General features: G+C 46.3%; 1 protein-coding gene across 2 annotated transcripts; it reads left to right on the plus strand.

Moving 5' to 3' along the window:
* Window positions 1-96: 96 nt before the first annotated feature.
* LOC128693577 (uncharacterized) lies at window positions 97-18320 on the plus strand. Of its 2 annotated transcripts, XM_053783364.2 has the most exons (2): window positions 99-16896; window positions 18239-18320. In XM_053783364.2, the coding sequence occupies exons 1-2, from the start codon at window positions 382-384 to the stop codon at window positions 18242-18244; spliced, it is 16521 nt and encodes a 5506-aa protein (XP_053639339.2). In that variant the 5' UTR covers window positions 99-381; the 3' UTR covers window positions 18245-18320. The 2 variants fall into 2 exon arrangements, with proteins under 2 accessions (XP_053639338.2, XP_053639339.2); XM_053783363.2 differs by having other exon boundaries at window positions 97-18320.
* Window positions 18321-52500: the final 34180 nt, after the last annotated feature.

Below are 52500 nucleotides of genomic sequence, written 5' to 3' on the forward strand. Positions count from 1 at the left end.
GGTGAGTCTGCCATATGGGTAGGTGAGCTGGCAATGACTGCCTGCATCCATAGTGATGAAGTCAGGTCCCTGCCTCCACCCGTGTCAGTCTCTCTCACACCCGCACCTCACACACCCCCACCTCAGCACGCCCTCTTCTCTCACGCCCCCACCTCAGCACGCCCTCCTCTCCCACACCCTTGCCTCACATGACTGCATCTCAGTCACCAGGACTCAAGTTGAGGAACCTGAAAAAGTGTAAAGTGTGGCCAAGTTTTCGTGTATTAGATGAGCGCTCTATTGTTTACTGTTTACTATTGTTTACAATGTTTGTTGTTTACTAGTTGTCCTATACGCATGACGAGTGTGGTGGTGTGAGGTGTGTACGACACTTGCACGAAGATGGATGGCAGGTTACTGGAAGACTGCAGTAATTCAGACGACGACCTCCTGGCGGCATTCCACACACTTATGCAAAACGACCTCAACGACACTGTTAATGACACGACATCGACGACTAGGTGGTCTTCTGAACAGCTGCTAGCGTCTTGTCAGGCCTTGCTAGACGACAACTCTGAGGCAACCACTGGGGAAACGCCCCTACCTGCTGGTACTGGACAAGTGGTGTGTCTGCCTGCTGGTACTGGACAAGTGGTGTGTCTACCTGCTGGTATTGGACAAGTGGTGTGTCTACCTACTGGTACTGGACAAGTGGTTTGTCTGCCTGCTGGTACTGGTCAAGTGGTGTGTCTACCTGCTGGTATTGGACAAGTGGTGTGTCTACCTACTGGTACTGGACAAGTGGTGTGTCTGCCTGCTGGTACTGGACAAGTGGTGTGTCTACCTACTGGTACTGGACAAGTGGTGTGTCTACCTGCTGGTACTGGACAAGTGGTTTGTCTGCCTGCTGGTACTGGACAAGTGGTGTGTCTACCTGCTGGTACTGGACAAGTGGTGTGTCTACCTGCTGGTACTGGACAAGTGGTGTGTCTACCTACTGGTACTGGACAAGTGGTGTGTCTACCTGCTGGTACTGGACAAGTGGTTTGTCTGCCTGCTGGTACTGGTCAAGTGGTGTGTCTACCTGCTGGTATTGGACAAGTGGTGTGTCTACCTACTGGTACTGGACAAGTGGTGTGTCTGCCTGCTGGTACTGGACAAGTGGTGTGTCTACCTGCTGGTACTGGACAAGTGGTGTGTCTACCTGCTGGTACTGGACAAGTGTGTCTACCTGCTGGTACTGGACAAGTGTGTCTACCTGCTGGTACTGGACAAGTGTGTCTACCTGCTGTTGATAGTCATACCCCTCACACTCTTCTACAAGACTCAACATGTGTTATTTCTAGTGAGCCAGGTGGCTCATGTGTGTCTACACCCACGACACAGTTGTTGCCTGTGTCAGTATGGTCACCACGTGCTTCCAACACCCAGTCACCAGCAGAGTCACCACCAGGTCACCCATCACCGCAAGAGAAATCATTAGAATACGAAACACCGGCAGGAAGGAAGCAGCAGTTACAGCCTTTCTGCTTGCTACAGTCAGCAACAGTGTGTTTGACCCAGCATGGTAACACTGCATCAACAGTGTTGCCAGCACACTGCCTTCATGGGCCAGACAAGTCGCTAGAATCTGAAAGCGATGACAGTGTCGTATGTAATGCTAAAGGAATAGCTGATAGAGGGGGAGGAGACCAGGCTGTCACAAGAACCTTGTGTTGTACCTCAGAGTCATATCAACCTCTGGTGAAGGTAGGGGAGAGACATGAGTGCCAGAGCCAGTCATCTCGACCTCTGGTGAAGGTAGAGGCGGGACGTGAGTGCCAGGGCCAACACATCCTGGCAGTGGCACATCTCTCTCACCAGTTTTGTGATATATGCAGTGTACGTGGCACCAGTGCAACAACCTATGGTGGTACCGGCTTGTGCGTCTCCCCGGCGCCCTCTCAGTGCCATATACACTCAGGTTCACCTCACACTCATTGTTGTCACCTCATGTCTAACACCTGTGAGGTGGAAGTCACTGGTCTTCACTCCGTTACTTACAGTAACACTTGTTACTTCCCTGCTACTTCCGTTACCTCATCTACTGCTGCTCCCTGGTTGTCTGCTAGTAGTAACAGTGTTACTACTGCTGCTCCCTGGCTGTCTGCTGGTGGTAACATTGTTACTGCAGCTGCTCCCTGGCTGTCTGCTGGTCGTAACAGTGTTACTAGTGCTGCTCCCTGGCTGTCTGCTGGTAGTAACAGTGTTACTACTGCTGCTCCCTGGTTGTCTGCTAGTAGTAACAGTGTTACTACTGCTGCTCCCTGGCTGTCTGCTGGTGGTAACATTGTTACTGCAGCTGCTCCCTGGCTGTCTGCTGGTCGTAACAGTGTTACTAGTGCTGCTCCCTGGCTGTCTGCTGGTAGTAACAGTGTTACTAGTGCTGCTCCCTGGCTGTCTGCTGGTAGTAACAGTGTTACTAGTGCTGCTCCCTGGCTGTCTGCTGGTAGTAACAGTGTTTCTACTGCTGCTCCCTGGCTGTCTGCTGGTAGTAACAGTGTTTCTACTGCTGCTCCATGGCTGTCTGCTAGTAGTAACACTATTACTACTGTCACACTTACTGTATCAACAGCTCTTCTGTGTCAGGATAATCCCCTCGGTACACAGTCTGGTTTCCGTGAATGTGTCAGCCTATATTTACCACATGCTCATGCTTACTCGAGTGACTGTAAGAGAGGTGAGGAGGACGGGTGTGAGCAGGAGACATGCTTGAGTACAGGTACAAGTAACGGGCGTGAGCAGGACACATGCTTGAGTACAGGTACAAGTAACGGGTGTGAGCAGGAGACATGCTTGAGTACAGGTACAAGTAACAGGTGCGATCAGGAGACATGCTTGAGTACGGGTACAAGTAACGGGTGTGAGCAGGAGACATACTTGAGTACCGGTAGAGGTAAGAAGGATGGTTTGAGGGCTACGGGCGAGTATGAAAGTGGCACTAGATCGCTAGATGATGCTGAGGCACTTGCTGACACTTGGCCCCTTGACACCAGCCTGTCCTCCTCTAGTGGCTCTCATCCAAGCCTCGATAAAACTTTTGCAAGAGAGCTCCTACATTCTGGGGAGCCAGCCTTGAATTTCAAGACGTGTGGTTCTGGTGACGTTGGTAGTGAGAATAGGGGAGGTAGTGGGTGCTTCTGCTGTCAGATCTCTGCTGCTGATGCTGACTGTGGCACTGATGCTGAGAATGAGCACAGGTCCAGTAAGTTTTCACCTTCACATATCCTCCGGCAGCGTAACCTCTCCTACGAGGCATCAGCTGATGCTGGTAGACCTACCAGTGAAGATGAAAGCAACAGAGCAAGTGTGTTGGCAGTACAGTTATTACGTGGACAGTGTGCGGCCCGGTGCCAAGATGTGTTGGCCAGAGATGTGCCAGGTCACACTGCCTGCATGGAGCCTCATATGCAGGGTTTATTAGTAGTATGTGAGCGGCTGGCAGGGCGGAGCCTGGGTTGTACAGTGTGTGGAGATAAGTGCTACAACACGCGGGGCACTCTCTCCGGCACTTTACAACCATGGCACTCAGCTACTTGTATGGGGGCATGGGATAACATCAATGCAGAGTGCTTCTTCATACCCAGCAGAGAGGGCAATGGTATCCTGAACCCTGGCCAGGAGGGCAAGTGGGTTGAACGTGAGTGTAGTGCCCAGGGTGTCGTTACACATTCATCTACACAACGACAGCTGGTGCCAGAGCTCAGACGCCGGGAGGAGCCAGCTGTTGATAAGACGGAGGAGCAAAGATCTGTGTTGTTGCGGAAAAAGTATGGGCGGACCACACCTCAAACTTCGTCCCCAGTGCCCCAGGAACTGTGCCATCACCAGCAAGTGCCATCCACGGGTGTGTGTCGCCTTGTCCACTCCTGCCCTCACCTCTTCTACTACGACAGGCGGCACACTGTAGCTCCCATGGCTGCCACTTTCACTGACGGTGGTGCTGGACTAAGAAAAGCTGGCCGAGGAGGTACCACTGTCATCCACCTAGATGACAGTGACCATGGCGCCCGTCTGAGAGACCTGTTTCACTCACCTGTGGACAACAGTGACCATAATGCTCGTCTGAGAGATCTGTCTCACACTGTTAAGGACCACTCAGATGGGGATGACATCTCTAGACTTCCCTGTTGGATAGGTGTTCCATCACAGACAGGTGTTCCATCACTGACAGGTGTCCAATCACAGACAGATGTTTCATCGAAGACAAGTGTCCCATCACAGACAGGTTTACATAAGCAAGACGACACAGCAGACACTGTGACAGGTATTGTACACCAGGTGCAAGAACATGCTCAGGCAGATATTGATACATGTGTTTTAGTGGAAACAATACCTGACGTGGTGGAATATGACCAAACTCATACGAGGGAGGAGTGTGCCGGTAACAGTGACGTGGGTGGTGGAAGTATCATTAACAGTGACGTGGGTGGTGGAAGTATCATTAACAGTGACGTGGGTGGTGGCATTACCATTAACAGTGACGTGAGTAGTGGCACTACCATCAAGAGTGACGTAGGTGGTGGCACTACAATCAAGAGTGACGTGGGTGGTGGCACTACCATCAAGAGTGACGTGGGTGATGGCCCTACCATCAAGAGTGACGTGGGTAGTGGCACTACCATCAAGAGTGACGTGGGTGGTGGCACTGTCATTAACAGTGACGTGGGTAGTGGCACAGATATTATCAACAGTGATGATACTACAAGTTTAATAAAGACACTTGTTTTACCTAGCCCCCCACAGTCTCCGTTGGAATGTGTAGTTCCCGTAAGTGTTGTGTGTAGCAGTCATCAATGTTCTGCTGATGCTGCCTACGCACCCTTCCCTCCTCCCCGTGTCCCTTACCCCAGTGTTTCTCCCCTCACTATCCCTCCCCTCACTCCTAGTCTGGTTTATCCTCAACAGCTGGCCCCGCTATCACCACCACTGGAGGCACTATGGGTGCCTCCCACGTGTGTTATGAAGGGGAGCAGCGGCACTATGGAGTGCCAGGCACCTCATTCCTCCGTGGAGGCAACACAAGCGTCTACTACACACCTCCCAGGATCGCTGGCCCTGCAAGGCTGTACTTTACCTAAAACATTACTCCTTGCATCGTATCATGATGATTGTTTAGCTGACACAAAGGCAAACACTCAGGGTGAGGAACAGGTTGACACACTGCCTGACTCAGGGGCTGACAGTTGTGAAGTGGTGAAGGAAGGTGAAGTGAACAAAGGTGTTGGTAATGTAGCGACTGAGATTTGGATGAGGAGAGAGCAAGTAGGATGTGTGTCTGCCTCTGCACTACCTGCTCTGAGTTCATCTGCTGCTCTGAGTTCACCTGCTGCTCTGAGTTCACCTGCTGCTCTGAGTTCACCTGCTCACACTCTCATGCCCTGCTTTGCTGGCGCACCTCTTGTGTCACCCTGCATAGGTGAGTCAGGGAGTAGCAGTGACGTCTGCAGTGACGTGTGGGGCGGTATCAGCCAAGATTACTCCAGCTCTGAACACTGCCTCAAAGAACATCACTACCAACACGTCTTCCTCGGGAGGCAGAGTGAGTGTGAGGACAAGTTGGGGCAGGGATCTGGGCTGGTCCATGCCCGCCCAGCTATCGTATTAGAGGAGTGCCCTGACGATACCCTAGCAGGTACTGTACCATCTTGCTTGCCTCTCTCTCACACTCGCACTTTGAGTGAGCAGTCTCGCTGTCTGCTAGAACATGTACCGTGTGAGACAACGCCACTGGGGTGCTGCTGCGACCTGGTCTCCTGGCAGCGTGGGCAGGAGTGCCAAGTGCCACAGCAGGCTGGCACTGGCGGCAGGTCGGCGGGCAGTTGTGGTTATGGCGTGGTGGGTGCGGCACACCTCGCTTGCTGCCCAGAGGAAGTGATTGGCTCACTTCTGGTGCTTGTGGGGGACGTGTTATGGTACTATCCTCTCTACGGCACTGCTCATCAGTGCCACTATGATGTTAATGATAGGTGGAAACTAGTGTTGGCAGGCCAGGGCTGGCACGCCGCTATAAATAGCGTGGGAGAACTAGTGAGCATGAGTAGGGACAACAGTATGGCGGGCTCTGCGCCCCCCTGCCCTCCTACCAGTGCCATGAGTGACACACATGACACCCCCAGGATCCCCAGTTCGATATACGGGTTCAAAGTTGACGCCAAAGAGCAGGTGAAGGTGAAGAACTTAGTGCCATTGTTCGCCAGTAACAAGAGCTCATCAACACGAGACTTGACCAACAATGTGACTTTCCGGGTGAAGGAAGACTCAAGCTGGCAGAGACAGCGAGCCAACAGGAACTCTGACATGGGTGACATGTGGATGTACCGCAGCTGTGACACCAGGAGCAGTACCCCGGGACCACAAGATGACGCTGACGGTGCCTTCATCAAACTTTGTGGTGTCAACTTGGGCTCCCGTCCTGCCTCCCCCGACCCATACCCGCTCTTCCGATGCCATACACTGCCACGGAAAGTGCCACACTACAGACAGTCGTCGCTATCCCCGTGCCCACAAGAAGTAGTATTAGCAACAATTACCTGCATAGACACAGCTATGGCTGCAGCAGAGCCAACGTTGCAGCAGTGTACAGCATCAGTTCAGCAGACACGAGAGAGAAAACTTGGCAGAAGCAACTTGGCTACACACACACCTGTTGATGTATATTATGATACTGAGGTGGAATGTGGTGGTGTAGGGGAGGAGTTTGGGGGTGATGGTGTGGGGAGGGAGGCAGGGATGGAGTGTGGGGGTTGTGGTGGGGTGGGAAGGGAGGCGCAACACACTTCGTTTACGCCTTGGTCACCCACTTCGCAGTTTCCCCAGTGGTCCTCTGTGTCTTCCACTCCTGTGCCAGCCTCCAGCACATCCAGTGCCGGCCATTCCTCTCTCCACACACCAGCTGCTTTTTCCCGGAGCGTGCCGGGTGCCCCTGTACAAAGAGATACCTGTGGAAACGCTACTCCTCGACCCTATACTGGAGCCCCTACTAGCCAAGTAACACGTTCTTTGCTGTCTGACACAAACGTTCCTGGTGAAGCTCTTTACAGTGGTGTCTTGGAAGGGGTAGTAAACGAGAGATCTAAATTAGAGGCCTCGCACACATCACCTGCCTGGGAGGTGGGGCTGACGCCCTCCCAGCAGGCACGTAATGACAGGGCTGTTAGGGCCCTCGTATGTAACACAGATACTAATAACTTCACGTCTGTGTCGCAACGTGCCACTGCCCCTGGAAATGTCAGTGGGGTACCTGGTGAAGAGAACACTAGCACAACCTCTTGTCTTCCCACCTCAACAAATGGCCATAACATCACTGCCACAGTTAGATCTACAGCTAAAGAAAGTAGCGCTGGAAGTGAAACATCCGTAGGTGCTACCTACAGCAACGCCACTACCTCACACATGACTCCACCAGGCACAAGGCCTAATACCGTTCATCAAGTGCAGTCAGATGAGTCCAGGTGTGCAGCATCAGCAGTACTTGGAGACATGTCTTCCCAGGATGCCGTGATGGAGACCGACACAGTGCATTACCACGGTGAAGGAGAACCACAAAGACTACAAGCTCATACTTCTGAGGCAGTGACACAGGAATCTGTTGCGGATATACCCTGGTTGAGGATCGTTGAGCCCATACCTGCCTTCGTGTCAGCATCACCGCATACTAACATTCCTCAGCCACCATTATGTAGCAGTTTACAAGTGGGAACCAACATCCCAGAGAAGAGGACGCCACGCTCTGCTGAAGATGGGCGAGCAATAATACAAGCTTGGCTGAAGAAGTTACCCTTCTCAGCAGGAGTTGCTCAGGTAGCACACACGCAAGTCTGCCAGACAGACACAAGGCTGCCAAAGGCAATGACCACAATACAGGCTTGCAAAAGTCAAGTAGGCCTACCACAAAGAATCACAGCTACAACAACACCGTGCCAGAGCCAAGCAGGCCTAAGACAAGCATTACCAACTGCAACCATTCTTCGTAATAAATCTGTGCCTTCTAAGGCGGCTCTTGATACAAGAGGTCCCCACCTGCATCAGACAGGGCGCACACAAACAGGTAAAGATCTGATACAATATTCCTGTATTCAAAAGGAGCCTTTACAAAAAATAGATACCACAAAGGAGATATGTCTTCTTCAGAAAGAGCCCTCCCAAGCAGTTATCAACAGAAGAGAACAGTGTTACAGCGAACAACGCCCCCCAGAGGTAAACACAGAAAAAATACCCTTTTACAGTCAGAATAAACTCCCACAGACAAAGACTGCAACAACAACGTCCAATTTAAATAAAGCAGAACCAACACCTGCACTGATCATGGCTAAAAAATCCGGACAAAATAAAAAACAATCCTTACACACAGGAGCCAGCCCATCAGAAGCTTGCAGCAAGCACAGGTCCTTACACACAGAAAATAGCTCACCAATCCTTTCCCTTAGTCAGAGGTTCTCAGAGAGAGAGACTGGTTCACCAGAACCTTGCCTTAGTGCCATAGAAATTGATCATAGTCATATGTACAAAGTGACAGCAGCAGAGTCAGTAGAATCTTGCCATAGTCCAACCTCGTCACCACTGGTTCAAACTCACACGTCACTACCAGCCTCGTCACCACTGGTTCAGACTCTCACGTCACTACCAACCTCGTCACCACTGGTTCGGACTCACACGTCACTACCAACCTCGTCACCACTGGTTCAGACTCACACGTCACTACCAGCCTCGTCACCACTGGTTCGGACTCACACGTCACTACCAACCTCGTCACCACTGGTTCAGACTCTCACGTCACTACCAACCTCGTCACCACTGGTTCAGACTCACACGTCACTACCAGCCTCGTCACCACTGGTTCAGACTCTCACGTCACTACCAACCTCGTCACCACTGGTTGAGACTCACACGTCACTACCAACCTCGTCACCACTGGTTCAGACTCTCACGTCACTACCAACCTCGTCACCACTGGTTCAGACTCACACGTCACTACCAGCCTCGTCACCACTGGTTCAGACTCTCACGTCACTACCAACCTCGTCACCACTGGTTCAGACTCACGCGTCACTACCAACCTCGTCACCACTGGTTCAGACTCACACGTCACTACCAGCCCCGTCACCACTGGTTCAGACTCACACGTCACTACCAACCTCGTCACCACTGGCTCAGACTCACGCGTCACTACCAGCCTCGTCACCACTGGTTGAGATTCACACGTCACTACCAACCTCGTCACCACTGGTTCAGACTCACACGTCACTACCAACCTCGTCACCACTGGTTCAGACTTACACGTCACTACCAGCCTCGTCACCACTGGTTCAGACTCACACGTCACTACCAACCTCGTCATCACTGGTTCAGACTCACACTTCACTACCAGCCTCGTCACCACTGGTTGAGATTCACACGTCACTACCAACTTCGTCACCACTGGTTCAGACTCACACGTCACTAACAGCCTCGTCACCACTGATTCAGACTCACACGTCACTACCAGCCTCGTCACCACTGGCTCAGACTCACACGTCACTACCAGCCTCGTCACCACTGATTCAGACTTACACGTCACTACCAGCCTCGTCACCACTGGTTCAGACTCACACGTCACTACCAACCTCGTCACCACTGGTTCAAACTCTCACGTCACTACCAGCCTCGTCACCACTAGTTCAGACTCACATGTCACTACCAACCTCGTCACCACTGGTTCAAACTCTCACGTCACTACCAGCCTCGTCACCACTGGTTCAGACTCACACGTCACTACCAACCTCGTCACCACTGGTTCAAACTTTCACGTCACTACCAACCTCGTCACCATTGGTTCAAACTCTCACGTCACTACCAGCCTCGTCACCACTGGTTCAGACTCACACGTCACTACCAACCTCGTCACCACTGGTTCAAACTCTCACGTCACTACCAACCTCGTCACCACTGGTTCAGACTCACACGTCACTACCAACCTCGTCACCACTGGTTCAAACTCTCACGTCACTACCAGCCTCGTCACCACTGGTTCAGACTCACACGTCACTCTCAACCTCGTCACCACTGGTTCAGACTCACACGTCACTACCAACCTCGTCACCACTGGTTCAAACTCTCACGTCACTACCAGCCTCGTCACCACTGGTTCAGACTCACACGTCACTACCAACCTCGTCACCACTGGTTCAGACTCACACGTCACTACCAACCTCGTCACCACTGGTTCAGACTCATACGTCACTACCAACCTCGTCACCACTGGTTCAGACTCACACGTCACTACCAACCTCGTCACCACTGGTTCAGACTCACACGTCACTACCAACCTCGTCACCACTGGCAGTGTCAGAAGTACTTGAAGAACCTGATGTAGTGGCAGTGTCAGAAGTACTTGAAGAGCCTGATGTAGTGGCAGTGTCAGAAGTACTTGAAGAGCCTGATGTAGTGGCAGTGTCAGAAGTACTTGAAGAGCCTGATGTAGTGGCAGTGTCAGAAGTACTTGAAGAGCCTGATGTAGTGGCAGTGTCAGAAGTACTTGAAGAGCCTGATGTAGTGGCAGTGTCAGAAGTACTTGAAGAGCCTGATGTAGTGGCAGTGTCAGAAGTACTTGAAGAGCCTGATGTAGTGGCAGTGTCAGAAGTACTTGAAGAGCCTGATGTAGTGGCAGTGTGTGAAGAGCCTGATGTAGTGGCAGTGTCAGAAGTACTTGAAGAGCCTGATGTAGTGGCAGTGTCAGATGTGTGTGAAGAGCCTGATGTAGTGGCAGTGTCAGAAGTACTTGAAGAGCCTGATGTAGTGGCAGTGTCAGAAGTGTGTGAAGAGCCTGATGTAGTGTCAGTGTCAGAAGTACTTGAAGAGCCTGATGTAGTGGCAGTGTCAGAAGTGTGTGAAGAGCCTGATGTAGTGGCAGTGTCAGAAGCACTTGAGCCTGATGTAGTGGCAGTGTCAGAAGTGTGTGAAGAGCCTGATGTAGTGGCAGTGTCAGATGTGTGTGAAGAGCCTGATGTAGTGGCAGTGTCAGAAGTACTTGAAGAGCCTGATGTAGTGGCAGCGTCAGAAGTACTTGAAGAGCCTGATGTAGTGGCAGTGTCAGAAGTGTGTGAAGAGCCTGATGTAGTGTCAGTATCAGAAGTACTTGAAGAGCCTGATGTAGTGGCAGTGTCAGAAGTGTGTGAAGAGCCTGATGTAGTGGCAGTGTCAGAAGCACTTGAAGAGCCTGATGTAGTGGCAGTGTCAGAAGTGTGTGAAGAGCCTGATGTAGTGGCAGTGTCAGAAGCACTTGAAGAGCCTGATGTAGTGGCAGTGTCAGAAGTACTTGAAGAGCCTGATGTAGTGGCAGTGTCAGAAGTACTTGAAGAGCCTGATGTAGTGGCAGTGTCAGATGTGTGTGAAGAGCCTGATGTAGTGGCAGTGTCAGAAGTACTTGAAGAGCCTGATGTAGTGGCAGTGTCAGAAGTACTTGAAGAGCCTGATGTAATGGCAGTGTCAGAAGTGTGTGAAGAGCCTGATGTAGTGGCAGTATCAGATGTGTGTGAAGAGCCTGATGTACTGGCAGTGTCAGATGTGTGTGAAGAGCCTGATGTAGTGTCAGTGTCAGATGTGTGTGAAGAGCCTGATGCAGTGGCAGTGTCAGAAGTACTTGAAGAGCCTGATGCAGTGGCAGTGTCAGAAGTACTTGAAGAGCCTGATGTAGTGGCAGTGTCAGAAGTACTTGAAGAGCCTGATGTAGTGGCAGTGTCAGATGTGTGTGAAGAGCCTGATGTAGTGGCAGTGTCAGAAGTACTTGAAGAGCCTGATGTAGTGGCAGTGTCAGAAGTACTTGAAGAGCCTGATGTAGTAGCAGTGTCAGAAGTGTGTGAAGAGCCTGATGTAGTGGCAGTGTCAGATGTGTGTGAAGAGCCTGATGTACTGGCAGTGTCAGAAGTACTTGAAGAGCCTGATGTACTGGCAGTGTCAGATGTGTGTGAAGAGCCTGATGTAGTGTCAGTGTCAGATGTGTGTGAAGAGCCTGATGCAGTGGCAGTGTCAGAAGTACTTGAAGAGCCTGATGCAGTGGCAGTGTCAATTTCTTTGAGTGGAAATGCAGTGAAAGAGTTGAAAAACAGTTGTAATGAAGAGGCCTCTACAGTGCTGAAAAATGCCTTTGGTAGTGCATTAGTAAGGAGCTGTGACATGAGAGAGAGATCAGCAGTAAGAGAGCCAGTGAGAAGCCCAGCAGGTACGTTGGATGTCACCCCAACTACCAGTTTAGTAGGTCGATGCTCTCGAGTCAGTGAACGAGCAGCATTGATCACCCGCCAGCAGAAAGAAGGGACACAATCCCACCGACGGTCCACCAGGTTCCCCCTGGATATTGTCTGTTGCACTAAGCTTCAGCAGCAACAACAGAAGACTAGTGAACACTCCTCAGGGCTTACTAGACACAGACTCTTATCTCTGGGTCATGTGCCCCGAATCCCTGCTAGCTATTCTGACGATGGTGCTAGATCTAAGTCCGTATCTGGCATTAGTTGCAACTTGTCCAACCATGTACCTGTATATACACAAGTACTGGCCACCAATGATACTACAAGAGAAGAACCAGATAGCAGATTCGAGAATGACAGAGAATTATCGCCTGTCCCTTCTCCACCTATTCTTCCACTGGACCCTGTTTTGGAAAATAAAATCAAGCTAACCATAGATTCTTTCACAGACAGTCTGTTGAATGGCAGCCCACAACCTCCAGCATTGGTGGCGATTCCAGTGATAAGCGCTGAAACAGCTGACAGACATAAGAATATCCCCAGGGATGGGGTGACTTCACAACCAAGTAGAACTGAAACTCCACCTCGATGTTCGAAAGACATTCCTGATAATTTGAATAGCTTTTTAATGGAACACGAGCAACATCAGAAACTGGAACAAGCAAAACATAAGCAAGGACAAGAGGAGCAAGATGAGGGACAAAAGAAGCAGATGCAGCAAGGCAAGCAGGAAGAGGAACAAAACATGTGGGAGAAGGAACAAAAAAAACTGAAGCAGGAACAAGAGGTGGAACAGGGACCTGAAAAGCAGAAGCATGAGTCTGAGGGGCAGGAACAAGAGAATGAGAAACAGGAAGTAGGGAAGCAAGATGAACAGCAAAAAGGACAACCTGCACAGAAGAACCGTAATGAAGTGACAAGTGAGGGTATAGAGCACTGGCCACAAATGCCTGCTGCTGTCATATTGATGACCCAGAAGACATCTCAGTTAGATCAAACTGCTAATCAGGAGCATCCCCACTCCTTCCGAACATCCTCCACACTCATGAATCATGAATACAATCTTCTCTACATAGATGAATGTGAGTCTGGCATAGACTTGTCTCTTCTGGGGAATGAAAAAGCACCAGATGTTTCTGTTGATATAAGACAAGACTGGAATAGACTAGAAGATACAACTGACACTGAAAGTGCTGATGACCATTGTACACTAAGTCAGCACATTGATGGTACATCTGAACTTTTACCTTCACACTTGCCAACCCTAAAGCCAAGGATAACCTTCACTGACAGTTGTGATGGGGTGCATTTCTCTCTTATTGAAAAACCTATTACCACTAACAGCTCAGCTGATGAAAGTGAATATAGTGACTCTGTGGATAGTGGAGGTGAGATGCATTACCAGCTTGATGGTATTAAGAGTACTAATGCAGCTTTATCTTTGTTAGGAGTCACATGTAGTGAAGGCAACCCTTCCCTTGAAAGAGATGACTCGGTAGAGGAGTATGAGCAGGCTCTGGAAGTGGTCACACCAGATCCTAGTCATGGTTTTAGCCACAGTTCTGCCAGCATTGCTACAGTAGTGCGTGTGGACACCCCTGCTGACTGCCACAATCACCCACTCCCTGCCTATGAGGATCCTGAGGATGTATTCCTCGATGCTAGCGATACCTTAGAGTTTGCCAAAGGTGTAGTTGAGATTATGGAGGGTATGTCTGACCCTGAGCTCATATATCAGACCCACACCAGTTCCCCAGCAAACACTCAGCTTACTTCTTTCACAACTCTTGCCCAAGAAGTGGTAGCTTCTGGGGCATTATCAGTGAGCACATCTGACATTCATTCTTCAGACACCTCATGTGTATCATCAGTATACATGCTTAGCACCCACTCGGGTGGCATATCAAGTACTTTGTCAGTAAGTGCCTCTGGAGGGGCATCAGAACTTATACTTCAAAACACACATCATCTACCTGTTGCCACCCAGAGAACAGGGAGTGAGGTGCCTGAAGATGGTTCTGCATCATCAGGCCACATTACTGATCCTGATATGCTAGCTTCTGCTTCAGCATCATCAACGGGATCTGAAGCCTGGTGGACCTCCGGTGGAGGCCCCATAGCACAGCGTGACCTGCTGCCTCTAGATGAAGACAAAGAGGAGGCACAATGGCGGGCACTTCTTGCTCTCAAGGAACCAGAGAGTGAAGAGGATCCTACAGGCTATGAGAGTGATGAAGACTTTGATTCCGTTGATGCAGACATGCGCCGGCTTGAGGAGAAGCTTAAGAAATTTGAGAGAGAACTAGGTGAGGATAATGAAGAAGAGGGTGACACTAGAGACATAGAAGTTGGGTGTATGACTGAAGCTTCAGCACTAAGATCTCAAGATCTCGAGAATCTCAGAGGGTTCCTACTGTCACATGTCTTCCCAGCAGTGCTTTCTGCTAAGACCAAACATCTAAGCCTTATGACCCGACTGGAGGTTCAGGAATATGAGGATTCTGCCAGTGAGGATGAGAGTGATTCTGAAGTTGTTTCTTCAAGTGATTCTGCTGACTTCCTCTTTGTCAAAACCAAAATCAAGCTCAAGCCAGGCGAGCGCAAGTGCCGTTCTTTGGATGGGAAGCGATCTAAAGATTACAATATTTTAAACAGGTCTCGTGAAAATAAAAGAAAACATAGTAAGGTGCGAGATCATTCATGTGCTTGTGAAGAACAACTGGATTTGAGTAGTTTAAATTTACCAGTGACCACACTGGAGGAGGAGGTTGTGAGTAGTAGTGTTCCTGAGACTCGACACCCTAGAGTGAGTGACCATGTGAGTGAAAGTGTTACACATAAAGACTGTGTAGCACATGATAGTCCAGCCTCCACATATGTGGGTAGTGGTGACATTGGACACATGGAAGCCAGCAGAGAGGAGACTAGATGTGCCTTGCTCTATGGTGGAGATCATTCACTTCTGGGTTACATCTGGCATGAAGATGATGGTATGTCTTCTGTTGACTTTGAGGGATTTGAAGACTTTCAGAGCTTAGGACAGGGAGCTCTGATGATAATGTTTGAGGATGATGATGAAGATTTGTTCGTTGAAGAGCCTAGTGATGATATTTTAAGTGAACCTGAGGATGCATTGCATCACCAGCAACATCCTGAAGAATACCTAGTTGAGGGAAGTGAGTGTGAAGGGGAGCCAGGCTCTTCCAGAGAGTCGGATTGTTCTGCCTTGCCTAGTGGTTCTCAACGACCCCAGAGAGGCTCAGAGAAAACTTTTGTAGCTGCATTCAAGAACAGCTTAAGAAAAGCTAGTAAATATTTGGCCCCTAGGAGCGACACTGAGATGAAAAAGGCAAACCAGAATACTAGACAGCCACATGAAGTCTTGCAGCATGAATGTTCCCAGCACAATAAGAGGGCCAATTTTTGCATTCCTCAGTGTCTTTCACATTTAGATAGAGGATGCTCCATGGGAGTAGACAAAGAGAGCTGTGCTGGTGTTTACAACGTGAAAAGTGGTCGGGTTGCTACTGTAGTGACACACATCCCGACTAGTGACAGTGACGGTCCTGATACTTACTATAGCTCTGGGGAGTACTATGCTGCCCCAGCCTTCTGCATCAATACATCAGATGAAGACCCACCTCCGGTTGCAACACCCACCTTTCACCAGGAAGATCACTTCCAACCCCTCAAAAGTCATACTCTCGATAATAGCATTTACACTCAGGAAAGCTCTGGTGGGCCACCAGTCCCGCCTCCACGCTGGGTGCAACGCAAACTCAACACATCCCGTGACACCAACACTGGTGGCCACCGACTTCCACCATCTTCCAGTAGACATGAAAATTTTTCCCATCCTACGACTGCTGTGTTGTCACAACCCACCATGCCCTTAACTCTCCCTACAAACACACAGGACTTGCCCAGTACCCATCCTTACTCTCCTGTAGAAATCTCAACTGATGTAAAAGAAATGCAATTTTATCTGGTTGGTACTCCAAATTGCAAGGCAGCAGAGGGTGAGAATCATTTGCCAGTGATGGAGCAAGGTGTGAGTGAAGGGAAGGGGAAAGTCGAGGAGTCTTACCAAGAAATTTTTCCACTTCTTCCAGCTCCCCCACAGTATAGTAATAGCTTTGCACCTGGCAGTACCTGGCTGCCAGAAAACTACCCATGCTATACCAGTAACTATTCGTGCACAATTCCCAACCATAGAACTGAAAGGGGTGAGGTGGAGCCTCCTTTGGGTTATCCTCTTCCTGCAAATGAGGTTTCCATGGGATACCCACTTCTTGCAAGTGAGGCTTCCCTGGGATACCCACTTCCTACAAGTGATGTATCACTGGGATACCCATTTCCCACATGTGAGACTTCTCTTGGGCACCCAGTTCCTGTGAGTGAGGCTCTCTCTGCCTTGCCCTCCCATAAACCCACCTCCGTGAAACAGCTTAAGCGCAGACAACAAGAAAAGTTACTAATCGAGAAACCCATGGAAGGTGACGAGTGCACCTTCTGCTCGGATACGCCAGTGCCGCCACCACTGCTGCCGCTGCCACAGGTGCGTGCTGGAACAACACAAGACTGTGGCCACTGGTGCCAAGCCAGCCTACACCCCCGAGGCGTCAGTGATCGCCGCTCCTGGCCTCCCAGAGTAAGTTGCTTAGTGTCACTCACATGCAGGAGCCTACCCACCCTTGTCTGCTGCAGTGTTACTTCCCACCTGCAGACACCCACATTCATGCCTCAACCTTCCCTTTCCTCGCATGGGGCTTCCAATGCTGCTGTCTGCTGCCACCACCACTCTAATTGTGTTCTCCCTCTGAGTATTTTTCCAGCACCTGCACACACTGTGCTCAGCAGTGGTGACTCACAGCTGAGCTTCAGTGAGAAACCTACATACACCTCCTCCTATCGCTCCCCAGGACAAACCTCTTCCATAGAGTCTGACAGTGAACCTTACTGGACTCCGGTGGCACGCCTGGGCATCAATCACAATGGCTCTGTGACCACTCGTACGAGAGCCATAGTAGTAGACTCTTTTCCCTCGGTCACCCCTGCATTAACTACTGACTCCTGGATACCCTCAGTGGAGGCCAACCCCAGCAGCTACCCTCATGCCCAGACTCCTCAACTAACCTCAGAGCTTGGACAACCCATAAAGAAACAGGCACCATCAAGCTTAGACAGTCATCATGCTACACTAACCAATGAGTCTTGGAGACTCATAACCAGTTGCTGCCTGAAGGAAGGCGAGCAAGCTTCTCACCTTACTAACTACAGGATGCCCATATTGGACTCCCATTCCTACAAGTACCTGGAGCACACCAATAACCAAGATACTACTGTCTCGTTTCCCTTACCACCAAAGCCCCGTAGTGCCTCTACTTCCACCGTCTCCTGCCTGGAGGCTATCCTCCCACTAACACCCTCGCTACCAACATCTCACACTGCCTGCAGCTGCCCACTACTAATTTTTATGAGCAGCCTCGACTCTGGTGGCGACCAGGTTTCATCAGACTCTGGGGGTGCTTGTAGCCATACCCAGGGTAGTGCCGCCCACACACGCCCTCCCATGGCATCGTGTTGGTCCACCTCATCCATGGAGGGTAACCCTTACTTCAAGTATAGTGCTTCTGAGAGTGAAATGGATAGTGGCTAGTTACTGGGTAGTGGCAGCAGCAGGAGCAGTGAGAGTGCAGTGCAAGACACAGTGGTGTTGGTGAAGTCACCCAGGGCAGTGGAGGACAGGTGGTGCTGTCCTTGTATGTAAACAAACCCGTCTACATGTTGTAGCCTATCAGGACACTACCACCACCACCTCTACAACACCCACCCCTCCACCACTCCAGTTCCTCCACCACTCCAGTTCCTCCATCAGCTTCTGATCATTCCTTACAACTGAATGCTGATAATTCCTCTTTCTGTGATATCATGGATTTTGAAACATATTTCTTTGGAAAGTTGCTAACAGTATATATTTTCACTTGTTTCAGAAATGATCGAGGAGTGTGTCAACGCTGGCACATGAGGGGAAATATTATGTCCAGTTTTAAAATAAATGTATTTATGTAGATTTTCAGTAGTTTTACTTTTACCTGTATGAGTTAATGAAGTATCTTTTTCCATGAGTATGAGTTAATGAAGTATCTTTTTCCATGAGTATGAGTTAATGAAGTATCTTTTTCCATGAGTATGAGTTAATGAAGTATCTTTTTCCATGAGTATGAGTTAATGAAGTATCTTTTTCCATGAGTATGAGTTAATGAAGTATCTTTTTCCATGAGTATGAGTTAATGAAGTATCTTTTTCCATGAATATGAGTTAATGAAGTATCTTTTTCCATGAGTATGAGTTAATGAAGTATCTTTTTCCATGAGTATGAGTTAATGAAGTATCTTTTTCCATGAGTATGAGTTTATGAAGTATCTTTTTCCATGAGTATGAGTTAATGAAGTATCTTTTTCCATGAGTATGAGTTAATGAAGTATCTTTTTCCATGAGTATGAGTTTATGAAGTATCTTTTTCCATGAGTATGAGTTAATGAAGTATCTTTTTCCATGAGTATGAGTTAATGAAGTATCTTTTTCCATGAGTATGAGTTAATGAAGTATCTTTTTCCATGAGTATGAGTTAATGAAGTATCTTTTTCCATGAGTATGAGTTAATGAAGTATCTTTTTCCATGAGTATGAGTTAATGAAGTATCTTTTTCCATGAGTATGAGTTAATGAAGTATCTTTTTCCATGAGTATGAGTTAATGAAGTATCTTTTTTCATGAGTATGAGTTAATGAAGTATCTTTTTCCATGAGTATGAGTTAATGAAGTATCTTTTTCCATGAGTATGAGTTAATGAAGTATCTTTTTCCATGAGTATCAGTTAATGAAGTATCTTTTTCCATGAGTATGAGTTAATGAAGTATCTTTTTCCATGAGTATGAGTTAATGAAGTATCTTTTTCCATGAGTATGAGTTAATGAAGGATCTTGTTTCATGAGTAATGAATGATCTTATTCCATGAGTAATGAAGGATTTGTTCCATGAGTAATGAAGGATCGTTTCATGAGTAATGAAGGATCTTGTTCCATGAGTAATGAAAGATCTTGTTCCATGAGTAATGAAGGATCTTATTCCATGAGTAATGAAGGATCTTGTTCCATGAGTAATGAAGGATCTTGTTTCATGAGTAATGAAGGATGTTGTTCCATGAGTAATGAAGGATCTTGTTCCATGAATAATGAAGGATCTTGTTCCATGAGTAATGAAGGATCTTGTTTCATGAGTAATGAAGGATGTTGTTCCATGAGTAATGAAGGATCTTGTTCCATGAATAATGAAGGATCTTGTTCCATGAGTAATGAAGGATCTTGTTCCATGAGTAATGAAGGATCTTATTCCATGAGTAATGAAGGATCTTGTTCCATGAGTAATGAAGGATCTTGTTTCATGAGTAATGAAGGATGTTCCATGAGTAATGAAGGATCTTGTGATGAATGGTTTGAAAAACCGACAAGTTGAAGATTGAGACACTTATGCAGCATATGGGAATCTTTATTCAGGAAACGTTTCGCCACACAGTGGCTTCATCAGTCCAATACAAAGAGGAAGGCGTAAGGAGAGGAGGAGTATGAGGTAATCAGTCCCTCAGCCTGGAGTCGATGTGTTCAGTCCATCAATCTACAAGATTGATGGACTGAACACATCGACTCCAGGCTGAGGGACTGATTACCTCATACTCCTCCTCTCCTTACGCCTTCCTCTTTGTATTGGACTGATGAAGCCACTGTGTGGCGAAACGTTTCCTGAATAAAGATTCCCATATGCTGCATAAGTGTCTCAATCTTCAATGAAGGATCTTGTTCCATGAGTAATGAAGGATTTTGTTCCATGAGTAATGAAGGATCTTGTTCCATGGGTAATGAAGGATTTTATTCCATGAATAATGAAGGATCTTGTTCCATGAGTAATGAAGGATCTTGTTTCATGAGTATGAGTTAATGAAGGATCTTGTTCCATGAGTAATGAAGGATCTTGTTCCATGAATAATGAAGGATCTTGTTCCATGAGTAATGAAGGATCTTGTTCCATGAGTAATGAAGGATCTTGTTCCATGAGTAATGAAGGATTTTATTCCATGAGTAATGAAGGATCTTGTTCCATGAGTAATGAAGGATCTTGTTCCATGAGTAATGAAGGATCTTGTTCCATGAATAATGAAGGATCTTGTTCCATGAGTAATGAAGGATCTTGTTCCATGAATAATGAAGGATCTTGTTCCATGAGTAATGAAGGATCTTGTTCCATGAATAATGAAGGATCTTGTTCCATGAGCAATGAAGGATCTTGTTCCATGAGTAATGAAGGATCTTGTTCCATGAATAATGAAGGATCTTGTTCCATGAGTAATGAAGGATCTTGTTCCATGAATAATGAAGGATCTTGTTCCATGAGTAATGAAGGATCTTGTTCCATGAATAATGAAGGATCTTGTTCCATGAGTAATGAAAGATCTTGTTCCATGAGTAATGAAGGATCTTGTTCCATTAATAATGAAGGATCTTGTTCCATGGGTAATGAAGGATTTTATTCCATGAGTAATGAAGGATCTTGTTCCATGAGTAATGAAGGATCTTGTTCCATGAATAATGAAGGATCTTGTTCCATGAGTAATGAAGGATCTTGTTTCATGAGTATGAGTTAATGAAGGATCTTGTTCCATGAGTAATGAAGGATCTTGTTCCATGAATAATGAAGGATCTTGTTCCATGAGTAATGAAGGATCTTGTTCCATGAGTAATGAAGGATCTTGTTCCATGAGTAATGAAGGATTTTATTCCATGAGTAATGAAGGATCTTGTTCCATGAGTAATGAAGGATCTTGTTCCATGAGTAATGAAGGATCTTGTTCCATGAATAATGAAGGATCTTGTTCCATGAGTAATGAAGGATCTTGTTCCATGAATAATGAAGGATCTTGTTCCATGAGTAATGAAGGATCTTGTTCCATGAATAATGAAGGATCTTGTTCCATGAGCAATGAAGGATCTTGTTCCATGAGTAATGAAGGATCTTGTTCCATGAATAATGAAGGATCTTGTTCCATGAGTAATGAAGGATCTTGTTCCATGAATAATGAAGGATCTTGTTCCATGAGTAATGAAGGATCTTGTTCCATGAATAATGAAGGATCTTGTTCCATGAGTAATGAAAGATCTTGTTCCATGAGTAATGAAGGATCTTGTTCCATTAATAATGAAGGATCTTGTTCCATGAGTAATGAAGGATCTTGTTCCATGAATAATGAAGAATCTTGTTCCATGAATAATGAAGGATCTTGTTCCATGAGTAATGAAGGATCTTGTTCCATGAGTAATGAAGGATCTTGTTCCATTAATAATGAAGGATCTTGTTCCATGAGTTTCTAAAAGATATCTGTCACTTACAAAGTCACACAGACAACTGTACTCTGTGTTGTGTCTTCTCTGCCTTCAACATTTCACTCCAATATTTTTATAAAATGGTCCAAGCATTGTTTGACCCATACAGATTTAGTGCTTTCATGTAAATATATATATGTCGTGCCGAATATTTAAAACTTGCGATTTTGGCTTAAATAGCAATGCTCTTCTTGCCGAATAAGGCAAGAGAAAATTTGTGTATGCAATAATTTCGCAAAAATCATTCTGAACCTAACGAAAAAAATATTTCATTGTTTGTTTATTATTAAATTATTGTAAACTTACACACACACACACACACACACACACACACACACACACACACACACACACACACACACACACACACACACACACACACACACACACACACACACACACACACACACACACACACACACACACACACACACACACACACACACACGTCGCCGAGCTCTCAGTAGTAGTACCAGTTCCTAGTAACCAGTTACCAGTAACCAGTGTACCAGTAGATGACTCACTACCAACCGTCTCTGCGTGAATCACTGACTGTATTCATGCTGCTGACCATAGCAGGATTTCAAACACCCCCTCACATAGGCACTGTGGGTCAGTTAGTCTTACGATAGAGAGCAGAGAGGCAGGACGGCGGTTGGCGTCTTCACACACATTCCGTTATATTATACGTACTACCAGCCTACGTGAGTATTTTTACCCTATCCACGTTTTCGAAACCCACATGACACACACACACACACACACACACACACAGAGACCTGTGTCTCTGACATGTATTGTGTGCAAAGTCATGGAGAAGATTATCAGGAGGAGAGTGGTCGAACACCTGGAAAGGAACAAGATTATAAATGAAAACCAGCATGGGTTCATGGAAGGCAAATCTTGTATCACAAACCTCCTGGAGTTTTATGACAAGGTAACAGAAGTAAGACACGAGAGAGAGGGTTGGGTAGATTGCGTTTTCCTAGACTGCAGGAAGGCCTTTGACACAGTTCCCCACAAGAGATTAGTGCAGAAGCTGGAGGATCAGGCACACGTAAAAGGAAGGGCACTGCAATGGATAAGGGAATACCTGACAGGGAGGCAGCAACGAGTCATGGTACGTGAAGAGGTATCACAGTGGGCGCCTGTTACGAGCGGGGTCCCACAGGGGTCAGTTCTAGGACCAGTGCTATTTTTGATATATGTGAACGACATGATGGAAGGAATAGACTCTGAAGTGTCCCTGTTCGCAGATGACGTGAAGTTGATGAGAAGAATTAAATCGGACGAGGATGAGGCAGGACTGCAAAGAGACCTGGACAGGCTGGACATGTGGTCCAGTAACTGGCTTCTCGAATTCAATCCAGCCAAATGCAAAGTCATGAAGATTGGGGAGGGGCAAAGAAGACCGCAGACAGAGTATAGGCTAGGTGGACAAAGACTACAGACCTCACTCAGGGAGAAAGACCTTGGGGTGACCATAACACCGAGCACATCACCGGAGGCACACATCAACCAAATAACTGCTGCAGCATACGGGCGCCTGGCAAACCTGAGAATAGCGTTCCGATACCTTAATAAGGAATCGTTCAAGACACTGTACACTGTGTATGTTAGGCCCATACTGGAGTATGCAGCACCAGTCTGGAACCCACACCTGGTCAAGCACGTCAAGAAGTTAGAGAAAGTACAAAGGTTTGCAACAAGGCTAGTCCCAGAGCTCAAGGGAATGTCGTACGAGGAAAGGTTAAGGGAAATCGGACTGACGACACTGGAGGACAGAAGGGTCAGGGGAGACATGATAACGACATACAAGATACTGCGGGGAATAGACAAGGTGGACAGAGATAGGATGTTCCAGAGAGGGGACACAGGGACAAGGGATCACAACTGGAAGCTGAAGACTCAGACGAGTCACAGGGACGTTAGGAAGTATTTCTTCAGGCATAGAGTTGTCAGCAAGTGGAATAGCCTAGCAAGTGAAGTAGTGGAGGCAGGAACCATACATAGTTTTAAGAAGAGGTATGACAAAGCTCAGGAAGCAGAGAGAGAGAGGATCCAGTAGCGATCAGTGAAGAGGCGGGGCCAGGAGCTGAGTCTCGACCCCTGCAACCACAATTAGGTGAGTACAATTAGGTGAGTACACACACACACACACACACACACACACACACACACACACATGGGGGTCCCAAAACATGGAGAGCCAGGATGTTGGACGTGGTGCTGGAAAACCTCATGCACCAACATGTTAAGGACACTACCAGAGTGAGAGGGGAGGATGAACCAGCAAGATTGGACCTTGTGTTCACCCTGGGCAGCTCAGACATTGAGGACATCAAGTATGAGAGTCCCCTAGGAGCTAGCGACCACGTGGTTCTGTGCTTTGAATACATAGTAGAGCTGCAAGTGGAGAGAATAACAGGAGTTGAATGGGAAAAGCCTGACTATAAAAGAGGGGACTACATAGGGTTGAAGAACTTCCTGCGGGAGGTCCAGTGGGACAGAGAACTGGCAGGAAAGCCAGTAAATGAAATGATGGAATATGTAACAACAAAATGCAAGGAGGCAGTGGAAAGGTTTATTCCCAAGGGCAACAGTAACAACGGGAAGACCAGAACGAGCCCCTGGTTTACCCGACGGTGTAAGGAGGCAAAAACAAAGTGCAATAGAGAATGGAAAAAGTACAGAAGGCAGAGAACACACGAAAACAGGGAGATCAGTCGCAGAGCCAGGAATGAGTATGCACAGGTAAGGAGGGAGGCCCAGCGACAGTATGAAAATGACACAGCATCGAGAATCAAGACTGACCCGAAACTGTTGTATAGCCACATCAGGAGGAAGACAACAGTCAAAGACCAGGTGATCAGATTAAGGACAGAAGGTGGAGAACTCACAAGAAATGATCAGGAGGTATGTGAGGAGCTGAACAAGAGATTTAAGGAAGTTTTTACAGTAGAGACAGGAAGGGCTGTGGGAAGACAACACAGAAGGGAACATCAAGAGGGAATATACCAACAAGTGTTGGATGACATACGAATAACTGAGGAGGAGGTGAAGAAGCTCTTAAGTGACCTTGACACCTCAAAGGCGATGGGACCGGACATCTCCCCATGGGTCCTTAGAGAAGGAGCAGAGATGCTGTGCGTGCCTCTAACCACAATCTTCAACACATCCCTTGAAACTGGGCAACTACCTGAGAAATGGAAGACAGCTAATGTAGTCCCCATATGTAAGAAAGGAAACAGAAACGAGGCACTAAACTATAGACCTGTCTCTCTGACATGTATTGTGTGCAAAGTCATGGAGAAGATTATAAGGAGGAGAGTGGTCAAACACCTGGAAAGGAACAAGATTATAAATGAAAACCAGCATGGGTTCATGGAAGGCAAATCTTGTATCACAAACCTCCTGGAGTTTTATGACAAGGTAACAGAAGTAAGACACGAGAGAGAGGGGTGGGTAGATTGCGTTTTCCTAGACTGCAGGAAGGCCTTTGACACAGTTCCCCACAAGAGATTAGTGCAGAAGCTGGAGGATCAGACGCATATAAAAGGGAGGGCACTGCAATGGATAAGGGAATACCTGACAGGGAGGCAGCAACGAGTCATGGTACGTGAAGAGGTATCACAGTGGGCGCCTGTTGCGAGCGGGGTCCCACAGGGGTCAGTTCTAGGACCAGTGCTATTTTTGATATATGTGAACGACATGATGGAAGGAATAGACTCTGAAGTGTCCCTGTTCGCAGATGACGTGAAGTTGATGAGAAGAATTAAATCGGACGAGGATGAGGCAGGACTGCAAAGAGACCTGGACAGGCTGGACATGTGGTCCAGTAACTGGCTTCTCGAATTCAATTCAGCCAAATGCAAAGTCATGAAGATTGGGGAGGGGCAAAGAAGACCGCAGACAGAGTATAGGCTAGGTGGACAAAGACTACAGACCTCACTCAGGGAGAAAGACCTTGGGGTGACCATAACACCGAGCACATCACCGAAGGCACACATCAACCAAATAACCGCTGCAGCATACGGGCGCCTGGCAAACCTGAGAATAGCGTTCCGATACCTTAATAAGGAATCGTTCAAGACACTGTACACTGTGTATGTTAGGCCCATACTGGAGTATGCAGCACCAGTCTGGAACCCACACTTGGTCAAGCACGTCAGGAAGTTAGAGAAAGTACAAAGGTTTGCAACAAGGCTAGTCCCAGAGCTCAAGGGAATGTCGTACGAGGAAAGGTTAAGGGAAATCGGACTGACGACACTGGAGGACAGAAGGGTCAGGGGAGACATGATAACGACATACAAGATACTGCGGGGAATAGACAAGGTGGACAGAGATACACAAATAACCCGCACATAAAAGAGAGAAGCTTACGACGACGTTTCGGCCCGACTTGGACCATTGACAAAGTCACACAGTGTGACTTTGTCAATGGTCCAAGTCGGACCGAAACGTCGTCGTAAGCTTCTCTCTTTTATGTGCGGGTTATTTGTGTATCGTTCCAGTCACGGTATTCTGCCTTTTTGTTATTTATGGACAGAGATAGGATGTTCCAGAGAGGGGACACAGGGACAAGGGGTCACAACTGGAAGCTGAAGACTCAGACGAGTCACAGGGACGTTAGGAAGTATTTCTTCAGTCATAGAGTTGTCAGCAAGTGGAATAGCCTAGCAACTGAAGTAGTGGAGGCAGGAACCATACATAGTTTTAAGAAGAGGTATGACAAAGCTCAGGAAGCAGAGAGAGAGAGAGGACCCAGTAGCGATCAGTGAAGAGGCGGGGCCAGGAGCTGAGTCTCGACCCCTGCAACCACAATTAGGTGAGTACACACACACAAAATATGCAAAACTATAAAAGAATAATGTAAGACAATTCAGATTGATGGAGATATTTTAATTTTAACAATGAAGGGCTCTTGTTCTAGGGCATTAGAGCGAATCACCATTTCCTCAGAGCAAACGTGATAGCTTTACATTTCCCACAGGTTTTATGACCCCTACAATAATAATAATTATTATTATTATATATTGATAATTATCATTATTATTATATATTGATAATTATAATAATAATAATAATAATAATTATTATTATTTCTAAAAGTACAGAGTATACAGGTCTAGGTGACATCAGTGACCTACTACTACACAGAAAGCGCCTGATTATGCTCAGCATTTCGAGCAAATTGGGTCACTTTTGGTTTAGAAAGACACGTAAGCAAACACTATAACAACCTCTACCTATGATGAGGACGGGTAGACGATGAAATCATGTGACTCCTGTGTTGTTGGGTTGGTGCTGCTTAAGCAGCACCAACACAGGAGTCACATGATTTCGTCGTCTACCCGTTCTCATCATAGGTAGAGGTTGTTTTGATAAGGACCTGCCTCGCATGGGCCAGTAGGCCTTCTACAGTGTTCCTCCATTCTTATGTTCTTATGACATTCCTCAGGTCACGTGCGTCACATCTCACTCTTCGCCTATATATATAATGTCTTTCTACCTCCGTATGTTAGAAGTGATCAAGGTCTCAGGACCGAAACGTTTTCTAATAAATATGTTATAGTGTTTGCTTACGTATCTTTCTAAACCAACTTGTCGGTATTTATTACCAAGGTTTATACCATCTTGGGTCACTTTTGTCCCTGGATGCGACCCGCACCAGTTGACTAACACCCAGGTACCTGTTAGGTAAGACACATATGCAACAGTTAGGTATCTTTATTATGAAACGTTTCGCCTACACAGTAGGCTTCTTCAGTCAAGTACAGAAAAGTTGATAGAAGCAGAAGATACTTGAAGACGATGTAATCAGTCCATCACCCTTAAAGTTTTGAGGTGGTCAGTCCCTCAGTCTGGAGAAGAGCATTGTTCCATAGTATGAAACAATATGGAGATGAAGTGACAGGATGGAGCTTTTTATAGCGCCAAGAGGTGAGACGTAGGCCACTAGGAGAGGTAAGAACTCAGATGTTGAGAGGTCAGGTCCCTCTCAAATCCAGCCGCTCTCACTAGTGGAAGTTGTTGAAGTTGATTGCAGGTCTGTACCAAGATACCCTTGTGTTGCAGTGTCTGACAGAGTGAACATTAAATGGTATAAAATACCGACAGGTTGTTAGGTAAGACACATATGCAACAGTTAGGTATCTTTATTATGAAACGTTTCGCCTACACAGTAGGCTTCTTCAGTCAAGTACAGAAAAGTTGATAGAAGCAGAAGATACTTGAAGACGATGTAATCAGTCCATCACCCTTAAAGTTTTGAGGTGGTCAGTCCCTCAGTCTGGAGAAGAGCATTGTTCCATAGTATGAAACAATATGGAGATGAAGTGACAGGATGGAGCTTTTTATAGCGCCAAGAGGTGATTGCCTAATTACTAGTCACTGCTAGAATATTCAGAGATTATCAGTAATACAACTTATACACCTGCAGTATCACAGGACAGTAAGGGTGATACTGAACCACCCTACAAGTGGGCGTGACACTGAGTCCATAGTAACACTAAATAACACAGTTGTGCAAGAAAGGTATAAAATACCGACAATATGAAAGTTAAGACACATGTGCAACATCTGGATATCTTTATTGTAGACGTTTCGCCATCCAGTGGCTTTATCAGATTCTAGGACATAATAGGAAGACAATAAGACACTAACTCCAAGGCTGAGGGACTGATTACCTCATCTTTTGTATATAGTTCTACTGTCTTCCTATTATGTCCTAGAATCTGTACTGATAAAGCCACTGGATGGCGAAACGTCTACAATAAAGATATCCAGATGTTGCACATGTGTCTTAACTTTCAAATAACACAATTGCAAAGTGTAGGACTGGCAGTTACCGTAATCCCCAAGTATGACGCTGGTTACATAACTTTCACAACGATGACTGCTCGTAACAGACAAAAATGCAGTGTAATCAGATCTGTGATTGACGTTTCACCCAGGAAGTGAGCTTTCTCAAGTGACGTGTAAAGGGCCATTGTGTGGGTTAAACGTCGGTGACAGATCTCATTACACTCTGTGTTTCCATCGTGTCGATATTGTATACCATATCTCTGCATCGATGAGAGGTGAGAGTCACGCTGAAGGTCAACTCTGATAAACAGATAACAACACAATCTTCAAATATACAAACATCTACCAAAACCTAAATAATTTCGTAGTGAATAGCAATTCACAAAGATGAGAGAGAGAGAGAGAGAGAGAGAGAGAGAGAGAGAGAGAGAGAGAGAGAGAGAGAGAGAGTCTCAGCAGCAAGTATAGATGCTGTCATAGTAACAATAGACGAAGACACAGATGAGAGAGTTACAGGCAGGTGTGTGTGTGTGTGTGTGTGTGTGTGTGTGTGTGTGTGTGTGTGTGTGTGTGTGTGTGTGTGTGTGTGTGTGTGTGTGTGTGTATACTTACCTAATTGTGGTTGCAGGAGTCGAGTCATGGCTTTTGGCCCCGCCTCTTCACTGGTCGCCACTAGATCCACTCTCTCCCTGCTCCATGAGCTTTATCATACCTCTTGAAGCTGTGTATGGTACGTGCCTCCTCAACCTCACTTTCCAGACTATTTCACTTCCTGACAGTTCTATGACTGAAGAAATGCTTCCTAACATCCCTGTGACTCATCTGAGTCTTCAGCTTCCAGTTGTGACCCCGTGTTCCTGTGCTCCATTTCTGGAACACCCTGTCTCCGTCCACCTTGTTGATTCCTCTCAGTATTTTATATGTTATCATATTCCCCCTATCCCTCCTGTCCTCCAGTGTCGTCAGGTTCCCTTAACCTCTCCTTGTAGGACATGCCCCTTAGCTCTGGGACTAGTCTTATTGCAAACTTTTGCACTTTTCCTAATTTAATGACCTTCATGGCCAGGTGTGGGTTCCAAACTGGAGCTGCATACTTCAATATTGACCTGACGTACACGGTGTACAGAGTTTGGAACGATTCCTTAATGAGAGGTTGGAATGCTATTCTTAGGTTCGCTAGTCGCCCATGTACTGCAGCAATTATTTGGTTGTTGTGCGCCTCAGGAGATATGCTCGGTATTATACACACCCCAGCATCCTTTTCCTTGAGTAAGGTTTGTAGTCTTTGGGCCCCCTAGATTGTACTCTGTCTACGGTCTTGTTTGCCCTTCCCCTATCTTCATGACTTTTCACTTGATTGGGTTGAACTCCAGGAGCCAGTTGCTGGACCAGGCCTGCAACTTGTCCAGATCCCTCTGTAGTCTTGCCTTATCCTCCTCCGACTGAATTCTCCTCATTAACTTCACATCGTCTGCAAACAGGGACACATCTGAGTCTCTTCCTTCTTTCATGTCATTCACATATACCAGAAACAGCACTGATCCTAGGAGAACCCGGTCCTGTGGAACCCTGCTCGTCACAGGCACCCACTCTTACACCTCATCTCTTACCATGACTCGGTGATGCCTTCCTGTCAGGTATTCTCTGATCCATTGCAGTGCCTTCCCTGTTACACCTGCCTCGTCCACCAGCTTTTGCACTAATCTCTTGTGTGGAACTGTCAAACGCCTTCTTACAATCCAAGAAAATGCAATCTACCCACCACTCTCTCTCTCTCTAGTATTACTGCTGTCACCTTGTCATAGAACTCCAGTAGGTTTGTGACACAGGATTTCTCGTCACTGAATCCATGGTGGTTGTCTTTTATAAGCTCATTCCTTTCTAGGTGCTCCACCACTCTTCTGGTAATCTCCATGACTCTGTATACAATACATATCAGTGACACTGGTCTGTAGTTTAATGCTGCATGTGTGTGTGTGTGTGTGTGTGTGTGTGTGTGTGTGCTGGGACACACTGCTGGATGAATAGTGAGGTGAGTAAGGTCAGGTTTGGTGGAGTCTACTATACTACCAGAGGAGCCACGGGCACTCTTGAATTATCAGGTAACCAGTGGTGGCTCGTCCATAGGAGCTGCAGAGCTGCAGTGCCCCCAGATGCTCACTGCCAGACGTATGACTTCATCAACCTTATGCTAAAATAATTTGCAACTGGCAAATATATTACATGAAAAATCTGTTGTATGATGTTTTCAATGTATATATTAGCGATTTTTTTCTTTTTCTTTTGTTGAAACGAGATAAAAAATTATTAAAAATAGAAGTTTGATGCGGTACGATAGTATAGCGTTACATTTGGCAGCGAGGAGCTGCATTCGATGCAGCACACACCCAGTTGCAATCGGTCTATGAGGCTTGCAGTCACGCAAGTCCCCACATTTTGACGAGCTGCCACTGCAGATAACTGACACGTGAACCAGACTGATCATAGAGAAAACACATCTACTCTTTAAATGGTATGTTGAAGTGTATATATGCACACACACACACACACACACACACACACACACACACACACACACACACACACACACACACACACACACACACACACACACACACACACACACATATATATATATATATATATATATATATATATATATATATATATATATATATATATAAATGATGAGGTAAAGGGTGCGATAAAAGAGAAAATGGTAGTTTATGAGAAGTTTTTACAAAGCAGAAGTGATATAAGAAGGGCAAAGTATATGGAGAATAAAAGAAAGGTGAGAGAGTGCAGGAGAGCAAATGATAGAGTGGGAGAGGCACTGTCAAGAAATTTTGCTGAGAATAGAAAATTTTTTGGAGTGAAATAAACAAGTTAAGACAATCTAGGGAACGAATGGATTTGTCAGTTAAAAACAGAGTAGATGAGTTAGTAGATGGGTAGATGGCGGGAATATTTTGAGGAACTTTTAAATGTTGATAAAGGAAGGGAGGTATAACATGTTTTAGGAGTGAAGAAGAGCAGGATGTGACTATGGGACATTACTGTCCCACGTTTGACCTCTAATAAGCTTTTCAAATTATTGTACAGGAAGTTCAACAGGTCACATTCTCATATGACAGTTGGTAATTTCCTGTTTGTATGAAAGGAAGAGTCTGGAAGAGTCTTGGTCCCTTTACACTTGGATCTCCTAGTATGAACATTGCGCCTCTTCTTTTCTTTGTGGGTATTTTTGCATCTACTAACAAGCCTCTTGCTTTTGTAGGGGGTTATTTCGGAGTGTAAATTTGGGATCAGCTCCTCTAGAAGTTTCCAGGTGTAAATTATCGCGGCATCTTCCTTGCCTACGTACTGAGGAACACAGTTTAAGGGACTTTAAGCATTACCAACAACTTAAGCTCTTGACTAAATTTTTAAGGATAATGTGCGTCCTCCAGATCTATGAGTTCACCAGGGGCTCTGGTGGCCTGGTGGTTAACGCTCTCGCTTCACACGGTGAGGGCCTGGGTTCGATTCCCAGCCAGAGTAGAAACATTGGACGTGTTTCTTTCCACCTGTTGTCTATGTTCCCCATCAGTAAAATGGGTACCTGGGTGTTAGTCGACTGGTGTGGGTCGCATCCTGGGACACTGACCTAAGGAGGCCTGGTCACAGACCGGGCCACGGGGGCGTTGACCCCCGGAACTCTCTCCAGGTAAACTCCAGGTAAACCTTAAAAGAGGCTCTTAATGTACACCAACATTCTACTCTGTAAACCACAAGTTTACTTGAAGAGTGTCATCATTGTCATCTCTCTGTTTTAAAGGTTCAGGTTATCCAGTCTATCATTTTCCTTGTGGTTTCGATTGATCTGACATTATGTCTATGTCCCTTGTATTAATATTCCACTCCATTGAGTGGTTTCAATATATTTTATACCCCCTTTATAGCTGTAATCAGTCCATTAGTCTTGACTGATTACATCGATTCCAGGCTGAGGGACTGATTACCTCAGAATCCTCCTGATCTTCACCATTCTCCTTTGTATTGGACTGATGAAACCACTGTGTGGCGAAACGTTTCCTCAGTACAAATACCCAAATGTTGCTCATGTGTCTAATTTATCTACGATTATTAAATAACTTTGCCAGGTTAATTAATCGCAATGAGGCGTTTAATAAGTCTACTTACATACCCATCCTCTGTTTATATATCTGTAATATACCTTTGACGGATTTCGAGAGTTTTCATACTTCCGCAGCCGGCCTTGGAGGCCAGCAGTCCAGCCCTGGAGGCCAGCAGTACAGCCCTGGAGGCCAGCAGTCCAGCCCTGGAGGCCAGCAGTCCAGCCCTGGAGGCCAGCAGTACAGCCCTGAAAGCCAGCTACCCGGCCCTAGAGGACAGCCGAGACTTGGGCAGCATGGTTACGGAGGTAGATCCCTAACCTAGAGGGTATTCCGGAGATCAACGCTCCCGCATCTCCCTAGTCCTCCCGGTGGATCAGGGCCTGTTCAACTAGGCTGTTACTGCTGGCCGGGGAGGAAGGGAAGGAGGGAGCAGGAGAGGAAGGGAAGGAGGGAGCAGGGGAGGAAGGGAAGGAGGGAGCAGGGGAGGAAGGGAAAGAGGGAGCAGGGGAGGAAGGGAAGGAGGGAGCAGGGCAGGAAGGGAAGGGAGCAGGGGAGGAAGGGAAGGGGGAGCAGGGGAGGAAGGGAAGGAGGGAGCAGTGGAGGAAGGGAAGGAGGGAGCAGGGGAGGAAGGGGAGGAGGGAGCAGGGGAGGAAGGGAAGGAGGGAGCAGTGGAGGAAGGGAAGGAGGGAGCAGGGGAGGAAGGGAAGGAGGGAGCAGGGGAGGAAGGGAAGGAGGAAGCAGGGGAGGAAGGGAAGGGGGAGCAGGGGAGGAAGAGAAGGAGGGAGCAAGGGAGGAAGGGAAGGAGGGAGCAGGGGAGGAAGGGAAAGAGGGAGCAGGGGAGGAAGGGCAGGTGGGAGCAGGGGAGGAAGGGAAGGAGGGAGCAGGGGAGGAAGGGAAGGAGGGAGCAGGGGAGGAAGGGAAGGGGAGAAGGGGAGGAAGGGAAGGAGGGAGCAGGGGAGGAAGGGAAGGAGGGAGCAGGGGAGGAAGGGAAGGAGGGAGCAGGGGAGGAAGGAAAGGAAGGACCAGGGGAGGGAGCAGGAGAGGAAGAGAAGGGAGCAGGGGAGGAAGTGAAGGAGGGAGCAGGGGAGGAAGGGAAGGGAGCAGGAGAGGAAGGGAAGGGAGCAGGGGAGGAAGGGTAGGGAGCAGGGGAGGAAGGGAAGGAGGGAGCAAGGGAGGAAGTGAAGGAGGGAGGAAGGGAAGGAGGGAGCAGGGGAGGAAGGGAAGGAGGGAGCAGGGGTGGAAGGGAAGGAGGGAGCAGGGGAGGAAGGGAAGGAGGGAGCAGGGGAGGAAGGGAAGGAGGGAGCAGGGGAGGAAGGGGAGGGAGCAGGGGAGGAAGGGAAGGGGGGAGCAGGGGAGGATGGGAAGGAGGGAACAGGGGAGGAAGGGAAGGAGGGAGCAGGGGAGGAAGGGAAGGAGGGAGCAGGGGAGGAAGGGAAGGAGGGAGCAGGGGAGGAAGGGAAGGAGGGAGCAGGGGAGGAAGGGAAGGAGAGAGCAGGGGAGGAAGGGAAGGAGGGAGCAGGGGAGGAAGGGAAGGAGGGAGCAGGGGAGGAAGGGAAGGAGGGAGGAAGGGAAGGAGGGAGCAGGGGAGGAAGGGAAGGAGGGAGCCGGGGAGGAAGGGAAGGAGGGAGCAGGGGAGGAAGGGAAGGAGGGAGCAGGGGAGGAAGGGAAGGAGGGAGCAGGGGAGGAAGGGAAGGAGGGAGCAGGGGAGGAAGGGGAGGGAGCAGGGGAGGAAGGGAAGGGGGGAGCAGGGGAGGAAGGGAAGGAGGGAACAGGGGAGGAAGGGAAGGAGGGAGCAGGGGAGGAAGGGAAGGAGGGAGCAGGGGAGGAAGGGAAGGAGGGAGCAGGGGAGGAAGGGAAGGAGGGAGCAGGGGAGGAAGGGAAGGAGAGAGCAGGGGAGGAAGGGACGGAGGGAGCAGGGGAGGAAGGGAGGGAGGGAGCAGGGGAGGCAGGGACGGTGGGAGGACGGGAAGGAGGGAGCAGGGGAGGAAGGGAAGGAGGGAGCAGGGGAGGAAGGGAAGGAGGGAGCAGGGGAGGAAGGGAAGGAGGGAACAGTGGAGGAAGGGAAGGAGGGAGCAGGGGAGGAAGGGAAGGAGGGAGCAGGGGAGGAAGGGAGGGAGTGTGCTGGGAAGGGAGAAGGAAGGGGAGGGAAGGAATGATTGTGTGAGTAAGACTGGGGAATGTTTGGACAGGTGTTGGAGTGACGGGTGTTGGAGCCAGAGCGGATGTTAACTTCCTCGCGTGTTGACGACCTCACACTGTAAACCTTCACCCATGTGTATGCTGACGTGTCACATGACACTGGTAGTATAACCTGGCACTGGTAGAATCATACGACACTGGTAGTGTCACAAGATGGTACTGGTAGTGTCAAAAGGTGGCAATTGTAGTGTCGCAACCTGGCATTGGTAGTGTCGCAAAGTGGTACTGGTAGTGTCACAACCTGGCACTAGTAGTGCCACAAGGTGGCACTGGTAGAGTCACAAGGTGGCACTGGTAGAGTCACAAGGTGGCACTGGTAGTGTCACTAGGTGGCTAGGTCACCCAGAGTTAGGTAGTAAAGACGAGGTCAGGGATCCACGAGGTTCTTCTAGTCTCCTTCTATACATTGGAAGGATGACTGTCATAGTTGATGATCTTTCATCTGATCACTTCCCAAGACTCACAACTGTCAATCTTGATCATATCTCCAGCAATCAAGGAGCTAAATATAGAAGGATAAAACTCATTTTTAAACCGAAACTTAGAGATAACAGCATTAACTACTTCCTTCAGTTGTACAAGAATTACGAGACCACTGGCACAAAAATTCAACGATGATTTAGTTGTCACTGTTGAGAACCTGTTCACAGGCCAAGTGAATAGAATAAGGGAATATAAATCTTTTACCAAATGTGACAACAGATACCATCTTAAGTACTGTAGTGATCCACAAGTGCGCAGTTTAACAGATGCAGCAGCAGCTGGGAGGATTGGTAAAGCGTACCGTGAATGTACAACCCCAGACCTGCTCACAACGTTCCAAGCTGCACTAACAAGTGCAAGGAATAGAAAGCAAGAACCTAGGCAGAAGTAATGAAAACAATTTATTAGTGGGTTGAATGGGTCTACTCTTTAAGTTTGGCTTGGAAAGGTATAAATAATATAACCAGGAGAAAGACTGGTAATGTTGCTCATCCCTTTCCTCCTGAAAAAGCAAATGACCTCGTAACTAACTGGTCTAAAATATCCAGACATGAAAATCTCTTACCTCGTATTAGAAAAAACTGAGTACTTCTGAAGAAAGGTTGAAATTGATTAATTTTATGAGCTACAATATGTAGTAATATCACATACCTGTAAGTTACTCACAAGATCATCACTAGTAATATCACATACCTGCAAGTTACTCACAAGATCATCACTAGTAATATCACATACTTGCAAGTTACTCACAAGATCATCACTAGTAATATCACATACTTGCAAGTTACTCACAAGATCATCATCACTAGTAATATTACATACCTGCAAGTCCCTCACAAGGGGATCATCACTAGTAATATCACATTCCTGCAAGTTCCTCAGAGTCCCTCAGAGGGGGATCATAACTAATAATATCACATTCCTGCAAGTCCCTCACAAGGGGATCATCACTAGTAATATCACATTCCTGCAAGTCCCTCACAAGGGGATCATCACTAGTAATATTACATACCTGCAAGTCCCTCACAAGGGGATCATCACTAGTAATATCACATACCTGCAAGTCCCTCACAAGGGGATCATCACTAGTAATATCACATTCCTGCAAGTCCCTCACAAGGGGATCATCACTAGTAATATCACATACCTGCAAGTTACTCACAAGATCATCATCACTAGTAATATTACATACCTGCAAGTCCCTCACAAGGGGATCATCACTAGTAACATCACATTCCTGCAAGTCCCTCACAAGGGGATCATCACTAGTAATATCATATACCTACAAGTTACTCACAAGATCATCACTAGTAATATTACATACCTGCAAGTCCCTCACAAGGGGATCATCACTAGTAATATTACATACCTGCAAGTCCCTCACAAGGGGATCATCACTAGTAATATCACATACCTGCAAGTCCCTCACAAGGGGATCATCACTAGTAATATCACATTCCTGCAAGTCCCTCACAAGGGGATCATCACTAGTAATATCACATTCCTGCAAGTCCCTCACAAGGGGATCATCACTAGTAATATCACATACCTGCAAGTTACTCACAAGATCATCACTAGTAATATTACATACTTGCAAGTCCCTCACAAGGGGATCATCACTAGTAATATCACATTCCTGCAAGTCCCTCACAAGGGGATCATCACTAGTAATATCACATTCCTGCAAGTCCCTCACAAGGGAATCATCACTAGTAATATCACATACCTGCGAGTCCCTCAGAGGGGGATCATAACTAGTAATATCACATACCTGCAAATTCCTCGCAAAGGGATCATCACTAGTAATATCACATACCTGCGAGTCCCTCAGAGGGGGATCATAACTAGTAATATCACATACCTGCATGTTCCTCACAAAGGGATCATCACTAGTAATATCACATACCTGCAAGTCCCTCACAAAGGGATCATCACTAGTAATATCACATACCTGCAAGTCCCTCACAAAGGGATCATCACTACTAATATCACATTCCTGCAAGTCCCTCACAAGGGGATCATCACTAGTAATATCACATACCTGCAAGTTCCTCACAAAGGGATCATCACTAGTAATATCACATACCTGCAAGTCCCTCACAAGGGGATCATCACTAGTAATATCACATACCTGCAAGTCCCTCACAAGGGGATCATCACTAGTAATATCACATACCTGCAAGTCCCTCACAAGGGGATCATCACTAGTAATATCACATACCTGCAAGTTCCTCACAAGGGATCATCACTAGTAATCCCTTCCTTAAATCACTTGCAAAAACAACTGCTCAATAAAGTTCTCGAATATTAATAATAATTTCTCACAAATTATATAGAGTGAGAGAGGTAAGCAGGAGTCTACTGGCAGGGTTACATCTGCTCTTGTTACCACCTCACTAGTTAAGAACCATAACAACTGTTGAGTTAGGCATAAGAATTAACAGTCGGGCGTCTACACTGCAAACTGAAGTGTCTGCCAACATAATGGTGCTAAAATTAACTTATGACACTGAGCTTGACTCTATCATCATTAATGATTCTGTGTCATCAATGAAGGCTCTTGACTGGAGTAATGACTAACAATATGCTCATGGGAGAAGCCGAGTATATATAAAAAAAAATCAGGGGAAAAAAAGAAATAATGTACACTTGTTATGGATTCCATCACACATTGGATTACTCTTTCATGTTAAAGTTGATACCTTAGCCAATAAATGTACCCTGAAGGAAAGTGTAGAAAATAACTTTAGTGTATGTGTGTCTAACATTAGGAATAATATTAGAAGTAAATAATGAAACTGAATGTTATAGGAATGCAATTATAAACCTTAGTAGATCTATAAGCCACTATAACATGAACGTAGATACGTACGTTCATGGAGCAACTTGCTACGTAAACACTGACTGATGTTGTAGTGGCCAAACTTAGGCTTTGTTACAAGTACTTCTGGCAGTTTGATAGACATACAAATGATGATCAAACTAAATGTAAAGTGCCTCACGAAATTGTAATGAGACGATTGCAAACAAACCATACCCCGGCCGGAATTGAACCCGCGGTCAGAGAGTCTCAGAACTCCAGCCCGTCGCGTTAGCCACTAGACCAGCTAGCCACAATAAGATTCGTCCAACTAGGTATATTTCTACACCATAGGAAGGTTAGCACAGGCACCACTGTGACTTTGCATTTATGGTCACAGTGGTGCCTGTGCTAACCTTCCTATGGTGTAGAAATATACCTAGTTGGACGAATCTTATTGTGGCTAGCTGGTCTAGTGGCTAACGTGACGGTCTGGAGTTTTGAGACTCTCTGACCGCGGGTTCAATCCCGGCCGGGGTATGGTTTAAATGTAAAATGGCCAGTCCTGTGGTCACTATCTTGAACACTATGTGCTTAATTGTCCACTTATGGACGAATATAGAGATAAACAGTCTAATAACCTATGTGATTTGTCAAGATATCTTATTATTAATGAAAATCAGACACCAGATATATTAAGCAAATTTCCTAAATTTGCTTGTAACAGATAAGTGAACTGTAGATCTAAATCCAGATATACTCTTGTAAACCTTTTTTGGGCCTAGTTCCTAGGCCTTTTGTGTATCCATATGCTCTTGTGCTACCATCCACAGGATGGATGTAAGGTGCACAATAAACTAGCCACTTTGGCGGCAAAGTCTCAGTCTTATTTCAGACTTCCAGTGGAAGTAAAGATATGCGAGGACAACTTCGTAACAGTCTCTCTGATTAAAAGATGAGATTATTTTCAGTTATAGTCTTAATGCTGTCTGTTATTATTTAAACAGACATAAACAAAGCCTCATGGTGTATAATAATGAAAATTATTGCTCACGCTTCACGCTGGTATCCATTTTGTCAGCAAATCATCTTACCACTTACAGGAATTTGGATGACAGAATGGCATAATACTTTTGTACACAGTATAATGTTATTAAAATATTATTAATAAATAATAATATTTGATGAACATGATAATAAATGTAGGTGTCTGTGTAAGAAGGACTGACCCAGCGTGGGTCACGAGGCTCACCACACTGATTTATACTACAGTGTTTACAACTGTGTTCCTCTCTCTCCTGCCTACATGTTATATTTCCAGTAAATGTCATCTGTTACACGTGAAGAGTCTGTTAAGCAAGCGAAACTTTGTCTCAAGCAAGTTTCCATTTGCTGCTCGTCTTTCTTCATCAACTACAGCCAGGTGTGTGTTGGTGATGCCCGCTATGTATAAAGGGAGGACGGTGAAAAGTCTTGGTCTCTTTACACTTGTTTTCCCTTAGTGCACTCCTTGTACTTAGTGCACTCCTTGTACCCCTATTTTTCATTGCAAGCGTTTGGCACTGTTTACCAATCTCTTCCACACGGATTGAACTGTGTGTGTGCTGGTAAGGGATCAGTCCCAGAATTATTTATTTATAAATTATAATGTATCTTTCTCGCCTACGTTCCAAAGAGTACAGATCGAGGGAGGCCAAAAACTTTTTAAAGATATCGACAGAATTTTAAGCCTGTCAGGAAAAAATTCATTTAGATTGTCAATTTGCGTAATGTAGTCTGGCAGCCTGTGATTAACGGACGGATGATCAAGCCTACACCACTTCTTGTGCTAAATGACCTACACGGGTTTAGTGCTTGAGTGGCATAAGAAATATAATGTTGAAGAATGAGACACCTATGCAACATATGGAGATCTTTACTGAGGAAACGCTTCGCCAGACAGTTGCTTCATCAGTCCAATACAAAGAAGAATGGTTTTAAGGAGAGGACGAGTTAGGGGAAATCAGTCCCTCAGCCTGAAAGACTCATGGACTGATTTCCTCCAATTAGCTCCTGCTCTCCTTACACCGTTCTTCTATGTATTGGACTGATGAAGCCACTGTATAGCGAAACGTTTCCTCAGTAAAGATCCCCATATGTTGCACAAGTGTCTCAGTCTTCAACTTGAGGGTTTTTCAAAACCATTTATCACAAGAAATATAATGTAGAACGGAGTATAAAGTCCCACACAATAATATGTACAAGGAATATACTTTGGCTTCTGGTCTCACAGACTTACACACGACCATAACACACTGGAGTGAAATATATGGCAGGAAATGTAAAATAAACCCAGTGAAAAGCAGAGGCATTGTGGACACAACATGCGAGGTCCAAGATTATTCAACCTGCTACCAGCACGTACCAGAAATATTACTGGAACAAGTGTAGAAGTTTACAAGAGCAAACTACATCATTACATCAGAGGTAACATATGCCACACTGAACACCAGAGTTGTGTCACAGGAACCACAGGGGCCAGGAGCTATAACTCTATCTCTGGAAGCACATACAGGTGAGTACAAACAACACTCTGGAATACACGACACACCAGCTCGTCCTCTAACTGTACTCAACGTGTTGTTTTTAATGAGTTAAGCGACTATATCCCCCCCTGCCAGACTCTACCCTTATTTTTACGTAGCTTAAATGAGCTAAAATAACTAATGTAACCTAAGCTGGAGTAACTTAAACTGGTATAATAAAGAGGTATAGTAAGTCTGAGAAGATGGTGTGTGTAGTGTTACTGTCTTGTGGGAGGCTGTTGACACAGTACATAATGGGAGAATGGGAGGTAATCTTGTTTGATCAAAGGAAAGGTAGGATAAGTACAGTTCCTTGGATGAAGAACACTTCACCAGCACGATGACGCAGGCGTATCAACCTCTTCTAAAAGCTCTACACCTGAGTGATGTGTCTAAGACTGTCAACATTCACTCTCTCTCTTTTGCTCTACTACATTTACACAGGTGTCTCATGCTGTCTACATTTCAATCTATCACAAGTACCTTTAGTTTATCTGGAGACTGTTTCAGAGGTCAACGCGCCCCACGGCCCGGTCCCAAACCAGGCTTCCGGTGACTTTACTCTTATGTCGGGTGGTAAATGATAATCACTGAGAATAGGTAGTAGGAAGCCCAGCCTGCAGTCTTGTCCTGTCTGCCTGAAGGTACGTGTCTGACTGACTACCCCTCAGTGCGGGGCGTCTAGCAGGGTTTGAACTCTGCTGACCTGACAGTATTTGAAGTCCGTGGCATCACGGTTAACATATGTTGAATTATACTGACACTTGAAGGAGAGGAGAGAGAGATAATGATAATATATACATAGATGGTACGTGAAGGTCTGGTCTCAAATCTCTACACCTCCATAACAACTTTACTGGAGTGAGAGAGGTACGAGGTGGTGTAAAAAAAGCATCGCAGGCACAGTAAGAGAACATTGTATCAACAACATCCTTGGTCCCACACTGTTTAACACTCTGTTACAAGACATTAGAAACATAGCCCTGTGACCCTACAGTCAGCGCTGACGTCAGATGCGCGAGTCAACCAAGTACCATGTACAGAGAGGACTGACTATGCTCGCTGACCCTACAGTCAGCGCTGAAGTTAAATGCGCTGTCGACCAAGTACCCTATACAGAGAGGACTAACTATGCTCGCTGGCGCTCTCTTATGTCACATCACCAGAGTGGTCTCACCTACGACTCCCACACAGAGTTGTTCTTGGGCAACTGTAGCCTATCAGCATTATTGAAGGCACCTTCCCCTGAGTCGTCCTTACGACTCACCCACTCATCGCCATCATCTCCACGACGCCCTACTCGCCGGCACTACCAGCCCAGGTCGTACCACCACTGAGTCACCCATGCCGACGATTGTCTGCCACAGTCCCAGTGTGTCACACAGACTGCAGCAGGTACTGTTCCACCATGCTGAATTCCCATATTTCCTCCATTCGGTGTTCCTACATTCGGTGGCGCCCGGCTGTGGCTCCCTGCATTACCTACACCATTTTTCAGCACACCCCTCCCCCCTTTTTTTCTTCTCCCCTGTTAGGAATTTTTTTTTTCGATTGTATGTAATTGTTTATCCTTCATATCATCCACGCCAATGCCTTATTCTTTTCGAAAGAGTTTTATCCATCATTTGTCGTTGTCGGGATGACCTTTAGTAGTGCGCCTGAGGGATGTTAACCCCTGTCGGGTTTGTATTTCATGCCATGCTGCCTAGGACTGGTGCTGCCGTCTGGTGGGCTGAGTTTAAACCTGGAGCCGAGTCCACGAGACCCAGCATACCTCTTACTTCCTCAACAGACATATAACCAGCAAGACGTCCCCTCCCTCCCAACTTTCTCGTTAGGCCTCCGCCTGGCGTGGGTTAACATCCAACACGATGCACTATACCATATTACCAATATACACTAAGGCACGCCTCCCAAAATTATTACTCCACCAGATACTCCATTGTCCTTGGATACAAACACAACTGCCTCATCTATGGGCTATGGTAGACTCAGATATTATAATAAATGTATGGAAATTTTTCTAGGGGTGATTACCTTTATGTACCTCAACATTATATACATACAAGTAATCTAAACCATACCCCCGGCCGGGATTGAACCCTCGGTCATAGAGACTCTATGACCGCAGGTTCAATCCCGGCCGGGGGTATGGTTTATTTGCAATCGTGTCATTACGATTTCTTGAGTCATACAAGTAATCTCATTGGGAGACAACCCTATATTGTTTACCGTAGTCACCCCGTGTAGATATGTGAGAAAACTTTACCACCCCTGGTCACTGGAGGTGGGCCTTCGACCTCACAATCTTATCCATATCTATCCGAGACCAGTATAGATTGGATAGCACCCACAAGTACGGCGCTACTAATTAATTGTGGACTGTATAGATTACATTAGTGTAACTGAATGAAGGGGTGGGGGAGGGGGTAGGTTACACATGGATATATCCATCAAAGAAAAACATTTGTATATAATCCCACAACTTACCAGATATTCTCTGGGGGTCACTTGATGTAGCTGGATCACCCATAACCTATCCAATTACAACATACCTAACTGGCCAGTATCAGTCTGCTATAACTAGAAGGGTTACTTAACTGTGGGTGATTGATACTCCTTATTTCCTCCATTCACCATCTCATTTCGATGTCCTGCTACACTGACACGGTTCTTATTCCAGCAGGACGAGGTATCCGTCGGTTTGTCCCGGTTTAGAAGTCGTGATTCCATAAAGCTTCACTATCCTCGGTACTAGAATCACACGTTCACTCGGAGCAGGGCGATCTATTTCACATCCCACATTCTCTTAACTCAATGTTATTATCACTGATTACATTACCATTCACAAGACGATTTAACGTCTCATAATTATTATACACATTAGAGGTCACTCCATTAAGATCTGAGGACGATGAGCGAGGATTAACACACGGGTATTTCCCCTGGACACACACCATGGCCGTGCACCAGTCACACCCGGTCAAACCATTATTCACTAATTTTACCACCTTTTTACGGTGGTCCCGTAAATCATGTTCCCTCACTCTTCACCAGAAACAGTTACGACACTTCCTATTATGAAATGAGGCCTATATTAATCCTTAGGCTGCCGTGAATGCCAATTTCCTGGTTCCATGCTTTTCCAGCCTCCTCACCACATTCAAAACACTCCCGCCTCCCCCATGGCCCGAGTCAACTTATACCCCCGCACATCCGCGCATGCGCCAAGGGAACTCTTGGTTCTATCCTATTGTCAAATACATTTTTGACTCATATCGACACATTAAACACCTATTAGGCGCTATAGTTTCGGAAAATCAAAAATTTTCCACAAAATATATCAACCTATCTGGGGTATTACCATACAGTAGATGAGGGAAAAAGTGTACATACAAAATGGAAGAATGTAGCAAATAATGTTATAGCTGAAACAATCCCCGGAGGTAGCGCAGATGAAAGGTCACACACACATGAGCTACTAAGTCTCTGCGAAAAACACACCTTAAGCCAGCAGATAGTGGAGCCAACAAGACTAGAAAACACACTTGACCTTATCTTCACAAATAATGAGGACCTGATAAGAGACATAAGAATATCAAAAACAACTAATTCCGATCACAATCTAATCGAAGTCCAGACGTACATGCATAGGGGTCCTGAACAGCAGAATGCATGTACCTGTGAAGGTGTCTTCACAAAATACAATTTCAACAACAAGAACATCAACTGGGACCAGGTAAACAATGTCCTAAACGAAACATGTTGGGAAGATGTCTTAAATGACATGGATCCAAAGCAGTGCCTTGAAAGGATCAACTTCCTGGTAGCCGAAGCATGTTCTAGGCATATTCCCCTAAGAAAGAAGAAGAGCAGGAGTAAACTGGAGAGAAAAAGATGCTCCCTCTACAGAAGACGACGAAGAGTCACTTGAGCTCCTCAGGAGTGCTAGAATATCTGATACACGAAAGGAGGCGCTGACCAGGGAAGTGGAAACTATCGAACTTAAGCTAAATGACTCTTACAGGAACCAGGAGAGGCAGGAGGAGCTTAAAGCTATTAGTGAAATTGAAAGAAATTCAAAATATTTCTTTTCATATGCCAAAAACAAGGCAAATACCACATCTAGTATCGGGCCCTTACTCAGACAGGAGGGGACTTACACAGACGACAACAAGGAAATGAGTGAAATATTGAAATCCCAGTACGACTCTGTGTTTAGTGAACCACTAATCGGTCTGAGGATCGACGACCTAAATGATTTCTTCATGAATGAGCCTCAAAACTCCATAAATGTATGCCAGATTTCCGACATTACCCTAACTCCGATAGATTTCGAAAAAGCCATTGACAACATGCCTATGCACTCAGCCCCGGGCCCAGACTTGTGGAACTCTGTTTTCATTAAGAACTGCAAGAAACCCCTCTCGTGTGCCCTAAGTACACTATGGAGGAGGAGCTTGGACATGGGTGAAATTCCACAGTCACTTAAAACAACGGATATAGCCCCACTCCATAAAGGTGGCAGCAAAGCATTAGCTAAGAACTATAGACCAGTAGCTCTGACGTCCCACATCATAAAAATCTTTGAAAGAGTGCTAAGAAGCAGGATTGCAAATCACCAGGATTCCCAAAATCTGCACAATCCAGGGCAACATGGGTTCAGGGCAGGTCGCTCCTGCCTCTCACAACTACTGGATCACTATGACATGGCCTTGAATGCACTGGAAGAAAATCAGAATGCAGATGTAATATACACAGACTTTGCAAAAGCATTTGACAAATGCGATCATGGCGTAATAGCCCATAAAATACGTGCTAAAGGAATAACTGGGAAAGTGGAGAGATGGATCTTCAACTTCCTAACAAATCGAACACAAAGAGTAGTGGTCAACAGAGTTAAATCGGAGGCTGCCATAGTGAAGAGCTCTGTTCCACAAGGCACAGTACTCGCCCCCATCTTATATCTTATCCTCATATCAGACATAAACAGAGATATACACCACAGCACCGTATCATCCTTTGCGGATGATACTAGGATCTGCATGAGGCTGTCATCTGCTGAGGACGCGGTTAACCTCCAAGAAGATATAAACAAAGTTTTCCAGTGGGCAACGGTAAACAATATGATGTTCAATGAGGACAAATTCCAACTACTCCGTTATGGAAAACTGGAGGAGATAATAACTAGAACAGAGTATACTACTGACTCCGGCCATACAATAGAGCGGAAAAATAATGTAAGGGACCTGGGAGTAGTAATGTCTGAGGATCTCACTTTCAAGGATCACAACAGTGCCACGATCGCACGTGCAAAGAAAATGATAGGATGGATAATGAGAACTTTCAAAACGAGAGATGCCAAGCCCATGATGATCCTTTTCAAATCACTTGTTCTCTCTAGGCTGGAATACTGCTGTACATTAACATCTCCATACAAAGCAGGTGAAATCGCAGATCTAGAGAGTGTACAGAGATCCTTTACTGCACGTATAAGTTCTGTCAAGCACCTTAACTACTGGGAACGCTTGGAAGCACTTGACTTGTACTCGTTGGAACGCAGGACGGAGAGATATATCATAATCTACACTTGGAAAATCTTGGAAGGAATGGTCCCAAATCTGCACACAGAAATCACTCCCTACGAAAGTAAAAGACTGGGCAGGCGATGCAAAATGCCGCCAATGAAAAGTAGGGGCGCCATTGGTACACTAAGAGAAAACACCATAAGTGTCCGGGGCCCAAGACTGTTCAACAGCCTCCCATCAAACATTAGGGGAATTACCAATAAACCCCTGGCTGCCTTCAAGAGAGAGCTGGACAGATACCTAAAGTCAGTGCCGGATCAGCCAGGCTGTGGCTCGTACGTCGGACTGCGTGCGGCCAGCAGTAACAGCCTAGTTGATCAGGCCCTGATCCATCGGGAGGCCTGGTCATGGACCGGGCCGCGGGGGCGTTGATCCCCGGAATAACCTCCAGGTAACCTCCAGGTAATCTGTGGAAAGAAGTTTATCGATAAAGACAAACAGGGAGTGTACTAGAGTGTGAGGCTTGGGTTTTAAACGTTGTAGCTAGGAGGAGGCTAGATGCAGTGGAAATGTCATGTTTGTGTGATGTGATTATGTAGAGAATTCGGTGTCTGGAGATTAGAAGACAGTTTAGGGTTACCAATAGTATACCTTAAAAGTTTAAGGCGGAGTTATTGAAATTGGTCTTTTAGAAATGATGAAACAGAATAGGATAACCTTGAGATTGTATGATTCTGGAGTGCAGAGAAGGATGGGTCGGGGTCGGCCCGGGAAGGGTTGGATAGGGGAGGTATTGAGTGCTTGGATCTTGGACATCAAAGAGCTTGAGCGGGTTAGAGCAGACTGAATGGAGACAAGTGGATTTTGGGATGTGAAGTGCTGTTGGAGTGTGAGCGAGGTAACATGAAGGGATTCAGGGAAACTGGTTAGCCAGATTTGAGTTCTGGAGGTGGGAAGTACAGTGCCTGTACGCTGAAGGAAGGGTGGTGGTGGGAAGTACAGTGCCTGTACACTGAAGGAGGGGTGGAGGTGGGAAGTACAGTGTCTGTATACTGAAGGGAGGGTGGAGGTGGGAAGTACAGTGTCTGTACACTGAAGGAAGGGTGGAGGTGGGAAGTACAGTGCCTGTACACTGAAGGAGGGGTGGAGGTGGGAAGTACAGTGTCTGTATACTGAAGGGAGGGTGGAGGTGGGAAGTACAGTGTCTGTACACTGAAGGAAGGGTGGAGGTGGGAAGTACAGTGCCTGTACACTGAAGGAGGGGTGGAGGTGGGAAGTACAGTGCCTGTACACTGAAGGAAGGGTGGAGGTGGGAAGTACAGTGCCTGTACACTGAAGGAAGGGTAGATGTGGGAAGTACAGTGCCTGTACACTGAAGGAAGGGTGGTGGTGGGAAGTACAGTGCCTGTACACTGAAGGAGGGGTGGAGGTGGGAAGTACAGTGCCTGTACACTGAAGGAAGGGTGGAGGTGGGAAGTACAGTGCCTGTACACTGAAGGAAGGGTGGAGGTGGGAAGTACAGTGCCTGTACACTGAAGGAAGGGTGGAGGTGGGAAGTACAGTGCCTGTACACTGAAGGAAGGGTGGAGGTGGGAAGTACAGTGCCTGTACACTGAAGGAAGGGTGGAGGTGGGAAGTACAGTGCCTGTACACTGAAGGAAGGGTAGAGGTGGGAAGTACAGTGCCTGTATACTGAAGGAAGGGTGGTGGTGGAAAGTACAGTGCCTGTACACTGAAGGAGGGGTGGAGGTGGGAAGTACAGTGCCTGTACACTGAAGGAAGGGTGGAGGTGGGAAGTACAGTGCCTGTACACTGAAGGAAGGGTGGTGGTGGGAAGTACAGTGCCTGTACACTGAAGGAGGGGTGGTGGTGGGAAGTACAGTGCCTGTACACTGAAGGAAGGGTGGTGGTGGGAAGTACAGTGCCTGTACACTGAAGGAAGGGTGGTGGGAAGTACAGTGCCTGTACACTGAAGGAAGGGTGGTGGTGGGAAGTACAGTGCCTGTACACTGAAGGAAGGGTGGTGGTGGGAAGTACAGTGCCTGTACGCTGAAGGAAGGGTGGTGGTGGGAAGTACAGTGCCTGTACACTGAAGGAAGGGTGGTGGTGGGAAGTACAGTGCCTGTACAATGAAGGAAGGGTGGTGGTGGGAAGTACAGTGCCTGTACACTGAAGGAAGGGTGGTGGTGGGAAGTACAGTGCCTGTACAATGAAGGAAGGGTGGTGGTGGGAAGTACAGTGCCTGTACACTGAAGGAAGGGTGGTGGTGGGAAGTACAGTGCCTGTACAATGAAGGAAGGGTGGTGGTGGGAAGTACAGTGCCTGTACACTGAAGGAAGGGTGGTGGTGGGAAGTACAGTGCCTGTACAATGAAGGAAGGGTGGTGGTGGGAAGTACAGTGCCTGTACACTGAAGGAAGGGTGGTGGTGGGAAGTACAGTGCCTGTACAATGAAGGAAGGGTGGTGGTGGGAAGTACAGTGCCTGTACAATGAAGGAAGGGTGGTGGTGGGAAGTACAGTGCCTGTGCACTGAAGGAGGAGATTATTTGGAGTCTACCTGGAGAGAGTTCCAGGAGTCATCATCCCCGCGACCCGGTCCATCACCAGGCATTCCAGTGGATCAGGTCCTGATCAGCCAGGCTGTTACTGCTTGCCACACGCAGTCCATTGTACAAACCACAACCCGGCTGGCCACGTACTGACTTGAGGTATCTACCTAGTTTCCTCTTAAAAACCTGGTAGGAGTCTATTCTGTTTTCTGTTAGTGTACTCATGTCACGCCTGTTTTTCGGTGGGGGGATGTTGCACCGTCTGCCAAGTCTTTTGTTTTCGTAGGGAGCGATTTATGTGTGCAGATTTGGGACCAGTCCCTCTAGGATTTTCCAAGTGTAAATTATGATTCATCTTTCGCGCTTGTCTTCCGAAGAGTACGTGCAAGGAAGCTGTTACATCATGATCACACTTGTCTAAGGCTTTTGCAGTCTGTGTATACTACATCTTCATTCCGTTTGTCCTCCAGTGCATCATACTGGTCCAGTAGTTGTGAGAGGCAGGAGCGACCTGCTCTAAACCCATGCTGCCCTGGGCTGTGCAATTGTTGGGAATCCAAGTCGTTGGTTATCTTGCTTCTTATAACCCTTACAAAGATTTTTATCAAGTGGGACGTTAGAGCTGTCGGTCTATAATTCTTTATTATTGCTTTACTGCCATTTTTGTAAAGTGGGACTATATCCGTTGTATTTAGTGACTGTGGGATGACCCCTGTGTCTAGGCTTCCTCTCCATAGCATACTTAAGGCACGTCAGTGGGGTTTCTTACAGTTCTTGATGAACACGGAGTTTCACGAGTCAGGGCCTGAGGTGGAGTGCCCGATCATGCTGTCAATGAATTTTTCAAAGTCCAGTGGTGATAGGGTTATGTCAGAAATTTTGGAGACAGTGATAACGTTTTGACTCTTAAAAATTCGTTTGGATTGTGGATATTTAGTCTGATTAACGGCTCACTAAACACAGTCATACTGAGACTTCAGTATCTCGCTCATTCCTTTGCTGTCATCACTGTTAGTTCCATCTTGTCTGAGCAAGGGGCTCGATATTGGATGTGGTTTTTGCCTTGTTTTTGGCATATGAAAATAAATATTTTGGATTTCTTTCCAATTCATTGATTGCTGTTAGCTCATTCTGGCTCTCCTGGATCCCGTATGATCCATTTAACTTAGGTTCAGGAATTTCTGTTTCCCAGTTCGGTGCTCTCTCCTGCACTTCAGTGTAGCCCCGTTGATAAGCTCAGTGATTCTACTACTACGACTCACGAAATCGTAATGAGACGATTGCAAACAAACCATACCCCGGCCGGGATTGAACCCGCGGTCAGAGAGTCTCAAAACTCCAGACCGTCGCGTTAGCCACTAGACCAGCTAGCCACAATAAGATTCGAGCAACTAGGTATATTTCTACACCATAGGAAGGTTAGCACAGGCACCACTTGCATTTGTGGCCACAGTGGTGCCTGTGCTAACCTTCCTATGGTGTAGAAATATACCTAGTTGGACGAATCTTATTGTGGCTAGCTGGTCTAGTGACTAACGCGACGGTCTGGAGTTTTGAGACTCTCTGACCGCGGGTTCAATCCCGGCTGGGGTATGGTTTATTCTACTACTACTCCTGTAGAGGAAGTCTCTCTTTCTAGTTTATATCTCTTCTGTTTCCTTAGGGAAATATACCTTGAATATACTTCAAGTGCCACAGAGTTTATTCTTTCACTTGTCTCGTTAAAGACATGATTTATTTGATCCCAGTTGATGTTCTTGTTGTTAATTTTAGTGAATGCTGCCTCATAACTATTATGCTGATCAGGACTCCTCTACACTCACATCTGAACTTCGATTATATTGTGATCTGAATTGTTTTTGACACTGATATATTTCTTACCAGGTCATCATTATTTGTGGAAATATGGTCAGTTGTATTCAGCAACTCATTTATGTGAGAATTTTCATGTGAGCTGCCTCCTGGGATTATCTCTGCTATAACATTATTTGCTTCGTTATTCCATTTTAAATGTCGTAAATTGAAATCGCCAAGCAACAAAATATTTGTGGCTGGGATTGGAAGCTTTTCCAGACAGGAATTAATTTCCAATAACTGTTCCTTAAATAGTTAACAATAACAACAATAACAATAACAAGTTTATTTTACCATGATACATGTTTGTACATAGGAGTGTAACAGTTTGGTGAACATGCCAAAAGCCCCTTTATATGCAGAGCATTTCGGGCAAACTTAAGACTAACTTAAGATTAATAAGGCAATAACAGTACTATAATTATACATATGGTGATTAGGCGAGTTACAGTGAATAGAAGAAAATTGAATTTTCAACTAGTTAACGCTATATGGCTTTAGTAAGTTAGGTAGAGAATAATTAAAGTTTTGATATAGTATATAAAAAATACAGTATTACAATTGAGTTTTAGGATACTCTTGATGTGAGTTCAAACCCCACCCGTTCCGTGATGTGATTAACATTAAAATACTAAATACATATTTTGTATAAATAATTGGTTGTAAGACTCCTCTTAGTTTAATGTGAATGCAAATTTTCATTACCTGCATTCGTATCCACAACTTGCATATTGGTTATCAAATAGATTTCTTTATTTGTTTATTATGTATCATAGTGATGGATTAGTATTTCATTACCTGTGCATGAGTACACTATATATGGTAGACAGCATCCGCCCAGGGAGGTAGTTGGGAAGATGCTCCTGGCTGCTTGTATACAACCACAGTGACTTGCTTTGTTCTCGATTTTTTCTGCGAAACTTCAACTACACCATTTGTGGTGTTTAGTGACATGCAGGCCAATCCTCTCTTGTTGCCTCTTCTTTCTGTCGCATCTAAAGGAGGTGTAACCTGTTACTCATATTTCGTTGTCAAAGTGGTCTTTTGAGTGGGTCTCTGTGGAGGCCGGAAACATCGCATTTAATTCCATGGTAAAACGCTTAAGGCTCTGTATATTTACCGATACAAATGTTACATTGCTTGCTTGTTGGGTGTTTTTGTTGTTGTTGTTGTTGTTGTTGTTGGCATTAGTATCTGTACTTCTGGAGTGGGGGGCCACTGGCAGTGCCTCCAGTCCAACAAGACTCCGAAGTGGTGGAATGTTTTTGTCATTTCTTGCTATATTTTCTGCTTACCAACACTAAAAAGTCTCTTGCTATGGAGTGGTTGTAACTACTACGGTTAGTTTCCCAAAGTTTGTGAGCTCTCTACCTTCTGGTACCTTTCAGATGGTATGCAGGGCAGTTTGTGTCGTAGCATTGTTTTTGTGGACCGATGTATAGCAATTTCGGGGTGAAAAAGTTTATAGGAGGTAGAACGACACATTTCTCTGGTCAGGAGGTAGAACGACACATTCCTCTGGTCAGGAGGTAGAAAGATACATTCCTCTGGTCAGGAGGTAGAATGACACATGCATCTGGTCAGGAGGTACAATGGTCAGGAGGTAGAACAACACATTCCTCTGGTCAGGAGGTAGAACAACACATTCCTCTGGTCAGGAGGTAGAACAACACATTCCTCTGGTCAGGAGGTAGAACAACACATTCCTCTGGTCAGGAGGTCATGACACTTTTTGAATAATTAAAACTGCACGTCCCGTTCGTTTTGCCAGATATTCCATTTTTACAGATACACGAGCATAGACTGTATTAATGTTGGTAAAATTACCGACAATATGTTAAGTATAAGGACACAAGTGCAACTGATGCGACATTTTATTGTGGTTTGACAAAGCTCCTGGAGAGCGAAACGCTGCCA

The sequence above is a fragment of the Cherax quadricarinatus genome, unplaced genomic scaffold (assembly GCF_038502225.1).
Source record: "Cherax quadricarinatus isolate ZL_2023a unplaced genomic scaffold, ASM3850222v1 Contig1062, whole genome shotgun sequence".
Taxonomy (NCBI): domain Eukaryota; kingdom Metazoa; phylum Arthropoda; class Malacostraca; order Decapoda; family Parastacidae; genus Cherax; species Cherax quadricarinatus.

Bases quoted from the DNA above. Each gene is read 5' to 3' on its own strand.
- LOC128693577 (XM_053783363.2), top strand. From the start codon at position 382: ATGGATGGCAGGTTACTGGAAGACTGCAGTAATTCAGACGACGACCTC.